Raw genomic sequence first — 72,089 nt, 5'->3', positions numbered from 1 at the left:
AGACACCTGCAAAGTGCCAGGACCCTCTGCCAGATACTGGACATCCAAGTTGAGTAACCTGAGTCCCTGCTATCCAGATAGTCACAGGCTATGGGAGAAAACAGCACCAGTGAGACGGGCTGCAATGGAGTGGGGCAGGAGCTGCAGAAACAGAGGAAGGTGGGCAGACAACTCCATCAGAAGATCAGAGAAGCCTGTGCCCCCTTCATTGGCTGCCAGAGGCCTGGCTACTTACCCTCCTGCTCTGGGCCTCAGAGGACCCCTCACGTGGAAAATGAGGAGCTCAAAGGAGACAAGCCCTGAGGCTCCTAAATGACTCTGTCATGTCCTGCTACCCAACATCCCAATACTCACAGACAAAAATACGAAAGATGTTTAAAAGGATTGTAAGCCTTAGGAGCCCTACAAGAGTCTAGTCAAATTGAGATACCACACAGAAATCAATACCTCTCTCTCTCTCTCTCTCTCTCTCTCTCTCTCTCTCACACACACACACACACACACACACACACACACATACACACACACACACAGACACGCAGAGCCCCTTCAGCACTAATTCCAAGGATATCTGGCTCACAATTCCTAACCAGTCAGCATTCTTCCATCTATTTCCCTCGACTCTTTGGTCCTGGCTGGCAGGTACTGCAGGGTTCTCTGGATGCTGCTGGAATATGGCTGCACCCTAGCCTGGCACAAAGCCACGGAGGTTCATCTGGATGACATCATGGCTTTGGGAGGTGGTGCAGGACTTTGAGCTATTTATAGACTTTTCAATATGCAGAGCTGTTGCTTTGTGATTTCCATTAACCCCTCCAAGGTGTTAGCCAGCAGATTAATTCCCCAGTTCCCCCAGCAATGCTGGCCTTTATTAACCCCACTGGACCATTTTCATTCGGTTTCATTTCCCTGGATGTGTGAAACACTTGACATCTTCCTAGGCCTGCTCAATTTACCTGGTACTTCTTAAGCCAGAAAAGTGAAAAAGAGTTTTTGAATTGTAAGAATCTTGAGCACCCTTCTCCAGGGACCATTCAGAGCAAACAAACTCACAGAGGGACATACAGTTAGAGGAAAGTATCCATGATCCATGTATAAGTATGTTAATATATAGATAAAGATATAGATGATATACCGTATTTTCCGGCGTATAAGACGACCCCCTAATTTTACAGTTAAAACATAGGTTTAGCCAAAGCCGGTTTGGCTCAGTGGTAGAGCGTCGGTCTGCGGACTGAAAGGTCCCAGGTTCGATTCCGGGCAAGGGCATGTGCCTTGGTTGTGGGCACATCCCCGGTAGGGGGTGTGCAAGAGGCAGCTGGTCGATGTTTCTCTCTCATCGATGTTTCTAACTCTCTGTCTCTCTCCCTTCCTCTCTGTACAAAATCAATAAAATATATTTTAAAAAAAAAAAAAAAACCCACATAGGTTTAGGCCTATATTCGCTGTATAAGACTACCCCCCACTTCCGAGGCAACACCAGTTCTTTTTTTAATAGACCGCCTCTCTGACTCTGGCCAATCTGAGCAGGCTTTTTTTCGTTTCAAAAGTCGTCTTATACGCTGGAAAATACGATCTATGATATAGATATAGATATAGATATAGATATAGATATAGATATAGATATAGATATAGATATAGATATAGATATAGACATAGACATAGACATAGATATAGATATAGATATAGATATAGGTATAGATATTTGCTTAATCAAACCATTTTTTAAAAGTACATATGTGACGAGTTCTAGTCCCAGCTCTGCCACTGACTATCATTTGACCTTGGGCACAGCTTTCTATCTCTTCCGCCTCTTGTGTAAACTAAAGAAAGTGGACTAAATCAATGATTTTCAAAATTTTGATCTCCCTAATTCTTTCTTCAAACGATACTGTAGAGGCGCTTGATATATAAAACAGATGCTCTCATATGTCATGGAAATGCCCCAGGGGTCCCTGTGGGTCCCAAATCCCACTTGACTGGTCCCTCTCGTGCTGGTCCTGGAGTCCCCAGGGCATTTCATGAAAGCCTTTGAGATCTCTGGTTGAAACCCCTTGAACTTGAGTGAGCTTTAAACCCTCGCCAGATTCCAGACTTTGTTATTCTCATTACCAAGTTCTTGCCTCTATTAGCCCAGGTATGACCTACTCAGCTGTCCTACTATCTTAAGCAGTTCAAACTTACAACAGAGAAACTTTTATGACGAAAACTCAAAATGGTCCCTGCACTTGGAGTAACCACCCATGATCCAGTTCCCTCACCCCCACAGCCCTGGAGCACACGCAAGAGACAACCACGTCATGGCGGGGGGATGCTGTAGAATGAGGAGACCCCACTTCACAGGGGGATGCTATAGGGTGAGGAGATTGGACAAATGGCTCGAGATCCACCAGGAAGGAACTGAGAAAATTCTCATCCGGATCTCCCAGCACGTAACAGAGCCCTTCTCAAGTACATGGGTCCACCCACCTGCTGCCAGCCACGGGAAGAGAATGCGAGATCCCCCGGGAAAGTCGCTTCCACTGGGAGATATTCGACGGTTGAGTATGGGTAAACCAATAGGAGAACCCTGCAGCTGGATAGGGGGGGGATCACTTTGACTTCCATCCTATGGCCACAGCACACAAACCAGAGCTCTAAAGCTCTGGGGGTTCATTCATCTTTACCATCTCTACAGTTTCCACATCGCCCTCAGTCAAGAGATCCATTTAAGAAGAGTCTGCAGCCGAAACAGGTTTGGCTCAATGGATAGAGCGTCGGCTTGGGGACTGAAAGGTCCCGGGTTCGATTCCGGTCAAGGGCATGTACCTTGGTTGTGGGCATATCCCCAGTAGGGGGTGTGCAAGAGGCAGCTGATCAATGACTCTCTCTCATCGATGTTTCTAACTCTCTATCTCTCTCCCTTCCTCTATGTACAAAATCAATAAAAATATATTTAAAAAAAAAAAAAGAAAGAAAAAAAAGAAAAGAAGAGTCTGCAGGCTCCATTGAATGTTCTACCAGGCAATCTCCCATCGGATCTGATGAGGAAAGATAACAATTTGTCCCAGATATTGGATGCTTACCATGTGCCTGAAATGCATTAGAATTTAAGCAATATACAAGACAAGTAAGTTCCCTGTAAAATCACCAAACCCAACAAACATTTATCAGTCTTCCTACTGCGGGACATAAGGGCATTTGACACAACTGACCATCTTTTTCTTGGATCACTTGTTTCCCAGGGCTTTTATGTACAAACCTCTCCTTTTCCTACCTACCTTTCACATTTTTCTTCTGTCCCTTTATTGACTTATCCTCCTCTGCTGGGTCCAAGACACAATGTTAGCATCCTAGGCATTCTTTTCCTCTCACTCAAGACTGAGGGTCTCAAACAAGGATCCCCAGGCATCTTGGGGGCCGGTAAACTTGGATGTGAAAAACCTGCATCTTTCTTTTCACTCACCTCTTACTGGAATTTAGCAGTTCCTTCCATTATGAGTACAAACAATAAAAATACCAGGTGTCGCCGAAACCGGTTTGGCTCAGTGGTAGAGCGTCAGTCTGCGGACTGAAAGGCCCCAGGTTCGATTCCGGTCAAGGGCATGTACCTTGGTTGCGGGCACATCCCCAGTAGGGGGTGTGCAAGAGGCAGCTGATCAATGATTTTCTCTCATCGATGTTTCTAACTCTCTATTCCTCTCTCTTCCTCTCTGTAAAAAATCAATAAAATATATTTTTTTAAAAAAATACCAGGTGTCTCCCAAGTAGGAGATGTCCACTCCGGTCCTATCACAGCAAAACTGCAGAAGACCAGACACGATGGGCATCTTACTAGTAAAAGCAATTAGAGGAGAAAATATCATCTTCAAACAGTGAACTACCCGCCCCCACCCCCCAGCCCCAGACCTCTTGGTGGAAGCTATAAAGTGATGAATGACATTTTCAAAGCACCAATATGTAAAAACTGCCAAGCTACAGTTCTCTACCCAGCAAGAATGTGCTGAAAATGAAAAAAAGATGTTTCCAGACAAACGAAAGGAACAAGAAGCAAACCCAGCCTAAGGAACCATCTAAAACTGATGGAAAGTAATTCTATGTGGGATCCCAAGTTGCCAGAAGGAATGGGCCTGAGAGGAAAAGAGGGTAAGTCTGTGGGTATGTTTGCATATGTCTTTATCCATGTATTGAATAAAAAGTAATAATGTCATATAGGTTTTTGAAAACTGTAGAAATAAAACACATTAAAAACAGCAAGGAAAAAAAAACAAAACAGGTGTCTGAATCCCACCGGTCTCAAAATCTATGCTTATCACTACTTGGAAATTATAGTAATTATTAGAACTGCCCCTGGGTGTTGTTATTTAAAAGGTTCATAAAGAGCCGAAACTGGTTTGGCTCAGTGGATAGAGCCAAAGGGCATGTGCCTTGGTTGCGGGCACATCCCCAGTGGGGTGTGTTCAGGAGGAAGCTGATCGATGATTCTCTCTCATCAATGTTTCTAACTCTCTGTCCCTCTGTCTTCCTCTCTGTAAAAAATCAATAAAAATCTATTTTTTTAAAAAGGGTTCATAAAGAAACAGCAGCATTGTTAGCTCATGCATTTTATTTCACACATTTAAAAACATAGGCATTCCCGAAAAAGTTCAAAGCCCACACAAAAAATGAAGCGCTGCCTCTCTCATTGGTTTTACGTATGACTGCTATCACCAGCTCACACACAGGTATCTTCAGCTTAGACACCTCCTCCCAACTCCAAACCTCATATCTCACTGCCTACTCAAGAGCAGCCTTTGACTATCTCAAAAGTTATCCCCAACTTAGTTTATTCAAAGACAAATTCATGATAGCCTCCCCCTCAAACTCCTCATCCTGACAGAGAATGCCCTGCATGATCTATCCCTACCTCCTCAGCCTCGTGCTGTTCATCTCATCACTCCAGGCCTCCCAGCCTCCCCCTCCAGTCCTTTGTTCCCCACATTCTCCCTCCCGACAGGAGTCTGCTCACAGCTGCCTCACTCCACCCACTCCACCCTCAGCCTTTGCCTAATTAACATTTGCTCTCCACATCTCAGCTCTCAACAAAGCCTTCCCTGACCCAATTCCTCTGCCAAATTACCCCATTGGAGAGACTCTCTCTGGTAAGAAAACCTCTGCTGCAGTTTTACTTTTGTTTTGATGATGATTTCTTTTTTTAAAAATATATTATATTGGTTTTTTTACTGAGAGGAAGGGAGAGAGATAGAGAGTTAGAAACATCGATGAGAGAGAAACATCGATCAGCTGCCTCCTGCACACCTCCTACTGGGGATGTGCCCGCAAACAAGCTACATGCCCTTGACCAGAATTGAACCTGGGACCCGTCAGTCCGCAGTCTGATGATCTATCCACTGAGCCAAACCGGTCAGGGCTTTTTGATGATTTCTTAATGTCAGCATTCCCCGCTGATTCTATATCCTCTGAGGGAAGGAACTGGGTCTACTTTTATCACCACCACATCCCCAGCAACTCAGGACAATGCCAAGCACATAACCGGCATTCAATACAATTTTTTAAATAGATGACTTAATTACTTGAAGTCTATGGAGTCTGCAGACTAGAAGCAGACAGATATTAAACGAACATTAAAAAAAAAAAAAAGATTTAATTACAAGTGCTACTAAAAAAAAAAAAAAAAAAAAAAAAAAAAAAAAGAATGATATGCACTTAGAAGTTACAGCTGGAGAACCTGATCTAGTTCATCTGGGTTAGGCAACAAAGATTTTCCCAAAGAAGCAACTTTTATGCTGAGACCTGGAAGATGAGGAACAATGGTCCAGCTGAATAAGGAGCCAGCACTTTAGGGGAAAGAATCCGTGTATGCGAAGTCTCCAGTGCAGGAAAAGCTTGGAAGTTTCTAGGGACTGAAAAAAGGTCTTTGGGACAAGAATGCCAAAAATGCCAGGGCAGGTGGCACAAGGTGAGGCTGGAGAGGAAGCCAGGAACCAAATCACAAAGAATTGTTATAGGCCAGGGCAAGATTTTGAGACTGTGGTAGATTATTCCTCCTACCTGGATCCAGCCCCCTTTGCCATGTGACTTTGCAGCCCCTCCCATCAAGAGATGGAGTCCATTTCCCCATCTCTTGAATCTGAGCTGACCTTCTTGCTTGCTTGCAAAGGAAGTGAAGTGTCAGTTGTGCTCCTGAGCCTCTAGTTACGTGGCAGCCTCTACTCTTTCTCGTAGCACGTGTCCCAGATCCTGGAGCATGAGAGACTGTGTGGAGCAGAGCCCAGCCAGCCAAGCTCAGTCCCTCCTCAACCAGCCAGTCCCCAGTGGATCTACCAGCTGACCCCACCTCAATAGACTGTGAGAGTGTAACCAGAGAAAAATGGAATCCGAGGGAAAAGGACCCCACTGGACCCATGGGGGAGACCCTGGGGCTGCCCCCTCAAAGCAGCCCCCCACTGTGGCCGCCACATGGGGCTTTGCAGTGGGCAGGCCAACCCCAAGATTGGCCAGAGAAATAGCCCATGGGCCTGTGTGCCGCATACAAGGCCCCTCAAGATCTGCGGGCCTCTCCAGAGTCACCTTCTCTCACTCCACCTTCCAGGAAAGGACAGCGGGATGAGGAAAGTGGTTAAGAGCATGGGCTTTGTCATAGGCTGTCTCCCTGGCTAAGTCACTGAACCATTCATTCCCCAGCCTTCTCATCTCTGACGGTGAGGGTCAGGGGATGATAAAACAAGACAGACTTATGTGTGGTGAGAATTGACTGAAACAAAGCTTCGTATAGCGCCTGGCACATAGTGAGAATGCAGTGAAGCGATAACTACTACAATGAGATTGTTGCTATTACTTTGATCCTTACTGTGAGCTTTAAAGTCCAGCAAATCTGGTCCAGAATCGAACCTGGGACCCGTTGACTATTGAGCCTCTAGTTACTATTTAATTGACTAATTGACTACTTAAGTTCTACAAATTGCTCTTCCCTCCACCTTCCCTCTTCCCTCCGGCCTCTCCTGTCGCCCTCCCCCAGAGAGCAGGAGGGAGAGAGAGGGCCCACCGGCGAGGCAGTGCCTTTGGGACTCCTCTCCCGCTAAGAGGCCTTGTTTGCAGGTGTCCTGAGGCTCCGGCTCAATCCTTAACGAGCTGGCAAGAAAAGATTTCTCAGCTCAGTGTGTTGCTCCTGCCAGAGTCCAACAAGAAATGCTAAGTGGCATCTCCCGGCTCCGAAAGGAAGGTGGGTCACGCTGGGCCTGCGTGTTAGATAACACCAGTGGGCGGGGCCCGGGGGGACCTGAGCGCACCTTCCCGCCGCCTGCACGGCTGGTGATTGCTCAGGTCCCTCCATGCCGGCCCTGGTCCCGGTGCTAACGGCCCCGCAGCCTGGCACTGCCAGCGGCTCTGTGCCCTTCACCCGGTGCTGTCTGCAAGGCAACCAGAGCTCCCCTCCCCATTTATTCCAAGTTCCTCGTGTCCACAGACCCCAGGAGGCAGGCTGGAAGCCGCAGGCTGCACGCCAGAAGCCACACACCTGCCCCGTTAACAGTCCGGTCTTGTCAGAACTGCTGAAGTGATGGGGGAAGGGAAGGATGGGCTTGGCGGGAGAGGGCACAAAGTGGTCCCCATTCTCCTTACAGGAAATGGGAGCTGCTCATTCATTGCTTTATGCTTCAGCAGTTTACCGAGCGCCCACGAGACACCGAGTCCGCATCACTGCCGGACTCCCAGCCGAGAGCAAGAGAGACAGGGCCTACGCGCTGGTCGCGGGGCCAGATTGGGATCCAGGAATCACAATAAGTGAAAGCTTCACTTCACACAAAATTCAGAGTGACAGCGTGTGTCCCACCCTGTAGGACTGAGCCAGGGGCTGGGGCTTGGGCTCTTCAGGATTCCTGAGGAGTCCTTCTGCACATTCAACAATGGAACGCACCTCATGCAGAAACAAAAAGTAACAACTGGCAAAACAGGAGGGTACCGAGAAGGGGGTGGGGGGGTCGGGAGCATTTGACAGGAACCGGCATACGCAAAGGCCCTGTGTCACAGACAGCATGGCGCCCAAGGAGGACAGTGGGAGATTTTACTTTCAGCCTAAAGACCATCGGGTCAAGGGAAGCCTGTCTTGATCGGATGGACAGAACTGCGCATCACCCAGAGACCCTGGTCTCTGACTCAGACGCAGGGCCCAGCGGGACTCGGTGCCCTTGAGGGGAGGACACATGTGTTGAATGGAGGGGAAGGCGCACACAGCTATGTGGCTGGCCAGAGGAGTCAGCCATAGCAGAGGTTGCCAATACTGGATGCTTCCCAAAGGTGATAAGTACTTTGATCTCAACTTTTCAAACCTGCCTCAGATTTAACAGGAAAACACAAGAAGCACTCCCATTAGAGTCTGGAACAAAACAAGAACATCTACCATCACCCTAATGACTTAGCGTGGTCCTGGAAATAACTAACCAATGCCATCAACAATACACAGGAATATATATATATATTACGAAAAAGTTAAAAGGGGAGGTCAAGTGATCCGTATTTGTAGTCGGTAGGATTCAAAACCAAGAAAAGTCCAAGAGAACTCAATGAAATTCTCCATTGCAAACAATAAAAGAATATTATAGGTTGAATGGATACAAAATTAATATAAAGAATTTAATAGTAAGTTAGAAGGTGTCATGGAAGAAAATAACTCATTTGTAATAACAAAAAAAAGGGTAAAACATAAAAAATGCAAAATGTACGCAAAGAAAATTCAAATTACCCCTGAAGCACACAAAAAAGACTCTATATTAATAGAAAGGTATACAATATGCTTAAATAGGAAATCTCTCATATGGAAAAAAAACAGCAAGCAAAAATTTTTTTTAACTTTTTAAAAAAACAATGAGAGAGCACTGCCAGATAATAAGATATCACAATATTATAGTAATTAAAATAATATGATACTGACACAGGAAAGGACAAAAAGATCATAGGAACAGAATTTAAAGCCCCAAAAACGATCTTGAGTAACTGTGAGTATATATAGATATACATGCAGCATATGATAAAGATGATATTTGAATAAGTAAAAGATTTTTTTCAATGAAATAATATTGGAAAAACTAAATAACCAGATAGAAAGGGCTGCCAATTCCTTTTTTTTTTCCCCCTAACTTGTTGTGATGGTTTTGTTTTGTTTTTTACTTTACATATGATGGGGTTTTGTTGCAATGCAGGTGTTTTTTACTTCTGTTTTTGTTTTATGTAGTCAAATGTATTGATCTCTTTTACTATGGCTTGTAGGTTGGTGTCATTCTTAGAAATCTTGCCCATCTTGAGATTAAAACAATTCTCCCATTTTCTACTAATGCTTTATAACGTTACTTTTTTTAATCCTTAACCCTTTGATCCATCTGGACCTTACCTCGATGAACGATGTGGGGTAAGGCCAAGTTTGTTTCTGCCGTTTGATTTTACATAGAACCGAGGTGTGTTCAGACAAGAAAAGTGATCCTTCCTTCAGTTCTAGAACAAGTTCCTGCTCCCCACTGCAGGGAATCAAGCAGCCTGCACCGTTCAAAGTCATGCTCTTCAGGTACCACTAAAACGTGCAGGCCCGGCATTGTGTCCACTGTCAAGGGTCAAGGTCAACGGCAGGCTAATGGTATGCTGGTTCCCTTCTCAGAGCACCCTCATTATCTGTGATGAAATACCTGTGCTACCCTTTACCACATTCACTGCCTGGCTAACTCATTTTTCAAATCTAAACCCAGCCATTACCCCTGGGCTGCCACGCGCGCGCGCACACACACAAACACACACACGTTCCCCACCCACATCCCTCCCTATGAGCCACCGTACATGTCCTCAGACCCCTGCACACAACCACTACTGAAGCAGAAACCACATCCCCCGTTGTGCTGTTGGCTGGTGTGTCTCTTCCCTGCTGGACTCCAAGCAATGTGCCTGCTGCTTCTGCTACCCCCCACCTAGTGCAGAGGATGCTGACTGGAATGACCCCCCATTGAGAGGAGATCCTCCAACCCCGCTCCCTCCGTATTTTCCTAAGGCCGAGAATAGGGAAATCATCAGGAATCGTCTGTATCAGCGGTACATGTCCAAAGAAAATGCAAATTGCTGATGCCTAATTACTAACAGAGCGGATGGTGTTAGCCAGCCATGTTGGCATACGTGAACATGGTTCGTCTTTTGCAAAAATGGTCCAAATTATTCTCCTTTCTCTATCCGTACTCTTTTCAATATGATGTTGCAGTTCCTCCCATCCTTGTCCTTGAGTCAACCTTGAGACTCGCTTCGACCCAGTGTAGCAGAAAAGACATTGATCCTGTCCCAAGGTCTCAGGAATGCCTGCATGTTTTTGCTAGTTTTCTTGGAATTCCATCCACCCATTGGAAAAGTCAGGGCTGGCTTCCCGGAGGGTGACATATAGAGAGCCACATCACCCCATCATGCCAGGTGGCTTTCCTCTTCGGCTCTGAGGGCAATGTGTGGTGTGGAAGAGAGAAGAGGGTGCAAGGAAAAGGAAGTCCACCTCACATCAACAAACATCTGGGGGCCAGACGCTCTGAGTTGAGCTGAAGATGGCCAAGGGATGCAGTCTGTGCTCCTCGGCCAGACCCATGAGCCCTCCTCACCTGGCCCCTCTGACTCCCTCGTCTTTTTGCCTCTTGCTCCCACCATACACACACACACACACACACACACACACACACACACACACACTCTCTCTCTCTCTCTCTCTCTCTCTCTCTCCTCTCTCTCTCTCTCTCTCTCTCTCTCTCTCTCTCTCTCACTTCTGGCATCTTGAGCTACTCCCGGTGTCCTCAGCCTCTAAGCATTTTCGATGCCTCCCTCTCTTCATACCAGCTATCCCTTCATCCTGCTGGGGATGCCTTCCCTTTTAGATCTGGAAAACTCCTACTCACCCTTCAGTGCCCAAACCAAGCATTTTGAGAAAAACAAATGCATCCCTGATAATTTTCAGCTAATATTTGGCTTGGTTGCTATCAGCTAGACATTGATGCTCCCCTGACAAGATAAACAATTTCAGTCAAGAACTCCAACAAGACAACAATACCACTCCCAAATCATCCCTCCTCAGAGATACACACAAAGACACTGCGCAGTCACAGGAATGACCAAACATGCTGTCCCTCGGCTCAAACGAGTCTCTATGGCTTCTTTTCTAATGCCGTCTCTGACCCCACTCCAGCCCTGCCACCTCCCAGAGCAGTGGTTCTCAACCTTCCTAATACTGCCGCCCTTTCATACAGTTCCTCGTGTTGTGGTGACCCCCAACCATAAAATTATCTTCGTTGCTACTTCATAACTGTAATCCTGCTACTGTTAATGAATCCTAATGTCAATATCTGTGTTTTCTGATGGTCTTAGGCGACTCTACAGCAGCGGTTCTCAACCTGTGGGTTGTGACTAGCAGGGTGGCGGCTTTAGAAAGGCTGAGAACCGCTGTGCTCGATTAAAAGTATTCAGAGACCCGGTTACCCAAGTGCCTCCCTTTCCAACAACACTGATCCAGAAGAGACCCCTCCACTTCCTTGCACTCAAACCATAAAATGGCCCACACCCTCCTGTAGCCCCTCACAGTGCCTCTTACCAGGACCATCCTGGACCGCCCGTGGTTCTCCGTGGTTCTCCATGGTTCTCCGTGGTTCTCCGTGGTTTCTCCGTGGTTCTCCGTGGTTCTCTGGGGTTTCTCCGTGGTTCTCCATGGTTCTCCTTGGTTCTCCGTGGTTTTCTCCGTGGTTCTCTGTGGTTCTCCGTGGTTCTCCAAGGTTCTCCGTGGTTCTCCGTGGTTTCTCCGCGGCTCTCCGTGGTTCTCTGTGGTTTCTCCGTGGTTCTCCGTGGTTCTCCTTGGTTCTCCGTGGTTTTCTCTGTGGTTCTCCGTGGTTCTCCGTGGTTCTCCGTGGGGTGCGTCCCCTTTGGTGCAGCACGTTACACACCCAAGTGTAACGACCTCACATTCCTGGTGGCCTTTGGCCGGTGGTCCCCTGCAGTTTCTTTCACTCTTACCTTCTCCAATCCCGCAGAGCAAGGCTTCTCTCTCCTGCTTCCACGTTACCTGGGCAACCGTCCAGAATCCCATTTGGAACAACTCTAATTGGTCAAGGACAATAGGGGGGTGGGGGCATGAGTGGGTGGGGGAGGGGGGTTGGAATGGGAGGGGGGGGGTTGAGGACAAATATGTGATACCTTAATCAATAAAGAAATTAATTAAAAAATAAGATAACAATAATAACAATAAAATTTAAAATCTCAAAAAAAGAAGCAGCCAATGAATGCCTAAGTGAAACAACAAATCTCTCTCTCTCTCTCTCTCTCTCTCTCTCTCTCTCTCTCTCTCTCTATCTCTATCTCTCTCTCTCTCTCATCAATAAAAAATGTTTAAAAACACAAACTGCACCTTCTGCTCCCGTCTCCTGGCTCACCCCTGCAGCAGCCCAACCCAGCACCCGGCTCTCCTGGGAGAGGAATCAGGGTCACAGACAACCTCAGGAGAGACAGCGCCCCGCCCGGCCCCCTGGAGAGAGAAGACAGAACCCTTCTTGCCGTCTCCTTTTCCCTAGTGGAGGCTGAGGTTGAGGTTGAACTATAACAAAATGGTCCCTTTTTTCATCAAAAGTTACTTCTGCCAGCCGCAGGGAGGGTGTCCATAGTTTAAGAAACATGTGACCTGAAGCATCACCTCAATTTTGTCGCCATCATGCGGGGTGCTTTTCTCCGACCCCAACATCAAAGGGACGGCCTGAGACAGGTACACCATATCTTTAAAGCACTTGCGGTTTGAGAGAGAGAGAGAGAGAGAGAGAGAGAGAGAGAGAGAGAGAGAGAGAGAGAGAGAGGGAAACGTCCTATGAGGTGAGACTACAAGCATCGGCACGTCCAAAAATGAATGAGGCAAGCAAGCTCCTAGGCCACAAGCTGAAGCTGGCCCTGCAGCGTCAGTCCCGGGACAGACCCAGGCTGAGGGGCGCCGTCAGGAGTCCTACGGAGCTTTCCCCCCACCCTCCACCCTGCCATCGGGGCCACATCTCGCTCGCTCCTGGAGCCGGTCACAGCATGATGGCCCCCTGGGTGTCAGAGGGGGGCCAGTCCTCCTGCCTCACCCACTGCCGCTGCATCATCTCCAACCACTCCATCCCATTCCCGCACCCAGACTGCCAGCAACGACCTGCCAGCACCCACCAGCACCCATTGCCATCCCAATGACTCCTACCTTCTCCCCCACCATAGTCCCACCCCCCCAGGACCCATGTTGGCTGGAAAACTGAGGTCAGGGAGAGGCCGAGGAGAGAGTCAGGAGGTGGCAGGTTTCAGCAGCAATGAGCTCACTCCCGGGATTGTCTAGATCGCCACACCGCCCACCGGGATCTTAAAGCTTGGATAAAGGTTTGACCTGTTCCGCACAGAGGTCTCTCCAGCACCGGCCTCCCTCCAGGCTGTGTCCTTGACCCCGACTCCCACTGCGGCCCGGAGGGCAGAATGCACATCCCAGCACAAGGGAGGGGGGAGGAGGGAGGAGCAGCCTGCAGCTGCCAGGGCCCAGCTCCTGGAGGACTCACCAGCCGTCAGATGCTTTCAGTGACTTCCCCAACACCCCCCACCACCACCACTGCCCCCCTCCCTTCTCACCATAGCAGGTGGCAGGGACAGGGTCCAGGGACAGGAGCCCCCTGGTCTAGACGGACTAGCAGACATCGGTTTGTCAGCAGAGAACACTTTACAAGTGGCCTCAGGCAATCACAGCCGGATCACAAGCTCAGCCTTCTGAGAGCTCCCTGGGTGGCAGAGGCCCGGCTAAATGCTCTTCCCGTGTCAGCTCCTAACAGCCTCCTGCAGGAAGCGCCATCGCTGTGCCTCTTCGACATATGGGGACGCTGAGGCACAGAGGGGCTCCGTCATTCGCTTCGGGTCTTGCAGCCAGCAGGTGTCAGATCTGGGGCGTCGCCCAGGCCATCCCGAGTGTGTCCCGCTGTCGCCTCACCCAGTAAACCTGCTTGAAGTTCACCAGGGCATCCGTGAACTTGGCTGCTGTTGACTGCCGGCCCCGTGGACACCAACCGGCTCAAGGAGCAATGCTAGGCCCCTCAGCAGCAATAGCCAGGAACGGTGCTAGCTGTGGGCACGCTTTGCTTTCTGACTCCCCACAGTGATTCCAGGAGGTAGGGAATGCGACGCCCTTTTTACATACGAGGACACGGACACTCAGCTTGCCTGATCAACAGCTTGCCTGATGGTCACGCAGTAGACATACCCCGAAAGCCCCCATGCAGAGGAGTCATGTTTATCCAGCATGGGCCCAGCATTCTGTGAGGCATTCATGCCTGAATGAAGGAATGAGTCGGTGAAAGACAGAGAGTGAGAGGGGCAGGAAGAGAGGTAAGGAAGGAGGGAAAGAAAAAAAAAAAAGAAAGGACAGTGTTACTCATCTTTAAAACGGCAAAAACAGCCAAAACCGGTTTGGCTCAGTGGATACAGCACGTTCCTGCTTACTGAAAGGTCCCAGGTTCGATTCCAGTCAAGGGCATGTACCTTGGTTGCGGGCACATCCCCAGTAGTGGGTGTGCAAGAGGCAGCTGATTAATGATTCTCTCTCATCGATGTTTCTAACTCTCTATCCCTCTCTCTTCCTCTCTCTGTAAAAAATTAATAAAATATATTCTTAAAAATAAAATAAAATTGCAAAAACAGCAACACCGATCATTAAAGGTCCGAGAAGCAGACAGGGTAAGAGATGTTAATCTGAGAGTCGGGTACCCAGGGGGAGTGAGCCATCCCACACAGCATTTCCCTGCCCTTCCTTCTGCCTGACCTACACCAGCGCGAGCTGAGGTCTGCAGAGCTGGGCCCCGGTTTGATGCTGACTTGTAGAAATGGCTGCTGCCTTTAGCAATTAGACACTCTCAGACCTCTATTCCTAAGTCCTTAAATATATACAGTGACCTGCGTGCTGATGTGGCCAAAGGACAAGGAACATGTGAAATTGTTCCCATTAAAATCAGCCCCGGGGACAAACACTGCAGAACCGAGTGCAGGCCTGGCCAGGTCCCCGGGTTTTTATTATCGGATCACATCCTTTCTCTGCCTCTAAAGCTCTCCTCTCCCGCCCTCCTCCCCTCTCCCGCGCACAAACACACTTTCTCCTAACAGCCTTTAAATCAAGGGAAACCCTCCAGCTAGGTTTCCACCCGAAAAGGGGGTCTGTTCCTATCGGAATATCAAATCGAGTGTACCCTCTGCTCTACCAGGGATGCTTTAGTTGGGGGGTTCGGAGGGGACAGGAAACGTGCTGTGGGCCCTAAGTTCTCTCTCTCACGCCTGAGAGTCTCCCCTTTTTGTTTCACTGCTTCCTCGGTTCGCAAGGCAAGGATGCTTCAGCTCTTGGCAGGGAACCAGATGCAGAGCCTCCTCACGGGGCCCCAATTACCTGGCTAAGGGGGAAAAAGAAAACTTGAACCCATTTTAGAACAAGAGTTAAAGAGGGAATAAGAAAAGGCCCTGCTGTGCTCTTGGAAGAAAACATTCGTTGGGAAATAGTGCCCTCCAGCGGCCTAACTGGAAATTGTCACGCTTACCCAGAACGTTTTCGTTAATAAAACTGGAGGTGACTAGAACTTTTTGTGCTGGGAAGCACACTGGCAATCAGGTAGAGCCTGTGTATTGTATAGAGAGCCAATTCCATTCGTGTTTAAGCACCTGGAGGGGGAGAAGGGGGTATAATCCTTCAGGCATTGCCCCATCCTGAGGACGGACAGTTACCTGTTTCACCGATGAGGCTATGGAGGTGGACAGCGGGCATCGGGCATGTCTTGCTCAGAAAAACACAGATGCTCGGGGCCGAGGCCAGAACTGGGTCCCAGGTCAGGCTGGCTCTAACAACCCACTAAAGATGAGTACGTCTCCGCACTGCCTGCCGGAATCTAAAAAGTTTGTACAGAGGCCTTCACGTGGTTCTGTCACGTATCCAGTCCAGAGAGTCTCAACACCGACTTTTCAAGGTTCCGACCTTGAAACTGGTTCCTAGTGAGAATGGTGGGTGGCAAGACATGCCAAGGACAGGGGAGTGGGAATGAGGGGAGTGATGGGGAGGCTCTACTTCCCTGGAGGAAGTCCCTGGTCCTCTCACTGGCCTACTCCAACAGGCCATCCCTTGTGAGTGGCGCTCAGTCCCCCTCTTCCACAACATGCCCTAAGCGTTAAACAGCAAAAGATTTTGTTTGCCTGAGGCAGATGCCACAGAACCACAGGCACAGGGAAGAGAAGGCACGGATTAGGAGAACAGGAATGCAGCGCTGCCATCAGACTTCGCATGCAGACGTGCACAGCATGGCGTTCTGCGCCAGCCCAGAGACGGCCCGCGTGCAGCAGGTGGCTGCGGATCAAAGCTGGCCAACCCACGCACACAAGCAATGTCCATTTCTTTACTAAAGCCCATCCCACACAGGGTGATAAAAAGCTCAGACTTGTCCAGCTGGCGTGGTTCAGTGGTAGATTCCCAGGACAGAACACAGAACATGTTCAATTCCAGATCAGAGCACACGCCCAGGATACGGGCTCAAACCCCAGTGGGGGCGTGCAGGAGGCAGCCAATCAATGTTTTTCTCTCTCCCTTTCTCTTCCTCTCTGAAATCAATAGAAATATATTTAATTTAAAAAAATCAGACTCACACATTAAAGTGATTTTTTAATAATTTAAATATAAATATATCTATTTAAATTAAATATATTTTTTAAAAAAAACAAACACCTGATTCCCCATACCAAATTCTGAGTCAGTTTCATGCTGCCCAGCCTCCTGGTCCCCTCAGGGGGAGCAGCCATGTTGCTCTCTCACATCAATGTTACTCTCTCTAAAATTAGTTTAAACATATCCTTGGGTGACTTTTTTTAAAAATAATTTATGCCCAATTTTTCTATATTTAAAAGATACATAATAAGAATTTGGGAAGGACTTGTATACATGCATATAAGCAAAACGAATGGATGAAAAACTCTGTGGGGGGGAGGGCATGTATGGGAGTGGGGAGGCAATGGAAAGATATGTATACATATAATAATACCTTAATAAAAAAAATTTTAAAAAGAATTTGGACTTCATTCTTGGACCTAGCCTATTTCACCTTGAACTGTTGAAAGGGACACAAAATCAACCATTTGAGACAAATTGTGCATTCTGAGCTACAAAATAAAACAGTTGCAGCTGACCTGAGCACATGGGAGAACGAGGAAGAAAATTTGCTCTAAAAGATGAACGCGTTTCACCGTCCCCCCTCCACTGCTCAATTAACATAATGTCGCCAAACATTTTCAAAAATCAACCCAGAAAATGACACTTTAAATTAGTCATCTGAAAAAACGGGGCAAATCATAACGAAAAAAACATGGTCCATCCATGAGAAAAACCATAGGGTGGACAGCTATTAGGAAAACTTTTAAACATTGTCTTCCTTTTATAGTCTCATGCATCCAAAGTGGCTATTATTTTTTATTTCCCAACCCACCATTTGTTAAATAGCAGAAACTATAGAGCTGAAGGATAAGCACTTTAAATAAGAATTCATACGCCAAGGAAGTAAGAATCTTTCAACTTTTATTTCCAGGATACATTCATCTGGAACCTCTTTGTTTCTTTACAATTTTCCCCCTAAGAGAAATTAATACAATAAAAATATAATCCAACTACCAGCAATGTTTGTAACCAGAAAAAGAATCTAAAATCTCTGGTGTGATAATATAGGATTTTTTAAAAATATAAACTTCATACCAGAAATAAAGCCTGAATATTCTCTTTTTCTTTAAAAATAGAATTTTTCCTTCTTTGCTCTTCCATGTAAATCGTATAGTCAACGTTTAGTTTTAAAGTCTACATTTAAGCTAGTAATAATAATACTACAGCACTGTTTTTTTCCTACTTTGTATCCTGTTCTGTGAATCAACTAAGAATTGCAGTTTAAAAAAAAAAGAGAGAGAGAGAGAGATGCCACTAGGTTAATAGCAAGATTCTTCAAGAGAGACTGATAAAAAAAAATAACAAAAATAAAATAAAATAAAAAATAAAAAAATTCCCACTAGCAAACTAAAATCTACTTAACAAGTTGCATTGTACAAAGCACTTTTGCAAACTGTAAAGCTCTCATGGAAAACTTTTTACAAAATCTGTGTTGGACTAGAAAGGCTAGTTCAACACGGGGACGGGCCAGGGACAGAAGGCTGTGAAATCTTGGTCATTGTTCTGTAACACTTAGGTTTGGGGAGGGGAGATTACACATTGCAAGCTGGAGGTACAGGAACATGGTTATCTCACAAGGACTGAGTGGTTTGCAGTGATGTATGAGTATTTTCCTTAACAGAGAATAAAGAGCAAGGGGCAGGGGAAGAGCCCGTACTTCACAGGAGACTGAGTCAGACCCGTCTGCAACTAAGAAAAAGGAGTAAGAAGTTAGTGGTTAGTGGCTCTCTACCCAAAGCTCCACTATTGGAAGTATAATCCATTCTGAGACAGTGTTCCGAACTCGAACCTAAAAGGTCTGGGAATGGTGGTGTCCCAGATCATCATCAAAAAGCCTAATTATAAATACGGGTATTGACATAGCTGAACCAGAGTGACACTCTCCTATCTCTAAAACAGCACTATCCAGAACACCCTTTGTAGGGTTATTTTGTAGGATGTTGGAAGCTAAGCACAGGATAAGAATGTTTGATAAAAATGAGCCCAGTGAAGGCGTCATTCTTGTTTGCTAGAATGCAAAATGGACTTACGAGAAATGTCTTCCCATGAGCCATGAGGATGGAAGGAGACAGGCCTGTGAACACAGACGTGCCAATGGAGGCCTGCAGACCCTTGGGTGTCGGCACCTAGGCAGATGGCCGAGAGAAAGCGTCCTCGGGAACCTAAGGGGTGAGGGAACGGGCAGGGGGAACGGTTCTGGGCTGCCGAGCGGCTGGGCACGCTGGAAGAGGCTGTCACCAGGCTGAGCCTCCTCTCCCAGAATGTTTCAACCATCCTCCCGGGGCACTCTGGGAGCGGGCCTAGCTTAGCCCGGGAAACGGGCTAAAGGCCTTAAAACTTCTCTTTTAGCCTCGGATGCACTTCCTCTTTCTTTAGCACCATCTTTCCCCAAGAGAATATTCAGGCCAACTTGGTTTTTGTTTTGTTTTTTCTGCATTAGTAAGAGTTATAAACTAGCAATTTGGAATACCCATCTCACAGAGTATCTTGTTATTAGTATCTGACACCTTGAGAATTAAGAATGTAGAACTTAAATGTCATTTACACAAGAGTCAAACAAGCCATGTCACACTTGATGATTCCACATGAATAAAAGTTAGCTTTGATATGTAAAAACCTATCTTTTGCCAAGGTTTTAACTACTGGACTTTAAACCAATTGTAATATTCCATGTAAAGCTCATTTATATTGCAGTAACATGCCTTCATGTTTTCAATATACAACAAAGAAAGATTTTGAACTATATATTTTAAAACCAGTTCACTCTCTTTTACAATCACACCGTCAGTCCAACATTTAAAATATAAACCCAAACTGCCAATGAAAACAACAGTGGACCAAGTGACAGTACCATTTAAATGAAACAATAATGCAAGAAAATGTAGGCATTAAAACTTAAAGAATAAACATAACCCAATCCATTGGAAAACTGCTCATATGCCTGATGTGTTCAGAAATGAATCTCACGCAGAACAGATCCCACTGTGATAGCAAACAACTCATTCCTTTCTCATTTTCTCATTCCATGAAGCATGGCTCACTACTTTTGCTGAGGTTTAGACAGTGATTAGTTATCTTAACAGCAGAGATTAATATTAAATACACAGCCTATTCCAGAATTGGCATATGCTCCCAACAACTGTTTTGTGTGCTTCCTGAATTATAAAATAGTCCAATCTTTAGGAGCATAAAAATGAAAGGGCTTAAATCTACTCACATACATTGTGCATTAAATGTTACCAAGTTAAGACAGTAAGGTGGAAAAAAGGAGAAGGGTACAGTCAGTTTTCTTTAAACAATCCCATTATATTAGACAGTACTGTCAATAATGTATTTTAACCAGGTTATAAAAAAAATAATTACCAGGATTTGTACCATTTCTTGGAGAAATTAATATAGCATTAAATATACAGTTTTTGTATATTTATTTGAAGAATCTTTGGTACCAATTGTGTTCCTTCCACATAGGACTCTTCAAAATAAATTTCAAAATTAATATACTAGTCAGCACATAAAAGATAAACTATGATACTTTTCATTTTCCTATAAAATGTATTTGAACCTATTAACCTGCACTAATCATGCACTTAAACACAGTATCAGTTTAACTCATGTACATAAGAGACTAATACTACAAAGAAATTAGACAGTAATGAGAATCAATGACAAAACATAACAATAAAAACTGTTCTTAAGTAATTTATTTTTAAATTATAAGATTACAATGCTTTGATTATGCAAAATAGCATAATGAAAATTAAACCAAATCAATAAACCAAAAGAAAACTTGGTTTTCTTGAATATCAGTATTTAAACCATCACTGTAAATATCTGATACCCCAATCATAGCTTACGTAGACATAAGTATATTTATTTCAAAGGTTTCTCTTGCGGGTTTAATTTCTTATTTCAACTTTTATGAACTGTAATATAATTTATTTCAAATCCTATTATACCTAGTGTTTATACTGCAACAGCAGCAAATCTCACATGTGCAATCGAATGTGGAACTGGGGCACAGCTTTCAGTTTGTAGCCGCAGACAAAAATTACACTGCATTCAGAGCAGAGTGCGTTAGATTAACCAGAGCGTGGAGTTTAGTACACTTATTGCAGATAGTATTTCTTTCCCTTTGCACTGAACCAGCTGAGCTTCTGAGCTGCCATATTACTGCTGTGGATAGTAAGGCTGCTGTGGGGGCTGAGGAAAGGGGTATGAAGGCTGCTGGGGTCCTGGGAACGGAGCCTGTCCGGGGTTCTGATGATACACTGGCGGATATGGCATGTTGTACTGGCCGTATGCATAAGGGTTATAGCCCATGGGCATGGGCATTTGGCAATACCTGATGGAAAGAAGGAAAAAAATGGGTTGATAAATCAAATACGAAAAAAACAAAACAATTATTCTAATGCCAGTTTTTTTCAATAAAGCCATTTGTCTCCATTTCTCAAGTCTATTAGAGAACAGTGGAGAGAAGAAAACAGCTGTTTCAAAGTACCTGTTAGAGAAAAGTGTTCCTAATCCTGTTATTAATTGAAATGAAAGAAAGAATGTCAAGTTCACTGTAATGCATATAAATTTACTGTTTATAAAATTCTTAACAGTGGAAAGACAGAATGGATTTAGTGAAGTTTGAAATACACTTAAAAAATAGTCAAATGTCTTGTTTAACTAATTATCACCAAAAAAGCAGATGTTTAAGAAAATACATTCCATAATTACATAAATTTCTGCTCAACAGCTTATCAGAATGCAAAGATTTCAAAGTACAGGAATATAAAGAAGGCCGTATCAGTCTGACTCATGGTAAGCTCAGAAAAGGCAGGTGTTTATCACCTAAATCAGTGGTCGGCAAATTGCTGCAGTTTGCTCCTCTATTGACTAATGAGTTTGCTGACCACTGACCTAAATAAATAGTATCAAGGAAACATATTCTGAATTCCATACAGAAGAGATGTGATATAAACCCAATATGTAAAAACTGAAAATATAAATATGCTTGGGAAATAGCTATCTCTACTCAAATAAATGACTATAGCATTATTTTTACTTCTGCATGAGCTGACAATGTACTTATTCATTTATGACACGCCCACTCAGAGCAGAGACAACCCTGTATTTAGCAGGTTAAAAAGAGAGCAGAACATCAGCTGCTTCACTGGGATAAACGAAGTTTCCTCCTTACCCGGGATATCCTGGATAGGTGGGGTACGGGGGGCCCTGGGCCTGTGGGAGGGGAGCTGAGCCAGGAGTCTGGGATGCAGCAGGTGCAGAAGTTCCAGTCACCGCGGGAGCTGAGGCGGCAGCAGCAGGCGCTCGATTTGCTGGAAACGTAGGAGGTGGAGGCCGGGCTGGGGGCTGAGGCTTACTAGGCTATAAGGAAAAGTCAGCAGTAACTACAAAATGTTTCGTGTTTCTTTCAAATTGCTATCAAGTCAAATAAATGAGGGGGCATGAGAGAAACTCTACACACTCCAACTAGATATACTTCTAATTCCCTTTCGTAAATGTTGGCTTATTACTCTAAAAATGTATCACAGTTGAGGAATAATTCTCCAATTTGTTATTTGTTTATTTAATCCTCATCTGAGGATATTTTTCCATTGGGTTTATTTGTTTTTAGAGAGAGGGAAAAACAGAAATATTGATGTGAGAGAAACACATCAATTGATTGCCTCCTGCCTGAGCCCCAACCAGGGCCTGGGCTGGGGAAAAGCCTACAATCGATGTATGTGCCCTTGTCCAGAATCAAACCTGGGACCCTTCCATCCACAGGCTGATGCTCTATCCACTGAGTCAAACCAGCTAGGGCTAATTCTCTGATTTGTGGATCCTCAGTAGCCACTGCTTTTTTCCTGATGCCTAATATTTAATCATTTACTGCTCACTGCTTCTCCCACCAATGGTTAGACAACTGAGGTGGGAGGAAGGAGCAGGTCAGGTACAGTTTATTACTGTAATCCCATCCTGATCCCAACATATTATGACATTTTTTAAAGACCAGAACACTTAAAAGAATAGCATAATATACATACAAGTCCTAATATTGTCCTACATAATCATAGGACCACTTCACCCTAAGAAAATTAACTCTTACTTCCTAATACCATCAAGCATCCACTCCACATTTAAGTTTCCCTACTTATCACCAAAAGAAGCTCTGACAAGTGTTTTTATGGATCCAATCAAGATTCATGGATTGCACTTGGTTATTATGAATCTTTCCACTCGTTTAGCCTTAAACATGCCTATGTTTTCCTTCCTATGACATACTCTTTTAGAAAAGATCAAGCCAGATATCTCACAAAATGTCCCAGTTCTAGATTTGTCCAATGGTTTCCTACCGGCACAATTTATTGTAACTTCTTGTTTCATCACCCTGTTTGCTATAAACTGAAAGTTGGTTCTAAAGACTTGATTAGCTTCAAATTAAAGATTTTTTGGCAAGAATTCTTCACATTGCAAAACATCACGTTGGTCACCTGATCAAAATGGTGACACCAGATTTATCCAACATGAAGTCTGTTCCATCCTTTGCAGTGTTTCCCAAACTTTTGACATATGTGTGCCCCTTCTATAATTTTCGTAACGCTGAGTACCCCTCGTACTCATGAGAACGTAGAATTAGGCGCAGCTAAGCACGGTGCAGTGCATATCCCCACCAAACTCTTCCCGTACCCCTGGGGGGTACGCGTACCACACTTTGGGAAACACTGCTTTACAGCAAGCAAGCTGTCACTAATGTAAACTTCCATGTCCAGAGGTTTGCTTACTGACCGCTGTGGTTCTTGGTGCTGGAGTTGGAGGAGTGGGGGCAGTTCCTCCTGCTGGAGAGGACTGGTAAGCAGGTGTAGGAATCGAAGGAGCACTAGGTTCTCTGGCAATGCTTTGTTGCAAGTCCCTTATGAAAGACAAGGGTTAGAAATTAGCACAATAAAAGAAAACCCAACACACAGAAAATATCAGGTGTTTTTCTTTTCTTCATTCATGAAATACAGAAAATAGGTTCAAAACAATGATGGTATTTTGAAACATGCTACATTTCTGATCTTGACTAGAACTGCCTTAAGTCTTTTCTCCCTACTATTTAATGAAATGAAATTAGTTCTTATCTACTTGTGAAGCCTAAGGGAAAAGGTAAACTTTGAGAGATCATAGTTACAGCTAGAGTAAGGAATATATCAAACTGGTCCTAAACGATTGCCCACTCTCTCTCTTTCCCCCCCCCCAATATATTTTTATTAATATCAGAGAGGAAGGGAGAAGGGGATAGAGAGATAGAAACATTAATAAGAGAGAATCATTGATTGTCCACAACTGGGAATCAAGCCTGAGACCTGGGCGTGTGCCCTCGATCAGAATCAAACCCAGGACCTTTCAGTCCGCTGAGCCAAACCAGTTAGGGCGACTGCCCAGTCTTAATAAGAGGTCATCCTCTAGATGAGAAACTCCTAACATAATAACCAGAAAATTACAACAGCTCATAGTCACCTCATAGTCATCTCACTAATATTTTAATCACTATTTCTAGAAACCATAACAACAGGTGAGAAAGCTAATCTATTCAAACCATTTTGTAAATTTCTTAATAAATACTTTCTAAAAGGCGAAAGATTTATGCGGTCTGAAGAGAAACCAGAGCATAATAAATACTTTTTAAAGATATTCCAAAAAGTATGGCCCTGAGATATTTCATGTTAAAAGATACCTCAAAATATATTATTAAGGTAAATTCTTTATAAAAGAGACAGTTGAAAAGACCATTAAAATACAGTATTAAAAAAAACAGAAAAACATCTTTAAACCCTCTCTACCAAGATAAACTAAATCCATCCCAAAATCTCACTTAAATAAAACAGAAGTACTGTAAGTGTAAATTACAAACCAGATTTCTGGATTTAGTGTGGGGGAGAGTGGGATAAACTGTCTCCTTCATAATTTTTGCATTGATTATATTTTGAAATGATGCTACTTTGGACATACTAAATTTTATGTTGCCTGTTTCTCTTTTAGCCTTTTTTAAAAAATATATATATTTTACTGATTTTTTTACAGAGAGGAAGGGAGAAGGATAGAGAGTTAGAAACATCGATGAGAGAGAAACATTGACCAGCTGCCTCCTGCACACCCCCTCCAGGGAATGTGCCCTCTACCAATGTACATGCCCTTCACCGGAATCGAACCTGGGACCCTTCAGTCTACAGACCGACGCTCTATCCACTTAGCCAAACCGGTTTCGGCTCTTTTAGCCTTTTTAATGTGACTACTAGAAATTTTAAATTTTAAGTTGTACATGTGACTGCATAGTATCACCAAACAGATGTACCTTTACTTATTTTACCAGCCCTAGACATCTGATTTGTTTCTATTCTTTTACTCCTAACAATAATATTTGACAGTGTGTTTTAGAACCTTCATGTCCACACTATTTACAATTGCCCAAAACTAAAAACTACTTGAATACTCAATAATAGTAATGGTAATAAGACTGTTGTATATTCATATGATGAAAAACATATATGGCAACATCATACCGATGAATCTCACTAATATAATGTTGACTGATAGCCAATCACAAAAGTTCACCGTGTAGAAACCAGTCTACATCCTCAGTGGAGACAGTGGTTGTCATGGGGAGTGGGTGACGACTGGGTGGGTGCAATAGCTATGCTTCTGGGGTACTTCCAAGTGCTTAGTGCAGGGGTGTGCTCAGTTTGTGTAAATACAACAAGATATACATCTATACATACTTTTCTTGTTTTTTTTTACATTCAATAAGAATGTTTTAAAGAATTTAGGATCTGAGCATGACAGTGATTTTTAACAAAGGTCCCGCTATAAGGCCTGCACCTTGGATGTGAGCTAGATCCATTTTTATCTATTTTACAGAGATTCTCTGTAAGACAGAGTTTGAGCAAAAGGTTCTACAGCTCAAAAAATAAAAAGTGGAGGGGGTGGATGAACACAATCCAAAAAGTTAAAATCAGAATACTTGGTTTTGACTATAAAAACATGAACTCCCATTATTTAGTTAATGTAACTATCTGAAAAGATTATATATTCTTTTACATGACTCAAAACAATATCATTTTGGTGAATGTTCTTCATCTATAGGTTTTGTTTCATTTTGTCCATTTTTTCACCTTAATAAACATAGTCTCTTCGTATCAATGCTGTGTCAACTCTCTGCTGATTACTAAGCAGAGAGTGAGTCCTGCTCCTGGCCCACCTCTCAGTAGTCTCCCTCAGAAAGTGATTCTGCTATCTGTACCTCTAGTTTATATAAGGAACTTATTTGCCACCACAAAGTAAATACTTACGTTTATAAGCATTGCCTCAGATCTGCCTCTGTGAGCTGCTTTATTATCATTTCTGTGACATCACTGTACTCCCTACATCTAGAGCTTCTGCTCTTTTTTATCTTTTTGTTTCTGGACCATGCAGATGTTTGCTGACTTGTTTTATAAAACACCCAGGAGCAAAGGAAAAAATTGCTATCTCACACTGTCAGGTTTACCCCCAAAAGTCTCCACAAGGTTGGTTTTTTAAACAAAAATACTCTAAGTGCAATTTAATATAGAAAGCAAACTTACTTTAGGAGTTCATCTCTTTCTGTTTTCCGTGCAAACACTATATCACTGCACTTGTTCTGGAACCGGACTAGGATTTCGGTCAGTTCGTTGTAAAACTATAAGCAAACAACAAATACAACAAATTAACCAGAACAATTTTTAATCTAAGGAGGAACACAACCTAAAGCTCAATTGTCAAAACAGTTAAAAGTGAAAAACTAAAATTTTCTACATTAGACAACTCACACTACTTAAGTCTAACTTAATATTAAAGATGAACTAAGCCAAAACCGGTTTGGGTCAGTGGATAGAGCGTCGGTTTGCGGACTGGAAGGTCCCAGGTTTGATTCCGGTCAAGGGCATGTACCTTGGTTGCGGGCACATCCCCAGTAGGGGGTATGCAGGAGGCAGCTGGTCGATGTTTCTCTCTCATCGATATTTCTTGCTCTCTATCCCTCTCCTTCCTCTCTGTGGAAAATCATTAAAATATATTAAAAAAAAAAAAAAAAAAAAAAAAAAAAAGATGAGCTAAGACTCCTAAAGAAAATAAAATCGTTTTTAGAGAACAATATTACTAAAAATTAAATGGTAGCAAGTTAAAAGTTTCATGACCATGTTTTGTACATTTTCCCAATTCCTAACACACTAGCCCTATTTCACTGGAAGGACTAAATCTGCACACTCACTTCAGAAATGCAGCATTATTTCAGAAGCCCTTAGAAGTATTCCCACTTGTCTATTTCAACAAAGCATTAAACAAAATTAAAATATTTTACTATCCTCTCTATTTTTTTATTTATACCCACTGCAGTATTTATACCCACTCTTTATAGAGGGTTTTACATGACATCTTTTGTATTTTCTCCAAGATAACTTTATCCAATGATCACAATGGAATTAAAGTACCAAAGGAGTGAAGTGTCAGGAAACTTAAAAATCACTTGTTCCCTCATAAGCAAAGTAATTGGTAAAAATACAAGCATTTCCCTAAGCTCTTTAAAGAATAGGCAATAAAATACTGAAAACATATTGAATAAGCACTCTTGAGACTGAGACAGATCACAAGTCTATCATTATCCAATATAAAGCACAGAATATAAAAGCCATATCCACCCACCCACCTTCCCCATGACAGATCAGCTGTTTCCTCATCAGTCATTCAAATTGGCCAACTTTACACCCCTCCACCCCCACCCCAAAAACAGGTGTCCATGGCTTTTGATATCTCTAGGCTAATTCCTGTTACATCAAATGTTAAACCACTTTCTACCTTGTGAATTACACAATCCATCAAAGTTCCCATGAAATGTTGCCACCTTCATTAAGATCTTATAACAAACTTCTCAGAGGCAAAAGTCATTAAAGCTAACAAATTCAAGGCACACACACACACACACACACAAAAAGTGATACAACTGGAAAAAAACACACAATTAACTCCCCAAATTACATATTCACATCTATACTGGATAGCTACTGTTTCTTTAGTACACCATACCTTTGTGCCTTCCTTTAAATTAGCTACAAGTTCAACAAAGTTGTCATATGCAGCAGCTAAATTCTTCAAAACTTCTTCTCTTAAGTTAGCTTCATTGTTAGATTGTTTCATTTTTGAAAATTCCTGGTGTGAAACCTTGTTAAAAGAAAAATTTATGTATTTACATTTATTTCTCAAACTAACACAGCTCATAACATTTTTATTGATACTTTTCCAACTATGAAGATCAATATATTATATGCAGTAATTACTAGAAATTTAACAAATATTTATTTTGGGGTAGCACTGTGCTTTAAATATTTCCTTAAGTAAAAACATCACAAATTCAGTGTATGATAAAACAATCAATAATGATTATAGATTGCTAGTAACATGTATACTTGCAAAAAAAGATAATCCTAAATGAACATAGATTTAGAATAGGCTTATCCTTTCTTTAATTTTTTTAAAACATAAATCTTATTAAAGTATATGAAGTACACCTGAATATTCTTAAGAAGTCCTTCCTGTTTCTTTAGAGATTCTTGGACTTTTGTCGTAAGACCTCCATAGATTCGATCCAGCTCAGTAACGGAAAGAGCTTCTTCGTTTATAACACCATCTTGAGCCAAAGCAGTCAAAAATCTGCTTGTCATATCAAAATTCATTGATTTCAGGTCATTCTCTAGACCTTCTCTTTCCTTCTTTACTTCATCAAGATTTGTCAATAAGGATTTTAACACATTTACAACCTTAAAAGAAAAAAAAAGAAAACCTTAGTTTAATTGAAAAAGAAACCAGAAGCCTGGGTTATGGAATCGATCCACCAGTGTGGGGCATGCAGAATTAGCCGGACAATGATTTTTTCCCATCAATAATGTTTTTATCTCTCTTTCCCTCTCCCTTCCTCTCTGGAATAAAAATATATGGGGGGAAAAAGAGAGAGAGAGAGAAAGAAAATGAGGGCTGATAAGCAGTAGAAAGAAATATGACTCCTTGAGGTCCAAGAAGCATCAAATCATAGACACAATAAAGGAAGGAGAATGTGTCATACCTGGATGGACATGACAAAGCCTGTTTAAGAGATCTAGTGGAATCAGATGTTAGACAATGTGGATAAAAATCTTATTTCCAAATGACTCCCATGACACATTGTTAAATGGAGAAAAAGGGTGCAGAAGTGCATGCGTGCATGCGTGCATGCATGGTATAATGCTGAATTTTGAGAGAGAAGAGAAATCTGAATATAAAGATATACATATACATAATATATTATGTACATATATATGCATATGTTTTTTCTGCAAAAAAGAAAAGGACTAAGGACAAACCAGAAACTAGTGAATATGATAACTTATAAAAAGTGGATGGGAACAAAGTGGAAAGAAATGAGATTTCTCTTTTGAATCATAAAATTTTTTTCACATTCAAAATTAAAATTAAATCAAAACTTGAATACAGAAACAAATGAATGAACTGTCCATCTAAGTAAAACATAATTTCAAAATAAAATATTTCAACTCTGACTATACTCCTTTAGTGGACATAATAAACTTAATTACTGTGTAACTAAGGTCAGTTTACTACTAGGAAAACTCAATTTTCTCAACTGCAAAATGAGAATAATAGTAATATTACCTATCTCAGGACTGTTGTGAAGACTGAACTAATCTACATAAAGTGCACAAGATAATTTCTAACAAAGGGTAAGTGTTTAATCGTGTAAGAAATTACTATTAACTGGTAGTTAGGTTTTATGGTTCAACTCTATACTTTGGGCACATTATTGACTAAAGAAGCTGAGGCATGCACATTCAGACAGGGATAGAGGAAAAGATTAAGAATTAAAGCATCTTTATTTTGTTGAAGTATAACCATGTAATTATGTGACACAGTTTGTTTTGGGAGGGTGTAATAGAATATACATTTTAAAGGTTGCAACTATTATCTGTTGGTGCATTTAAACCGATAATGGAACCTGAACCATGACTTTGCCTAAAGCGTTTACCCTATAAAGTCTGTTTAGCTAATAGAAAAATAAGAGATGTCATTTTGCTCTCTCTGTAAGTTATGTCTAACAAAAACTAGGAAAAGGAATATGCAGAACTGGTTTAAAAATCAGCCTCAGGGTGAGAGTCAGGAACACTATAATAGTATTATTTTGAAACAGACTCCATGTCCTTATGTAGTATAGAAACTAAGGTGTCTCATCAAATAGTAGGCCAAAATTGGGGCGATAATACCCCCAAGTGAGCCAGAAGTATTGTGAGAGGACAGGCATGATTCACATGGACACAACTTCCTCTTCAGAGGGCAATCAATCATCCGTTTGTCCCGCATATCCACATTGTATATGTTACCTGCCTATCCACATTGTATATGTTACCTGCCTGCTGTCATTTAGTAGCAGGCTGTTGTGGTATTAGTGCCTTTGTTCAAATAACACTTATTTTACTGAATAGTGACCTCAAAGTCAAGAGGAATGATGCTGGCAATTTGGATATACCAAAAGATGCCAAGAAGTGCTCCCTGTAAGTGAAAAGGTGAGCACTGTACACTAAGATATTTTGAGAGGTCACATAACTTTTATCACAATATATTATTATAATTGTTCTCCTTTACTATTGTTGTTAGTATATTACTATACCTAATTTATAAATTAAACTTTATCACTGGTGTAGATGTAGAGGGGAAAACATAACATATATGGTCTCAGGCTTCATTATTCCTCTTGGATAAGGGGGACTACTGCAATTAGTATTCTTTGTTCCATTAGGTCCCCTGACCCCCTTTAGAGATCCAGGTTCTGTACACATTCAACTATGCAGTCTTCTCTTTACTTTGGGGGCTGGTTTCCACTGAACCTCTAGTAGCTTCTCTGGCCACACCTACTCACTCAATCCTTAAATCCATAAGCGTTCACTTTTTCTGCCTTTTTACTCTGTTCTCATAATGTGCCAACTTCTTAAGAAGTCTCTTAAGAGAGGAGCTCCGGCACTAGCCAGTTTGCTAAGTGGTTAGAGTAGGGGTGTCGAACTCAATCAGAGAAGGGGCCAAAATCTAAAATCCAGCCTAAATCGCGGGCCGAATGGTTTACTGAACAGTCATAAACTGTCATTGTGATGGAAACGCAGCTGAGTGCAGTGATGACAGCGCGGTGCAGGCCACATTGCAAGGCCTGGCGGGACGGATTTGGCCCGCGGGCCTTGTGTTTGACACATGTGGGTTAGAGCATCGGCCTGTGGACTGCAGGTTCGATTCTGGCAAGGGCTCATACCTCAGTTACAGGCTCTATCTCCAGCCCCAGTCGGGGTGCATGCAGGAGACAACCAATTGATGTGTCTCTCTCACATCAATCTTTCTTCCTGTCTCTCCCTGCTCCCTTCCACTCTTTCTCAAAATCAATGAAGGGAAATCCTCAGGTGAAGATTAACAACAGAGAGAGAGAGAGAGAGAGAGAGAGAGAAAGAGAGAGAGAGAGAGAGAGAAGCTTCAGCATGCTGGAATTTAAGTACTGTGTCATCTAAATTCCCACAGCTTATCTCTGTGACTATGACACTTAAGTTTCTATCCCATAGTGCAATTATCCTGTGTATGTCTAATCTTTGACATTGGACTGTAAATGGAGGGTGAAGGCTCTGTTTGATTCGTTTGTTAATTTTTCAAAGCACCTGGCATAGTGCCTTACATAGATTAGATATCTAATAAGTCTTGGTTAAGTAAAATCATGAAATGCTTCTGTGGAAAGATAAATAAGAAACAACACTGATAACTTTTGAGATCTATGGCCTCAGGAAATTCATTTTTCAAGTTTTCAGCAGTACTTGTGTGCTCTGGCTTATTTTCCTGTGTACTTCAGGGCCTCTATCTTATCCTACATTACCTCATCAGACATTATACTTGCACTTTCTCCTCTTTTGGGACTTTCTGAGACCAATGCCCCATTATTAATTTTCTCCTTCCTGTCACCAATAGAAAGGCCATAATGATGTTACCCATTTAATATGCACACCTTGTCAATTTTCCTTTCAGAGGTAGGCCCAGTGGAATATGGTGGAATTGTGGGAGACAAAAGTATGCAGCAATTTTCTCCCTTTTATAAAACCTTAATTAAATACTGTGAACATATGGAGTATCTAGAATAGCGTACCCAGCTCACAGGAGCATCAATAAATGAAAATTATTATTACAGGATTGTAATGTTATTACTATAATTACCTATTAATCAGTGTACATTATCAGGCTACTTTAAATATAACAGCCAAAATTAACATTTGCACTTTTAGAAAGATGCCAATAAGAAAGAAATCAGCAATTTGTTTATAATTGCTTGAACATCATTCTCATAAACAGATGACCAGCCACATCAAAATGCATCTTCTTACCTCGCTGCCCTGCATGGTCTTTGCTGGGTTAGCAGAAGGGATGGCCGCATTCAGCTCAGGCTCTGGCTTACACAAAAGTGCAATGGAGTCCCGGTGCGACTGATACCGTTCTTTCACTTTCCCATCTGCTTGCAAAGCTTTATCCAAAACTGCTCTGAAGTTGGCTCCCTCTGTGGGAAAAAAGAATGTAATCAAACTGATTTCAATAGTAATGTTTATGGATTGATTGTACTTAGTTCTGTTCTCTTCCTACAGGGCCCAATTCTTTGTATTATAGTTAAATTTCAGCATTTTGGAGCTCCTTTCTTAAGAGGATTATTACTTTTTCTCCCTTTAATAGGCGCTAATTCACTCAATAATGGAAATTCAGTTCCTGTAGTGTTTGCATTTTTATTTTTGAAAAACCAACTATAAAGCAAAAGCACAGTTATACCTTAAATAATTTGTGATCACTGTCCACCAAATAAAAAGCTATTTGACTAATCTTTTCCCACAGCTCATGAATATAGAAAAAAAATCATTCATCCCCTAAATTGTCACAACTTATTTAAAAAGTATTCTCTTTCAAAGGATCACTGCTTCAACTTGACTTACATAATAGCAGATATATTTTTAGAGAAATCTCATTAGCAGTAATTACTTTTACAGAGATAAACAAAATAATTCTCTAACTACCATGAAGACATCATTTACCTTAACAAAAAGTTTTCAAAATAACTAAAGTTTTCAAAATAAAAACTTGACTTCAAATTAACTGTTAAAAATCACCTTTTACCATCCAGGATTCAAGTAAAATGAAATTATAAAACAATACATATAATATGATCTCGCTTAAGTTAATAAAATATGCACATGGCTGGAACATTTTAATTTTCACTTTATACCCTTATCAGAAATCTGAATTTCTTATAATGAATATGAGTTATCTTTGCTATATTTTTAATCACTGAAGAAAAACACCTGGGTTATATAATAATAGCAACAGCTGCAGTAAAAACAGGCTTACAATTGAGCCTAATTTAATCAAGCAAAATGTGGATTCAAATTGAGACTTTCTTAATTTGAAGGTCAAATTAATACACATTTTTACCTGCTCTTAAAGGCTTATAGAGTTCGTTGGATGCTGTCCTTTGCCAGCGTTCCTTGAATTTTGATCTTAAATCATTGTCAGTTGCTTCTTCTTCATCCAACAATCTTAATGACTTTTAAAAAGAAAGAAAAGCAACAATGGATATCATTTCTGGTATAAAAAGCTAAATATTTTTTAAATGATCATACTCCAAGTACACGAAAATTAGTGAAATGGAACTATTCTTATATTACTGGTTAGAATATAAATTGGCACAACAATCTTTGTTGCAGAAATTCATGTTACAATGTATTTAATAAAAAAAATCTTGTAAAAGGGCTAGGTGAGCCATTACTTTACTCAGTAAAATTAAAACGGAAGAATAAGTAAGGGTTTTTGTACATCCATATACCAAGACTACTTTAAACAAAGAATATTTTTAAGATAAAAATAAATAGAAAGCTTTTGGACCTTAGAAGCCATAAACAAAACAAAGAGAAAACTGATTACCTATACGAAATAAGATTTAGACTTCTATCCCAAAACTATTGTTCACACACTAAATACTTACATGTAAAAAATGTCTTTTTAATGCATAGCTGAAAAGACAAGATAGTAAAGTGCCAGAAACACAAGATAATAATTTACCAGTAGAAAAAAGTGTTAGAGCCAATGGTATTTGCTAATTCCTGACAGCTTAGAGCAGAAGTCTGCAAACTCTTCTGTCAAACACTACAGTAAATATTTTAGGCTTTGAGGCCCACAGTCTCTATCCCATATTCTTCTTTTTCTTTTTTTTGCAACCCTCTTAAAATGGTAAAATAAATAAATAAATAAATCATCCTTCATTAGTGAACCTTACAAAACATACAAGCCAGAATTAGCCACTATCCTTAGTTTGCCAGCTACGTATAATAGTTCACTACTAGCTTAGAGTGTGAATTTAAAGAACACGAGTAGACACAAGAAACATCAGTGAAGACCCGGCATGGCTCAGTGGTTGAGCGTCAATCTCTGGACCACAAGGTCAGAGTCTGATTCCCAGGCAGAGCATATGCCCGGGGTGTGAGCTTGATCCTCAGTGTGGGATATGCAGGAGGCAACTTGTCAATGAGTCTCTCTCATCAATGATATTTCTCTCTCACACTCTTCCTTTCCTTGTTCAGTATCAGTTATATCATATCACTTACATTATCATCACCACAGTAATATAATAGCAAAAGTAGAAATAACTATACTTTATTAAGCACATATATACTGTGTGTCCCATAGGCTAGGCATGTCACTATTTTAGTTTAGCCCCTCTTTTAAATAAGCCTAGGAGGTCAATATTCTCATCCTTCAAGGTTCACACCATCATAAGTACTAAAGTACTTTGGCCCTGCCCCAAAGTACTTGGAAATGATGAAAATACAATATCCTCTGAAAGTTAACTGAAAAATCAGAACATCAGGGATGAAAGCATTGATAACAAAAGTCATGTGAGAGAGATGTGACTCCTTAATCAATAAAAAATTTGGGGGGGGGGGGGGAATAAATATTAACCAGAAAGAAAGGGAATATAACCAGCTTGAATATAATTATAGCTGAAGAAAAAAATTTACCAATTAAAGAGTTAAAGGCACAATAAAGGGAGAATAACATTGGCAAACTGTTGGCTTTTGCCAGAAAACTTTAGTGTTCCATTCCTATTGATAAAATGCCCTCTCTACTGGAAAATGGATACAGTGGATTTATAAAACATTTGATGACCTAACTTTCTTTAACTCCATGTTCACTAAGAAATCCAATCTATATATATTATCAATATATATATATCAATATATAAAAGATTAATATGCAAAGTGTCCCCGCAGGAGTTCAACCGGGAGACCAGGAGTTCTATTGTTCACTATGATGTGCGCTGACCACCAGGAAATAGTGCAGAACAAAGGAAGGCCCTGGCCAGCAGCCAGCAGCCAGCAATTCCCAATCGGCCCTGATCACTGACTGGCCAGGCCTAGGGATCCTACCCATGCATGAATTTTGTGCACCGGGCCTCTAGTCTTTAATATTAAAAAGTCATTAATTATAAAAACTTTGAGCAATTTCTGTGATAGTAACTTCTCATAGTATACTAATATTAAACAATGGTCATATGTTTCATTAATGTCCATTTACATACCCTTACAGATATGAATGAACCTATTCTCACTCAATTGAAATTCTTTCTGAGGCTGAAGGACAAGCTCTAGCCCACATTAAATTCACCACAATGATGAGCACCTTCCTGTAAAACCAAACAGGAAAAAGCCTCCAGTACTAATCCTTGCTGGACAACAAGGAGTCAAACTATTTTATTTGAAAGGCAAACCTCAAAACATACCTCATCTAAGATTTCTCTATTTCTTTGTAGTAGTTCAGGTAGCTCTTTGATCAACTGATCTACAGTCTGGATGCCACCCTGTTCAATCACAGATGTGGACTTAGTCAATATAGACTGAGGTACGGTATCTCCAGATACATCTTCAATTGCTGCTGGAAGATTAAGAGATGCTAACACCCTGAAAAAATGAAATACTATGTTACATAGAGGTCTAAACCACCTTAAAACATTAATCTCTTATATCCAAGTCAAAAGCAATAGTTACCATCCCAAAAGTAGATAAGCCTTATCAACAGAAAAATAAAGGAAAAGAAAAAAAATAGGTGATTGAGAAAATTAAAACAAAATAATTAAAGAATTATTTAAATTCAGAGTTAGAAATTAAAAGCCAAAAAGTAAGATATATACATTAAAATATACTAAATACCTTTGGTTGATAGTTATAACTTAGCTTCTTTCAGTCTAAGTAATTATAAGTTAAAAAATCTATCTTAAAAGCTATAATCTTTTTATTATACTCCTGATTGTTATATTGTCACTGACAAATCAGAATACATAAGTTATAATTTCATATCACCTAGGCAAAATGTAGAGAGAACATAGTTGACCTAAGTATTAATTATAGAATCTTCATCTGTTCTCCGTTTATAACACAGTAACAATTATTCTGTTATTTCATTTATATAATAAAGGGAATGTTAAACTTATGTTTTTCTTGCTAGAAAAAGAAAAATGAGGTCAAAATCCATACATTCATTAAAATAAAAACATGAAAAAGCAAACAACTAGGAGAAAATATTCTTAATTACATACATCTGACAAAGGACTTGCTTCTAAAATATGTAGAGTTCATCAAAGATTAATAAGAAGAAAAACTCAGTCTTAAAAATTAGCAAAATATGTCAATGGACACATCACAAAAGATATTATGAATGGCTAATAAACACATAAAAAGTTGCTCAACATCTTTATTAATCAGGGGAATGAAAAGTCACGAGACACTAGTACACAATCTAAAATGTCTAAAATTAAAAATATTTAAAAAAAAAAAAAAAAAAGATTGACAATACCAACTGCTGATGAGGATCCAGAGCAACATTTCTCAAACAGTGCATGTGGGAATATAAACTGGAACCACCACTTTGGAAAATAATCTATTCGTTTCATATGAAGTTAAACATACACTAACCATACAATTAATCTATTTTATTTACTCAAGAGAAATAAAAGATGTCAACACAAAGACCTGTTGATGTTTACCGCATCAACAATCTAAAATGTCCATCCTCAGGTGAAAGAATAAACAGACTGACATTTGACCATAAAATGAAATACTGTTCAGAAATAAAAAAGATCAAAGTGATATCCACAACATATATGAATCTCAAAAACATTATGCTAAGTGTAAGATACGCAACACACATTTTGATTATATACTATAGGTGCTTATCTATACTGTAGGTATTACTTATGTAATAATACTGTACTACACTATGTACTATAAAATGCATACTCCACATGTTATAATGATTACATTTACATTAAATTATATAAAAAGAAAAATTATAATGACAGGGAGTGCTATAGACAGTGGCTAGGGGTCAGGGGAAGAGAAACTAAAGGGAAAGAAAGAGGAATGAGGGTGTATTTAGGGTGAAGGAAATGTTTTTTGTCTTGATCATGGAAATGATGATGGTTACAAGGGTATTCACATTTACCAATAGAAATGAACTATACATTTAAAATGGATGTACTTCACTGAATTAAAATTATACTTAAAGAGTTTTTTAAAAACAATGAATCTATCAGAAACAAAACCGGTTCAGAGTACTCAATATACTCATTATCTTAACTTAAAAAATTCATTTCTACTTCTCATTTCCCTCAAATAAATACAAATTAGTGGTCAAACATTTTCACTTTGTTTCAGTAATTAAGTTTCTTTCAACTAGTAGGGCTTAATAACTATAGTCCCCAAGAAATGTGTGTTTATTTGCTATTTCACTTATCTTTGACATTCAGTTCCAAGGTCAGAAAGTAAAATGTACATAAACTATTTAAAGGACAATCAAACAGAAAACACTGGAAGCTTAGATATAAATTTATGAAAGGTAAGTTCTACCTACCCATTTGCCAAATTGGTTGCTTCTCTCATTTGAGCAATTGACCTGTTAACTAAATCAGCTTTCCTCTGGTTATAGGCAGCCAAAGCCTGCTGCACTGACACAGGAACCATTTTCTCAAATAGATCTGCAATTAAAAATGGAAATGTCAACACAATTTTGAGACAAAACTCAAATTATATAGTGAATGTTCGTATTTCCTTTCCAATGTTTATATAAAAAGTCTACAAATACTTAAAGGCAAAACTAAATCACTACTGAAAGTACAATGATGGGCAATAACAATGAAAGCTTTTTCTCTGAACTTAAATTTCTTACCTTTTAGATGTGTGTCACTGAACTAAAGGAATCTTTGGTAAAGAAGAGCTAATCATAGAAAACACTTCACTTGTTTTGGTCTACTGTGTGATGGTTCAATTTCCAGCTCTATCACTTTCTAACTATGCAACCTTGGACAAGGTAATCACTGTGCATCAGTATCCTCATCAGTCATGTGGGGATAATAAAAGTAGCTCATAGGATTGTTGTGAAAAATAAATGAGCTAATATTTGTAAAGTGCTTAAAAGAGTTCCTTGGCACATGGTAAACACTTTGTGTTTGTTAAATAAAAATAGGTAAAATAATCACCCTTTCCCAATAACTTAGAATATTATCTTTAGGATCTCAGCTACCAAACACTGTATATACCTACAATACCCAAGCATACTGTAATGTATTTATCTGATCCAATCATTATTTTTAAGAGACTCCAAAACTTGATAGGTTTGAAGTTATATTTATGAATATTTATTTTTAATGGCAGAATCTTCAATAATATAACAAATGTTAAAATGACAACTGCTTAAAGTTTTTATCATTACTCAAATGCAGTTTCAAGTTTTCTGACTCTGTTGTGTACTTTACATATCCTTCATTGACATCTTTTCCATTTAAAAATTGCCCTATTGCCGGGTCCGGTTTGGCTCAATGGATAGAGCATCGGCTTGGGGACTGAAGGGTCCCGGGTTCGATTCCAGTCAAGGGCACGTACCTTGGTTGCGGGCACATCCCCGGTACGGCGTGTGCAAGAGGCAGTTGATCAATGATTCTCTCTCATCAATGTTTCTAACTCTCTATCTCTCTCCCTTCCTCTCTGTATAAAATCAATAAAATATATATTTTTTTAAAAATTTGCCCTTGCCAAAGCCGGTTTGGCTCAGTGGAAGAGCGTCGGTCTGCGGACTGAAAGGTCTCAGGTTCGATTCCGGCCAAGGGCATGTACCTTGGTTGCGGGCACATCCCCAGTAGGGGGTGTGCAAGAGGCAGCCAGTCGATGTTTCTCTATCATCAACGTTTTTAGCTCTCTCTCTCTCTCCCTTTCTCTCTGTTAAAAATCAATAAAATATATATATTTTTAAAAATTTGCCCTGTAGATATAATAATTTTTATTGTCATATTCATTTTGAACAATCTGAATGCAAAGTATATTCAGAGCATACAATAGCAACTTTGTGATTTTAGGCTACTAAAAAAAAACAGATTAAACTGGAGAAAAGATGAGTAAGATTAAACTACAACTGAATTCTTGACATACCAGTGAATTTCTGGCTAATGGGTACATTGACTGGGGTAGATTTCACAAGTGTGGCTTTGCCAATAGGATCTAGATCTTTGAGGTCTGGAACTCGATCGTGATATATGAAGTCATTATCCTTCTTTGCTGCAGTAAGGGCACGGTTGATTTTGTCTGAAAAATCCTTCACGTTGACATATTCATCATAGCGAGATGCCACTGTTTTAATCAATTCTGCTGCATGCTAAAAAGAAAATGTTACAAAATAATAATAATGTTTATTTTTCTCAACCAAGCATTGGTTTCTTTTTTAAATAAAGGAGAAAAAAAAACCTAATTTGAGATTTTGAATTTTCAGCAATGTGGTCAACAGAGTAACCTAGAAATTCTCTCTTCACAAATTACCCCAAAATTTAAGAATACATAGCAGACATCCCTTTAAACACGTGTGAATTACCAAGAAAATAAAGGAAACCTATGGACCAGTAAGTATAACCTGGCATTGAGAATCTAAATAACAGTGATCAAAATTGATTCCTAGACAAATGAGATGTTTGTTAATCTCGGTTTTGTAAAAAAAAAAAAAAAAAAAAAAAAAAAGCCGAAGCCGGTTTGGCTCAGTGGTAGAGCGTCGGTCTGCGGACTGAGGAGTCCCAGGTTCGATTCCGGTCAAGGGCATGTACATTGGTTGCTGGCACATCCCTGGTAGTGGGTGTGCAAAAGGCAGCTGGTCGATGTTTCTCTCTCATCGACGTTTCTAGCTCTCTATCTCTCTCCCTTCCTCCTCTCTGTGAAATATCAATAAAATATATTAAAAAAGAAGAAGAAGTATGCTTTTCTCTGATTGTGTCACTGTGGGTTATAATAACAGCATACATTTTATTTTTTATAAGTCTGGGTTTCTTTTTTCATGAAAAGACTAATTTGTGCGAACTTCCTAAATGATACTCGCATAGTACCTTCTAATATCCAGGCCATTTAAAATTTCCTTATCTTCTTATCCTCTGCTTACCAATACTCAAAAATACAAGCAACTAATAAACAGCCCTTATTCCTGCTGAAAAGTTGCCCAGATGTCACAGCAAGTTTCTGACAACCCCAATGCCTACCATATAGATACAACTGCATAGAAAGTACTCTGCTTTTTACAGATGTACTTATATTACCACTGTCCTTCTCAAGCTCAATTTATATGCTCCAAGGCTAGGCACTGTACAATCCTTTCTGGAGTCTGGTAATTAATTTAGAACATTTTATATTAAAATAAGTATGGTAAATTTTGCATGAAATTTTTTAGGGTTTATTTTTTGTTGTTTTGTTTTTGCATGAATTTAAATAAAATATGAGATTTTTAAAAAGCATGCAGCAGGTAAAGCTTATAAAAGCACTTGTCTCCATTGATGGGGCAATGAGTAGGAATGGTTTTCGTGAGCAAACTTGGGAATTTCATTAAGAAAGAAAAATGGCCCTAACCAGTTTGTCTCAGTGGATAAAGCATCGGCCTACAGACTGAAGGGTCCATGTTCAATTCTGGTCAAGGGCATGTACCTTGCGGACACATCCCCAGTAGAGGGGTGCGCAGGAGGCAGCTGATTAATGTTTCTCCCTCATCAATGTTTCTAACTCTCTCTCTCTCTTCCTGACTGTAAAAAATCAATAAAATGTATTTTTTTTAAAACACAGAGATTAAAAAAAAAAATACTGTCCTTATAAAAAAAGAAAAGAAAAATGGAGATCCAAGTTATTTAATATTTATTTCTAAGAGACTCGCCTGTAACCTTGCAATCTCTTCGCCAAATTTCTTCTGCTGTTTTGCCAGGATAGACTGATGGTACTCGGCATTGGCCTGCATGATACAGTGCTTGGCAGCCAACACAGGAAACACCTCCTGGAAATAAAAATACTGACCAGGGACGAGTCCAACCACACAAACCACCACAGACAACATGGGATGCAGGAAGAAAAAGGAAAAGGAGACAGAAATTAGAATTACCCCATTAATAGTTTAGAGATAGGTTAGTCAGGTGTAAACAGAGAAGACCACATGATTTTGCATGGGTTGAATTCAATCATTTGAATTTTTTTTCTTCCAATTAGAATGAAGGGGTGGGTTGTTGTTGTTTTTACTTTTAAGTGAAGTCAATTCAAATTTTTACAATTCTCTTTAATCGAGCCATGAAGTCAACATTTTGTTTACAAAGAAGAAAGGAAAGCATGCATTAGAAAGAGAAGTAGAACGGACAGCCCGAACAGCAAGCACAAGGCTTTAGAAGCTTCCTTATGAGCCCTTTTCCAGCCTTTAGAGTCAACTAAAACGATTACTCACATACACTAATGAAATTGCTCTATAGCTGACTGTTTCATGTTTAAGAGATAAAAGACAGTAAAAGTAAGTTCCCACTTATACTCATATCCTAAGACTTTTTAATAAAGATGATTTTTAGCCAAATAAAAATTCAGTATCATATAACAACTAACATTTCAATATCATATACCCAAAAACACATAGCAAACAGACAAATGATCTAAGGTTAATAACTAATATGATTCAGTATTATTCTGCCCTAATCTGCCTTAAAAAAAAAACACCTGCATTCAAAATTAATTGTAAAAGATCCAAAAACATAAACCTGGGAAGCAGTTATAAGGGTATCGGCTCTTCTAAAATGTCAAATCCTAGCCTGCAATCTTATTGTTTTTAGGCAGTACATGTCATATAAAATCTAATAACTATACTAGACAAGCACTGTGCAGACAATGAATAAATGAATGAATGAATGAATGAGAAAGACATTGAAAAACTGACATTATTACCTATGTCCTTTCCTGTCTACCAATGAATAATATTCTAGATTCCTGGATCATTATTTGTAGACATTTCAGTTTTACAATTAAAATATGAGATATCTGCCGAAACCGGTTTGGCTCAATGGATAGAGCGTCCGCTTGGGGACTGAAAGGTCCCGGATTCGATTCCGGTCAAGGGCATGTACCTTGGTTGCGGGCATATCCCGTGGGGGGAGTGCAAGAGGCAGCTGATCGATGACTCTCTCATCAATGTTTCTAACTCTCTATCTCTCTCCCTTCCTCACTGTACAAAATCAATAAAATATATTTTATAAATAAAAAATAAATAAATAAATAAATAAATAAATAAATAAATAAATAAATAAAATATGAGATATCTGCCGAAACCGGTTTGGCTCAACGGTAGAGCGTCAGTCTGCGGACTGAAAGGTCCCAGGTTCGATTCCGGTCAAGGGCATGTACATTGGTTGCAGGCACATCCCCGGTAGGGGGGTGTGCAAGAGGCAGCAGGTCAGTTTCTCTCTCATTGAAGTCTCTAACTCTCTGTCCCTCTCCCTTCCTCTCTGTAAGAAAAATCAATAAATATATTTAAAATAAATAAATAAATTAATTAATTAATTAATTAAATTAAATGAGGTATCTTATGAGCTTTATTAGAAAAAATGCAAAAATAAAGGACACCTAAATCTCAAACTGCACTCATGCCAGTTCTCAAAGTAAGGCTGGAGCAACTTTGTACTTAAACAGGAGTTTCGAGGAATTCCAGGAATGCTGCAAAGTAGTTTCCAAGTCTTCGTAGGTGACATTCTTCTCTCCATGACAAGACTGAACTAATGGCCCAACAGGATGTAACGGTACACGGGGCAGCTGAACATGAGGTCTTTCCGATGAAAAAGAGGTGAGAAGGGATCCCAAGTCTCTTTTTAAGAGGAATATTATTAATATCCAAGGGCAACTTTCCACTGATACCTTGGTGTATTTTAAATTTCTAGGAATCTTCACATTGGACATTTTCTGACTAAACTAACATGTTCTATAGATGAACTTATATGCTCTTTTTTACTCCACCACAAAACTGTCTGCAACTTCATACTTTTAAAAAATTCCTGAATGATTTATTAATAAACTCCGCTACGAGACCATGTGACAAATACCATGAGCTATCATACAGACAAAACTAATTCCTTTAACATTTCTGAAAAAGTAACTGAATTATATACCACATTTCACTCAATCTGTTTCCCTTCCTAACCATTCTAAATTTACCTGTTAGTCTAATAATCTGCTTTGTCCTTTCAAATGATCACACTGACCAGTCATTTCAAACGATCACACTCACATGCCACTTCAGAAAATTTTACATTAAAATAATACTTCCTGCAATAAATATGTGGTTTAGAGATGGTTGTTTTCCTTAGCTGTTCCAACAGCAGCCCAATTTTTTATTCCTGTTGACAAAATGCAATTCTAATAAAATTATTGGCGGAATTTGTTTCCTTTTCCTTTTTCTTTATGTCTGTTTTTGTACTTTTAGACTCATCTTTAAGAAAATGGGACGATAATTAAAAGTGTGAATAATCAACACGCTCAAGTATTCATGCTTGCTGTACCAAACCACCAATGAATCAGAAGTACACGATGCCCTTACTTGATAAAATTATTGGAGACAGATATTGAAATTTCCCAGGAAGGGATTTAGCTTTGGAAAAACAAGTTTAGTGAAGAGCAAAGGCAAAGGCATCCCCTCGACATAAAAAAAAGTTTCATGCAACTTAAATAAAAAAAAAAAATTCTACAAATATATTCTTTAAATGCCTTTCCTAAGTTTTCAAATCTTTATAAAACATAATTTTCAACTTGCTTCTTGTACACAGCATCCAAATATTTCCACATGCAAACAGCCAAGTGGGTATAAAAATGATAACTGACCTTAGGGAGAGTATCTTTATACTGACACTGCTTGAAAGCATCACCAAAATAATCTGCAGCCTGATTCGCCAATTTAGCTATGATGGCATCTTTCATTTTATCTGTAATAAAATATGAAATTGACCATTATAACTAAAGTGATCTGATATATCATGATTGTACATGTCTTTAAAAATCCTTATTGGGCCGAAACCGGTTTGGTTCAGTGGATAGAGCGTCGGCTTGCGGACTGAAAGGTCCCGGGTTCGATTCCGGGCAAGGGCATGTACTTTTGTTGCGGGCACATCCCCAGTGGGGGGTGTGCAAGAGGCAGCTGATCGATGTTTCTCTCTCATCGATGTTTCTCTCTATCCTCTCTCTTCCTCTCTGTAAAAAATCAATAAAATATATATTTTTTTTAAAATCCTTATTGGTGAAATCAATTCATCTGCATGAAATTTAATTATTTCTCAGGCAAATACAAAGAGTCAGAAAATAGTTCAGTGGCTGTCAGGAGGTAGGGGAGAGGGAATAGAGTGTGCTTGCCAGTGGGTATGAGGTTTCTTTTGGGGATAATGACAATGTCTTAAAATAAGACTGGCTACAGTCACAAAACTCTGACTATACTAAAAACCAATAAAGTATGTATTTTAAAAGGATGAATTTTACTATATAGGAATTCTATGTCATATGGATTCCACATGACTGTTTCCTTATTTTTAATTTCTCTGTACTTACATATTTAGCCTATTCCAATCTGTTATACTAAATTACATGCCTTGTAAGAATTAATCTTATTCCCTCATTCACAGAGCCAGGGATTCTGCTAGGCTCCATCTTGTCAGGTGATGTCGATGAAATGAGATCTCCTCAATCGTATTCTTCTCCACTAATGAATTTAAAATCAGTATGACTGCCCCTCCTCCATCCTTACCCCACAGCCAGAACAGACCACCAGGCATGTCCCACCTTATTTTCTTTAAAGACATTATCTCTCTTTACCTGAGCCAGTTAATTTCTTATTTATTATCTCCCCAACTCTAAAATATAAGTTTCCTGAAATAAGGAATCTTGGTTGTCTTCTAACTCTATTTACCTAGAGCTTAGAGCAGGGACTAGAACACAGAAAGTACTCAATAAATATTAGCTAAATGAATGCATTTTTGACATATTACAAACCTATGTAAACATTACTTCAGAGTTCAATGTTTTAAGGCAATAGCTAACTATCCATTTTATAAAAGATTGCAAATACAATTTACATTCTTAAATGTGCATTGTACCACCTTAAGTTCAAAAAAGGAAAGCTGAAAATTTTCAATAAAGCATGTTTCAAGTTCATGCTCTACAGTGAAAATGTTATATTTTAATCATCTTCTAATTTTAAAAACCTATCACTTATTTTCACATGCAACAAAATGACAAATTGGAATTACCTCTTGTGGCCTTTAAAAAAAAAACTTCTTGGGCCTGTGCCAGCATAATAAGGCTGAGGGTCCCAACAGTATCTGGAGATATGTCCACAGTAGGTTCCCGATTTAAGGCAGATAAAACCGTCTCTTTAATATGTAAAAAGGCACCACTAGCGAACTAGAGGGGGGGTGAAAAGAAAAGAATTTCTTTAGAATTTATAGGAACTCAGCAAGACTTAATTTTCTGTTAGACACAAAATTATTCTAAATGTTAACTCAGTTGAATACTTATTTAAATTTTATATTGTACAAAGTAGCTCTAAAACATCTGACCTACAGACAATAAGGGTATTTTTTCTAAAATACTATAGAATAACAAGAAATTTAACAAAGATAAAAAGTCACTTGTAACAAGAAAAATTATATTAACAGGACAAATTGAGTAAGCTTATTTTTAGATATACTTCCTCAAAACTAATATGAGAATAAAGGCAGGGATAAAATACTAAAATGTTTTTAGTACTGAATGCACTTGGTTTGGTCTCAAACAAATTCATTTCTCAAACAATTAAACATATATACTTAAGGAAGCCTCAAATAGTACAGATGCCTAGTCCTCTGAGGGACAGCATTACCATCCAATGCTAATGATTTCTATTTGACTCTCAGGGCTCCTTGGTGAAACACTGACCATCAGATTTGTCTTCTCAATTATATTTTTCTAAGATTAACACTGAAATCACTTTGCTCTCATGAAACAAATGATACTAGTAAAAAGAAAGAAGTCCGCCTGGGATTTAAAGGTTTTGTGGATTACACAGATAAAGCTATGCAGGATAACAAAAGGTTAACTGTTTCAAATGAAAATGATGCTTTCTGCAATCATGAAGTATCATAAAACTAGAGTACCTGCAGAGAGTGATCAGCTGACCCTGCCTAGTAAACAAACAGAATCACAGACTAGAACAGCAAAGAGTCCAGTCTCTCATTCACAGATACGGAACTGGAGGCCTACAGCAGTTAAAGAAGTTAGACAGGCTATGCAGCTCTTGGTGACAAGCAGCCTAGAAAAGAATCGAGTAGGTCTTGTCGTACAATTAGTTATCTTTCCATCACTAGGTGTCCTGCTGTGAAACACAGAAGTGACTCACAGAATGGAATGTGTCCTCAATAATTCAGAATGCCCTCTAAAAGCTCACATGCCAGCCAGTTAACAATTACAACTAATAGAAAACTAAATAGAAATTTACTTCATTACTGCATTTTAAAACATTTGCCATTTATGGCCTCAAAAAGAAAAGGTACATATGCATTATCTGATTGTATGGTAAGCAACAATCAGATAATGCATATGTTGCTTAAAGTGTGCTATCCTCTCACTTTTCTAAAACGGCATTCCTCACCTCTCCCCTAAACTTCAACAATGGGAAAAATCAGACTCCACCTCTGGGAGACACTGGAAGGACCATTTGGAATTCCATTAAATTTGGTTGGAATCAGGACACCTTGGAACTTCAATGCACCACTTTATTAACACTTCTGCCCTTAGTCTTCCTGTTTGTAAAATGAGAATGACATTATATAACATGCCTCACATGGTTTACCTGAGAGTCAAATAATGTATACGAAAAAACTCTGAAACTTATAAAGTAACATAAAGCATGAAAACAATTATAGATATTACCACTTAACAATAATCACTTATTGTTCTTTAAATTAAAACAAAAAAAATTAAAGCTGAATAAATAACAATTGCCACAAAAATCATATGCCTTATCAGTAAATATAGTATAGCATTACATATCTGACCACATTTAAATATGACCTCTCCACAAGTGTCAAAGTTAAACTTTTCTTGCTAAGAGGTCTTAAGTTTTGTGACTTGTGTGAAACTATACAAGTGTCTCACTATAAGAAAAAATATTAAAATAAAATGTACAAAAATTTTTAATGAGTTTATTTCATACATTTTATAATTTGAACCTAATTTATTGAGCCATTATGTGCCAGGCACTGTGCTAGGTGCTGGGTATACAATGGTGAGGAAAATGAGAAGTGGTTTATAGTATGTAGTTTATCTAAGAACCTCAAAAATATAAATCAATTCATTAAAAAATGTGCTACTTTCCAAGAAAATATCTGTGTATATAGAAATGTCTGTAAACCTAAATGCAAATTATTTTCAATTTAATCCAATTTAGTGTTGATCATTATGTAATAACTACTGTTCTGCATACCTGGTAATGCTTAGCAGCGATTTTCAATCCTTCATCATTATCCAGGTTCTGTTCTGCTGCAATTTGGCTAGCTAAGGCTGCACAATTGAACAACACACAGCTCTTTTCATATCCTAAGCTTGCAAGAGCTGTAAAAAATTGAGAAGGAAAATTTATCAGATTATTTTTTTCTAAAGAAAATTAATGTTTCAAAGAGAAATAATATCATTTCTATCCCATTGCCTCTCACAAAAACAAGTTTCCAGACCTGTTTTCTCATTCAGAGGCTCCCATATTGATTGCTGCCCTGCTAGACATTTATTTTCATAACAATATTCCCATTATCTAAAATTCAACAGATCAATATGTTATTCTTTCCTTCCCTGTATGTCCACACTGTTAGTAGTCAGATTCAAAATGAAAATTCATTTTCACATCATTTCTCACTTAAATTCAAATACATTATTTCTATTTTTCCATCACTTCTCTAAAAAGTATATCTTCCCACCACATTTAAACCAATTCCTCATTACTACAAACCTAAGCAAATGCCAGAACCTCCTAGCTGACCTTCCATGCCTCATTCCATTATTCCAATACATCTCAAAGACTAACAAATTATTCAATTATTTAAAATACAACTTTGATCAATAGTCTACAGGCCTCACATCCACTTAGCTACCATAAAAAATTTTTTGTTTTTTAATTTAAAAAAAAAACAGCCCGGCTGGTATGGTTCAGTGATTGAGGGGACAACCTATGAACCAGGAAATCACAGCTCTATTCCCAATCAGGGCACATGCTCCAGTTGCGGGCTAAATCCCAGTGTGGGGGGTGCGGAGGCAACCAATCAATGATTCTCTCTCACCATTGATATTTCTATCTCCCTCTCCCTTCCCAAGCTGTAGACTTTTATTTTGACACTAGAGGCCTGGTGCACAAAATTCATGGATAAGGTCCCTAGGCCTGGCCGGCAATCAGGGCCAATCAGGTTCCCCTCCTCCCTGCCTCTGTGCCTCCTCCTTCCCTCACTACCTGCTCATATAGCCACCTCTCACACAGCCACCACATGGTTCCCTGCCTCCCCACCTCCCTGTCTCCTCTTTCCCGCACTCCCTTAGCACCCCACTGTCGCCACTGGTCACCGCCATGTCCCATGGCACCCCCCTGGTGGTCAGCACACATCATAGCAAGCGATTCAACTCCCTGTCTCCCAGTTGAACTCCCAAGGTAACAATCTGCATATCAGCCTTTTATTATATAGGATTATTATATAGGATTTCTTATGTATAAAATACTGTGAAAACTTTTTTTCCTTATAACTAAATATTTTTTTTTTTTTCCTTTATGATCTCTCCTATCAGACCTAAACACAAATCAGGTGGTTTTTTAAAAAATAAATATTCAATTCTCCTTCCTTCAAATAGCTTTTTCTTAATATCCAACTCGTCCCTATTTTAACCTGTGCTCTTTATATATATATATATTTTTTTTTTTAATTGATTTCAGAGAGGAAGGAAGAGGGAGAGAGAGATAAAAACATCAATGAGAGAGAATCATTGATCAACTGCCTCCCGCACACCCCCTATTGGGGATCAAGTCCACAACCCCAGCATGTGCCCTGACTGGGAATCTAACTAAGACCTCCTGGTTCAGAGGTCGATGCTCAACCACTGAGCCACGCTGGCTGAGCTGTGCTCTTCTTTTTCACACAAAGCCTTTCAAAATGAAAACAGTTTGATTATATAGTTTTTCTAAAACTTAAAATAGTTTTTAAAAACTACAAAAGAAAATAAAAATCACCAAATATGTTACCCCTCCCAGAATTACCCACTGTTGATAAAAATGCAGCAGCTCTAACCTGTAACAGGCCTTTTACTCAATATTCCATGAAGATACCTTTAAATGTCAAATATATATTTACATTATCATTCTTAGAATGCAAAATTACACAATATTCTAATGAATGAATAACCCATGCTTTATTTAATCAAGACATTACTGCCGAAACCGGTCTGGCTCAGTGGATAGAGCGTCAGCCTGTGGACTGAAAGGTCTCAGGTTCGATTCCGGTCAAGGGCATGTATCTTGGTTGCGGGCACATCCCCAGTAGGAGGTGTGCAGGAGGCAGCTGATCCATGTTTCTCTCTCATCGATGTTTCTAACTCTTTATCCCTCTCCCTTCCTCTCTCTGTAAAAAAATCAATAAAATATATTAAAAAAAAAAAAAAGACATTACTAAAGGACATTTAACTCCAATATTTACCACTAGAAATACATTGATGAACTACTTCCTGCTTTATTTAAGCTTTTGTTTTTGCCTTCCACTTCCTCCAGGAACTTGGTTCATCATTGAACCTATCTTACTAATTATCATTTAGTTCTCTTACCATCTGCTCCTTATTCTCAACCTACAAATTTGCTTGTCTCAATATCACTAAAAATCCTTTTCTTGACCTTGCCTCTCTCTCAGCATCATGCTCCCTTTACTCTCAAATCTTTACCTCAAGTTTCCCAAAATAAACAACCCATAGCTGCTGTTTCCATTTCATTGCTTCTGGTCCAGCTCACAACCTGATGCAATTTGGCTACTGCGGCATGGCCCTAGCAAAACTTTTGTTGCCAAATCCAGTGACTTCTCCAACCTTACATGACTTGACCCCTACTATAATGACTGTCAATAATGCTCCAACCTGGATGAAAATCAAAGTCACCAAGAGATCTTTTCAAAGACACTGATTCCAGTGCCTCACCTTGAAATACCTTCCTATCACATCTGGCATTCTGTAACTTTACCTTTAAAGATATACCTGCATCTTTAATATTTCCCCCAGGTAATTCTACTGTGCAACCAGGCTCAGGAGCCACTGAACTACATGGTCGTTGAAACTTTCTGGCATTCAGGTCAATGTCTCTATTCTTCCCTGTTTCCCCTGAGATCTGAAAGCTTTTTCTCAGCCTCATTCTCAGGAATCTCTTCCACTATTTCCCCTGAATGTCGTATTCTCTAGATCTGGCTTTCACACTTTTCCCAATCTATACTCTACCAGAGGGGATAAATTTATTATCATATAATGGTAATTGTTCCCAAATCTACCTCTTTTGAGCTTGAAATCCATTATTTCCAAATGCCAAAGAAAAGTTTCCACCCCGACATAACACAGAAAACTCAAACTCAACTTACTTATTGAAAGGAATAAATCATCAGGTCAAATCAAGTTATAAATCTTAAGTAGCATCCATCCTTAATTTCTACTCTTCCTTTTAATAGTAGATCGTTTCATCTCTGAAATGTCTCTCAATCCACCCCTTCTCCTCTGACCCACATACACTTCTTGTCTAATTTCATCCATAATGACTCTCACAAGACTCTTAACTGGTCAGTTTTTCCCTAGTCTCTGAAGCTAGGCTTTCTGGACTCATATCTGGCTTCATTAAATCCCTGCCATATAACCTCAGAAGTCATTTAATCTTTCTAAATCAGTTTGCTCAGTTGTTAATAACAGTGCCTTTCCTCATTAGGCTCCTATAGAATTCAGTGCCTGGATGGAATATGTACTCAATAAATGTTAGCTATTAATATGTAAGAAGAGCCCTGGCCAGTTTGGCTCTGTGGATAGAGCATCAGTCTGCGGACTGAAGGGTCCCAGGTTCGATTCCAGTCAAGGGCACATGCCCGGGTTGCGGCTTGGTCCCCAGTGGGGGGTGTGCGGAAGGCAGCCGATCAATCATTCTCTCTCATCGTTGATGTTTCTGTCTCTCTCTCCCTCTCCCTTCCTATCTAAGATCAATAAAAATGTGTTTTTTTTTAAATATACAAAACGCACAAGTATACTATTTATAACTTCACAATCTTCTTTCCAATGTCTTCTCCTTCCATAACCCTCAACTCAACCTATGGTTTCAAGCCTTAACAATGTTTAGTATTATACTAACATGTATTGGATGTAATTTATAGTGAATAATACTGTTATGTAATAGTACATAGCATATATTCTATAATACATATGTAGTATATATAACATATATATGGTTATAAGTAATATTAACATTCATTGCAGCTCATATTTACTGAGCACTATTGTAAGGACTTTACATAAATTCACTCATTTAATCCACACCAAAACCCAATGAGATAAACAGTACTTCACAGTACTATTCCCTACTTCACACAGATGAGAAAATTAAGGCACAGAGAGGTTATATGCTGAGCTAGCAGATAAAAAAGCCTCACTCTTCTAAACTTTGATTAAAATGTTCTACCTATAATGATATTTTCTATCTGAAAAAACCAAATTCACCCTTCAAAGGCTAACTCAAACACTGCTTACTTTCAACAGACAGAATTAACTTCCTCATCCATGCTCCCCTTGTTCATTGGCTGATCAACTTTCTTCCCAATCAGTTTGAATACAACTGTCTTATTCACTTTTATAACTAGGACAGTGCCTGGCAAGGCATAGGCTCTCTACAAAATTTTTTAAATTCCATTAAAAGTTGATGTTGAAAAAAGAAAAGAAAATGTAAAAACGTTTCTTATTTTAAAAGAATCATTACAAGAGCAATTTTTAAAACCTAAAACGAAGTGTTTAGACTAAGTTTCCCATCATTTATTAAAAAATTACATACCCAACTTTACAGACCCTCCAAAAAGTGAGCCTTTATCAAAAGCATCTTTCCAGGTAAATGTCAAGCAGATCTTGATAAAAAGAAAACAGAAAATTATGTTACCTTCTTGAACCTCATTAATATTAAGTCTCTTTCAGAGAAAAATTCACAATAAGGAAAAAGACAAAAGTTTCAACATTATCTTCTCTAACCAATCAAGTCCTTTTCCTTTCTTAGTCATAAATTTTTTTTAAGTAAAATACTGGCACTAAGTTATTTCAATCGGTCACTCTGCTTCAGTAATTGTACACATATTGTCTTCTCCAAAACACACAATCTTATTCATCTTTATAAACACACAATGGATTGAGCAGAATATGAACTTAATTGTCAAATAAGCCAAGAGAAGCACAGGCAATAAAGTAAGTACTACAGGTTTCCCAGAAGATAAAATAAAAACTATTCTATGATGACAAAAGCAAGAGAATGTTTATCTTTGTTGGATGGCATAAGATAATTTACTTCTTGATTTGAGTAGTAGTTATACATGTATATTCACTTTATGAAGATTCAAGCTATACACATATTTTCTTTCACTTTTCTGTATGCATGTTATACATAAAGAGTTTCTGTCATAAATTTTAAAACACTGCATCTCACACTTCTAAAATATTCTGCATATGATGATTTAGCCTCTTTTAAATTATGTGCTGCAATCTAACTTTTTAACTCTAGGTTAGAGTATTTTCAATATACACAAAACTAGAGAGAATAACATAATGAACCCCCAATACACCTATCACCAGATTTTAGCCTTTTGCCTTTCTTAGTTCATCTACCACCACCCCTTTTCCCTGTCCACCCACCCCTTACCCCAAACACTCACATACTTTTTTAAAGTAAATAAACTAAAACTAATACTTCCTGAATTAGTTTCTCTCTTAATTCTGTAAAAGCCAAAGGGAAGAACACTATCGATTAATCAGTCAATAGTGGACATAAAACACAGTTAAATATATATACAGAAGTTAGTGAGGAATGACATGAATAAAATCCTAGGAAACATTCTTCAAAAAGACATAAATTCGTATCAGATGGGCCTAAGCTAATAAAAAAAAGTCTCATAAAAACCTAAAGATAATGAACAGACACCATTTATTTTAATAAACTGATACCATGAGTGGGAGGAAATGGGTGACTTGCCATTATCATATAACTTTACAAATTCAACAAATGACTTACCTGATTTTCAGAAAATGGGAACTTAGGTTCAATGGAACAAATCTGATCATAATATCTAAAACATAGAGCAAAAGTTAAAATTAGCAGAGTTAAATATTATGCACATTTATGTAAATACAGCTGGTTAAAGAGTACACCAAAATTATTCACGCTTACCTTGAGTGGCCCACAAATTAATCAGCCATTTTGAAGTTTCTAAACATAATCTTTTAATGTTTAACCAAAAGCTAAATGCATGCAGTGAAAAAACTGAACAAAAACTCATCCTCCCTCCAAAGAAAAATATTTATCAACTATTATTATTACCTATAGGCAAATATCTGAACAGAAAAACCAAAGCATTTCTTAAAATATTATTTCTTATTAGGATAACTGGTCATATCCATTGAGCATATTAATATCTCTGGTTAAACTGCTCAGTAAGAACAGGTATGCCAACTTTTAAATACATTTTGGGTTCCTAGCTGGTTTTGCTCAGTGGATAGAGCATCAACCTGTGGACTGAAGAGTTCCAGATTCGATTCCAGTCAAAAGCACATACTGGGACTCATCTCCAGTAGGGGGCGTGCAGGAGGCAGCCAATCAATGATTCTCTCTCATCATAACTGTTTCTATCTCTCCCCCTCTCTCTCTTCCTCTCTGAAATTAATAAAAATATATATTTAATGTGTTTTGTGTATGCGCACTTCTGTCCATCTTCACCACTGCCACACAATTCATCAAAGCAACTACTCTCCCTTCAAGGTAGTCTAATCCGTTTCCTGGTCAACCTGTCTCATTTTCTCCTTTCTCATTCTTTTCTTTTTCTTCTTCTTCTTTTTATTTATTTTTTTTAATCCTCACCCAAGGATATGTTTTCTTGATATTTTTTTGAAAGTGAGACAGAAAGAGAGAGAGGGCGAAACATCGATTTGAAAGAGAAACATGGATCAGTTGCTTCCTGTAAGTGCCCCAACTAGGGACCAAACCTGCAACTTAAGTATGTGCCCTAACTGGGAATCAAACCTGCAACATTTTGAAACACACCAACCAAATGAGCCAGGGCCTTTCTCATTCTTTTCAATATATTCTCTACAGAGCAGCCAGAATGATCTTCAAATATGAAGCAGTCTAGCTCTAGCTGATATGGCTCAGTGGACAGAGTTTCGGCCTGTGACCTAAGGGTCCCCTGGGTTCGATTCCAGTGAAGGGCACATGCCCAGGTTGTGGGCTCAATCCTTACTGTGAGGTGTGCATGAGGCAACCAATCAATGATTCTCTCTCCTCATTGATATTTCTCTCTCTCCCTCTCCCTTCCTCTCTGAAATCAATAAAAATATGTTAAATATATACATCTATATTAATAATTGTGCAATATGCATATTAGTTGGGACGACGTCACAGTAACAACCGATCAGCAGGCTGCGTGCAAAGCAGGTGTGGGTGGGTGGGGACTTGCAGCATTGGGGACAGGGGCAGGGCCATGGCAGACAGGCCTCTACACGCACCTGTGCCAGAGGTCTACAGGTGTGCGAAGAAGCCTCCGCTGAGGGCCTGGCTGGGGGTCCGGAGGCACGTGGCCCCAGCCAGGGGCCAGCAGGCCTCTGCTGTGGCCCTCCAGAGACAGGGGCCATGGCGGAGGCCTCCAGGCACTGGCGGTCCTCTTCAGGGCAATCCATCGAGGAGCCACAGATAGGTGGGCGGGGCCTACCTTTTAGGGGCAGTGGATTTCAGGGCTTCAGCACTGTGACAGGGCACAGGCCATGCTTGGGGGGTCCCCTCCACACCCCAAGAGTATGATGTTCGTGCACTGGGCCACTAGTATATATATAAGCAGTCTTTCCCCGCATCAGTGTGACCTTTGAGCTAGCAAAAGGGATGAGGAGGTATCCAAAGCCAAGTGTTCTAACTGGCCTCTAATCTTTCCTCCTTCCCTTATCATCTCCTAGCCCTCCACCCCTTCATGAGGACTATCTTTCCAAAGGTTATTTCTGAGGTCAGTTTTTTGAGGAAGGGCAACGTGCCTGAGATCAAGTTACTGGTTGGCAAGGCCATAAGTTTGATTACAAACAGTAAGAACTGAACAGTTAAGTAAATACACTGAAGATAATAGGAGCCAGGTTTCTAAATATCAGAGAAAGGAGTTACTATTAAGGAGAGAATAAATTCTATGGCTTTGGACCGGAATTAGAGGTATCAAAATGAATTTACTTTTTAATATAGTAGAAAAATATAAAAAACAGGTGTAGGGGATTTACAATATGTGTGTATATTTCCTAAATGTGTATGTTGAGGGGGTCCAGAAGCAATAAGTGAACTTAATGCTCAAATAATGCTCTCCATTAAAAGGAGCCAGTGCTCCTTAGACATGTGAGTGACTCCGTGGCTGAGACTGAGAAAATTGAAGACTCAAGCCTAAAACATCTTGCTATGCCAGAAAGATAAGGAAGTATTTTTAAAAATATGAGAACATGTCAAAAGGACACAGGAATTAGCTTTAATGGGCTCCCACTAGTCAAGTCTAGAAAAATTTAAATAAGTAACAAATCATAACCCATTCAGGAAATGAAGAACATTATTCTGAAGTATATATGAACAAATGAACAGAAAAAGCTCTACCCTATTGTACAATGCCAACTAATAAATGTAGAAGAAATAATGGAGTTAGGAAAATCATCATTTGACACTTTCAGAATATAACGCCTCATTCAGGTAAGAGTCACAATGGATACTAAAACAAAAGTTTGATGAAAATAGGATATTGCATACATAGTCTCAAAGTAAATCTTCCCACAAAATACTTAGTAATTAGCATAACACACTTATAATTAATTATAAGGTTAAGAAACCTGGGAAATACCATCTTAATCAAGTGATGAAAGTTAACATTACCAGCAATAGGACAAATCAAATAGTGTTCTTCCTGATAGGCACTAAAAAGAACACAGCATCACTTTGGTGGTACTACTGCCCCAAAATACATGAATCATGAGAAAATATGAGACAAATCCCTATTGAGCAACATTCTACAAAGTAACTACCCTGTACTCCTCAAAAATGTCAAGGCTGCAAAAGACAAGGGAAAAATTGAGGAACTGTTCCAGATTAGAGAACTAATTAGAGAGATAACAATTAAAAGCAATGCAGGATCCTGAACCTATAAACATTACTGGGAGAATCAACAAAATTTTAATGAATTCTATGAATTAAATGGTAATATTCAATCAATGTTAATTTCCTGATTTTGAAAGTTGTACTGTGGTGATTATACAGGAGAGTATTCTTATACTTAGGAAACAATCACTGAAGTATTAAGTACTCAAACCTATAATGAAGTCCCGTTGTTTTTAAAACTATATCCAAAAATGTGATAAGGTCTGGCATTGCCTGGCCATCATTCAACACTCTCAAAGCCTCATCTCAGAATATTCCCTGTGCATTATAGTCACTAATGTCTGTGCTCTCTCTTGGCCCTAAGCTTTCACACATTTTTTTACTTCTCCCCCCTCCACTACCTGGAAACTTTTACCATCACAATTTCCCACCTTTCTTACCTAGGCTGACATGTCATCAAAGAAGCCTTTCCTCATTCATCCATCCAACAAATATATACTAAGAGCTTACTATGCAACAAACAGAGTTTTAATTGGGATGTTCTAAAACTTTTGGGGGTGAGGGTGGGAAACAAACAACCTAAGTTAAAAATACAGTATAGTAGGTAGTGATAAGTACTATGGAGAAAAACAGATGTAAGAGGAATAAGGTGTGTGTCTATCTTTGCATCCTCCACTTTGATTAGCACACTAACATCAATAGTGCTAACATTATCTCAGCATCTTCACCCCCAAACAAAGAATCAGAATGTAAGCAAAACGGAACTGCAATACTTTCTTTCCTATCTATAAAGCACTAGTGCTTGAAAAAAAATTCAGGAATCATGAGTCTAGTTCCATCCACATTATTTTTCAAATGAAAAAGTTATTTTCATAATACAATAAAACTAAATTTTAAACCACAAAAGGATGATAGACAAATCTATTTAGAAATTTGCAAAATCTATATAAATGACTCGAGTTAATGAAAACAGAAAAGTTACAAATTATTAAAAACATCAATGAGAATACTATATATCAAAACCAGCTGGATACAGCCAAAAGCGGACTCAGAAAAAAACATAGTGTCCTAAAATAAAATTAGACTTAGTGTTTGAAAAGAGATCACTCAGTGATTGAGCATCAACCTGTGAACCAGGAAGACACATTGGAAGTCGTGGTTTGATTCTGAGTCAGGGCACACGCCCAGGTTGCAGATGATCTCCAGTATAGGGTTTGGAGGGGGGGCGGCCAATCAATGATTTTCTCTCATCAATGATGTTTCTATTTCTCTCTCCCTCTCCCTTCCTCTCTGAAATCAATAAAAAAATGTGTTTTGTTTTGTTGTTGTTTTTAAAAAAAAAAAAAAAAAAGGTGGCTACAAACCTTTAACAAATCAGATCAAGGAGCAAAATCATATATAACACATTCACAACATTAGGAACAAGGAACAAAACTGAAAAAAACAGATTATAAGAATAAAACATTTTGCAAGAACTTCTGTGTGACTAAAGACAACATAAATACAATTAAGAGACAAGAAACATATATATCTGCAATACACATAAGGGGGAGGGATAGCCAGAAAAGGTAAATAACTCCTAAAAATTAGTAAGGAAAAAATTAGCAATCTAGAAAATGAGCAGAGAAAAAACAAAAAACAGGCAATTCACAGAAAAAGAAACTAAAGTAAATATAACATGCTGGACCTCTGATAAATCAGGGCACTTCGACCTAAAACAAGGTATTATCATCTTTCATCCATCAGTATAGCAAGAAAAACCCCACCCAATTAATTTGAATTATTAATCAGTGAGTATTGGAATGGACGTGAAATAAAAAACTCACTTATACCTGCTACTGGAAATGGATATTGATGCAACCACTGTGGAAAGTTGAAAATGCAGATACCCTATTCACTTAAACAAAGAGATCTGGGGGGAAAAACAAAACAAAACACCCTTTTCCGCTCTCTCCCAAAATGTCACTAATTTCTTTTCTTTTTTTTCTTTTTTTAAGTGTTGTGGTTTCTTTTTTTTAATATATTTCATTGATTTCAGAGAGGAAGGGAGAGATAGAAACATCAATGATGACAATCATTGATAGGCTGCCTCCTGCATGCTCCACACTGGGGATCAAGTCCATAACCTGGGCATGTGCCCTTGACCAGAATCAAGCCTGGGTCCCTTCAGTCCACGGGCCAACACTCTATCCATTGAGCTAGGGCTAAAAAATTAATTAAAATCAAAAAGATGTACATGCACAAAGAAAAATGGGATATGGAACAACAGCATGCAAGAGGTTTCAGTGAAATTCTGTAAAAGGTAAAAAGTGAATGAAGCAGATAAACTGAAAATCTAACTGCCTGGGGACAGAGAGCTAACAAAATATAAGTCAAATCATGTCAGAGAAGCCAACAAGAATCTGAATTAAGAAACATGAGGTACCACTGAAGACAGGATTTCAATATGAGGCTGGGAAGAGAAAGTGCAGTGGAAAAATCTCTGAAACCTTTGCTACCGGATCCCGTATTCGGAGAGCAGATTTACAGGAAATGTTAGGGCTATCAAGCACAGTTAAGTGGAGAGGATGGGTATTGAGAAGCTTTGGTTAGGAATGTTGTCAACATCATTCTCTCTCCTTCTTCCTTACTAACAAAACCCAGATTTTAGCTGGGTATGAGGCTGACTTTAATAAAAATTCCTTTTCTTATCCTGCCCTTCCATGAGATGTAGACATACATAACGGCCAATTACATATGAGCAGGGTATTGTGGGGCAGTTTCCACACTATCTCCTTCCTCCCTTCCTGCTATCTTTTTATTGATTTTTTTACAGAGAGAAAGGGAGAGAGATAGAGAGTTAGAAACACCGATGAAAGAGAAACATGGATCAGCTGCCTCCTGTACACTCCCTACAGGGGATGTGCCTGCAACCAAGGTACATGCCCTTGACCAGAATCAAACCTGGGACCTTTTAGTCCGCAGGCCGACGCTCTATCCACTGAGCCAAACCGGTTTCGGCCCTTCCTGCTATCTGGACCCTGAGGAAAAGGATTCTATAGAATGGAAATCAGGAGCCTAAGCCTGATGAACTTAACAGAACCACTAAACCAGCCCTGGACTATCAGAACTACCTCTCTACCAACTGTCTACACAGGAGTAAAATCATAATTTAATTCCCTGATGACTTGAGATCTACCACATGCAGCTGAATCCAAAGCTGATACAGGCGCCACACTAAAAATAGATGGTATAAAAGACTGCATACATGGTAGTTGAGATCCCCAACATCCAATTCCCCAATGAAATTTCAGAAAGCTGACAATCAAACTTTTTCATGGAAAGAGACTGCAAGCTTCCTCTCTAAAAATACTAATCACGCCGGGACCGGTTTGGCTCAATGGATAGAGCGTCGGCTTGGGGACTGAAGGGTCCCGGGTTCGATTCCGGTCAAGGGCATGTACCTTGGTTGCGGGCATATCCCCAGTGGGGGGTGTGCAAGAGGCAGCTGATCGATGACTCTCTCTCATCGATGTTTCTAACTCTCTATCTCTCTCCCTTCCTCTCTGTATAAAATCAATAAAATATATTTTAAAAAAAAAATAATAAAAATACTAATCACTACAAAAGACATGAACACTGGAGCTTCCTCTCCCCCCCCCCAAAAAAAATTATAATACAGGATTCCCATCTGATCACTCTAAAGTTCACCATTTATCAAGGCTCTTCTAATCAATTTTTAGTAAAGCTACTTTATACAGGATGACACTACATTCTCAACATAATAAATACACTTAAGAGTGTATTTTGGGAAATTTTACTGGAATATCTCCATGTTCGTAATAATAAAAAGGCAGCTCCATCACTGGACCTATTTGTGGAGCAGTGGACCAGTGCTAATCAAGCTAGCTTCTATTCTTTAGGAATTAGCTTAATCCCTCCTTTCTGAAAATTGTATTTAAAAGTTCATTAAGTGCCGGCACCGGTTTGGCTCAGTGGTAGAGCGTCGGTCTGCGGACTGAAAGGTCCCGGGTTCGATTCCGGTTAAGGGCATGTACCTTGGTTGCGGGCACATCCCCAGTAGGGGATGTGCAAGAGGCAGCTGGTCGATGATTCTCTCTCATCGATGTTTCTAACTCTCTATCCCTCTCTCTTCCTCTCTGTGAAAAATCAATAAAATATATTTTAAAAAAAAGAAAAGTTCATTAAGTTAAAAATATGTAAATTAATGTTATTTACACAATTATCCAACATAATTATTGGATAATTATTAAACAATATTGTTTGATTGGAACACATATCTCACAAATGTTTGATTTTTACAGATATACACCCAAAAAAACTTTTGTATAGACCTCCAATAGTCTGTAGTATGTCTATTAACTTATCCTAACCCTACTAGAAGAGTAAGAAGTGAAAGGGGGGCGGAGGGAAGTAGTTGATAATAAATGAGCGAGGAGAGGATAATACGAAGGAGACTGAAGAAACACGGTCAGTTTCAAAGAGGCTATTTGTGCCTCAGCCCTATACCTAGGAACAGTTTTCACATTTGTGCCTGGGAAAAGAATAAAGGGATAAACAAATGAATGAAGGTTTAAAGTTCACACCAGAACTCTATCTGTACCACAATCCACTATTCATTCTTTCTTGTCTGTTAGTCTTAAATCCCTGCATCAATTGTCACGGAAAACTCCAAGCTCCTTAAGGGTTGGTACCAAAACAAACACTCTATTCAAGAAGACTGTTATCATAGTGTTCATTATACCCATGTTTTTTTAATACTACTAATGGAAAAACCGCACTGAATGCTATTCATGTCTACATAAAAATTGCTTTGGAAATTTTTGTTAAAAGTTTGTTAATTCTAAAGGATGCCTAACTATTCCTAGGTTAACTTTTTAATTAATTTTTAAGTATATTTTTATCCATTTCAGAAGGAAGGGGGGGAGAGAAGGGGAGGGAGGGAGAGAGGGAGGGAGGGAGGGAGGGAGAGAGAGAGAGAGAGAGAGAGAGAGAGAGAGAGAGAGAAACACTAATGATGAGAGAGAAGCATCGATCAGCTGCCTCCTGCACGCCCCCCACTGGGGACCGAGCCTGCAACCCAGGCATATGCCCTTGACTGGAATGGAACCCGGATCCCTTCAGTCTGCAGGCCGACACTCTATCCACTGAGCCAAACCAGCTATGGCATTAACTTTTTTTTTTATGCTCATACTAAGTATCAAATGAATGATAGTTACAGCCTAACAGTCTTATCTTTAAAACTGACACCAAGAGATCATCATCTCTCTAAGCAATCTATTCAGTATCTTCCTTTTGGGGGAACCAGGTCTTCCTCATTCTCTATTGCTTTGATCCATGGGGGATGGAGAAGTTAAACCAGCTGAGTGGCTGGCAATGAAATTAGCGCATGTAACCACCTTCATATATGGCACACGCCAACCCAAACAGGAGCTTCCCATGGCCTCCCGCCAGAGCGAAGGAGAAAAGGCGCTCTCCTACGTAGGATCCTGAGTGTAATGACTGTAATTACAGGAGACCCACCGGTCGCCATCTCTCCCCAATCCAGGAACAAAGCCCAGCTACAAAGGAATCAACATGGAGGCAAGAAGCTATCCAGGGTTCCCTAAAGCTAAGGAAGCAATATCACTAAACCTCTCAGTTACCAGGCAAATAAACTGATTTAACCTGGGCTTATACTTACAACCTAACACAGCCATGTTTGCCCTGTTACACAAGGAGACTATGTTTCACGTAGAAAATGAGATTAGGCGAAAGTAATGTTAAACTCTAAAGTACCCTAGAAATGTCCTGTTATCCTAACTGCAAAGTACCAGAAAAGGAGCTCTCATTAATGACCCTCCATAAGCATTTGTAAAGTAACAAATGTACTCCAAGATGTGCACACCTGCTTGTGAACAGTGATTTTAAGCTATTTCTCTCGCACCTTCTAGCATGTCCCTCACGTGAAATTTCAAAGAACAGTACCTCCTATAACCTTTGGAATTTTCCAATTTTCTGTCATTTGATTCTGATGAACTTAGGAAGATGGGCTCATTTCAAGTGGACAATGTAATAAGTAACAGACATTTGTCCCAATTCTCCTACATTCCTCAAGCAACCTCTATTTTGAAACTGAAATCTGGCCAAGAAATCCAAAAAAGTGGGGGTGGGAAGGTGAGTCTTAATTCAAGACATTCCTCCCCACCAAAAAAAAAAAGGGGGGGGGGGGACTAGTTCTGAGTAAATGTGGCATGAGAGAGATCGATCCGTCCGGGGCAGACGGTTCCTCCGAGATATTCGATCCTCCGAGCCGGGAGGACCGAGGGCTGCGGCGAAACGGCAGGACCGATCCTCCCCCCCCCCCCCCCCCGGAGCCCGGGCAGAGGCAGCCGCAGCCGGCGGGGCGGCTCCTGCTCACCAGGAAGGAATGCAGACCACACCTACGCGCCCCACCAGGCCAGCGGGGCGGCCGGGTCTGGGCCCAGGGTGTGAGGCAGGGAAGTGGGAGAGGAGGAGGAGGAAGGAAGGAGGAGGAAGGAAGGGGCCGGCAGGCTGCAGGCGGCCCCAAGCCCGGCTCCAGGCCCACCTCATGAGCGTCTCCAGCGCGCCCTCGTGCTTGTCCAGCGGGCGGCCGAGCGCGGCGCGGCGCAGCTTGCTGAGCTCCTCGGCCGCGCGGCAGTACTGGGCCTGCTCCTCGCCGCCGCTCGGGTACGTCTGCTGGATGAACTTCACCAGCGGCTTGGCCAGGTCCACCTCCGAGGTCTTCTTCAGCTGCACCGAGATGAACGTCGCCATGGCGAGCTCCTCCGCCGCCGCCGACGTTCCGGCCAAAGCAACTGCGGGACAAGCGACCGAGGCTGAGGAGCGGCGGGAGAGCCGGGCTGACGGACTGGCGGACCCACCGGCGGACGGACGGGGCGCTCCGCTGGCGCTTCGGTCCGGCCACTTCCGGGAGAGGGCGCGCAGGCGCCGTCTGCGTGCGCGCGCCGCCCGCGGTCACGTGAGGGCGCCTGGGCGGCGGCTGCGCTCACCTGGGCCCGCGCGGGCCTGGGCTGCGCGAGGGAATCTTGGCTTTTCTTCTCGGGTGGAATCCCGGGCGGGCGGGCGCTTTCGTGTGAAAGTAACCATTCATTCCTTCGCTCAGACAACTCGGGGAGCTCCTGTTACCACTGCCACCCGCGGGTTTGCGGCGACCTGGGCAAGACCTAGGGTACTTCATTCCCGGCTGCTGTGCGCAAGCATTGCGTGCACGGTAAGCCTAGGGAGCAAGGTCCCTACCATTCACACTTCAGGTAAGGACTCACATACTAAAGTGACACACACACACACAAAAGTTTCATGGAGCTGAAACCGGTTTGGCTCAGTGGATAGATAGCCTGCAGACTGAAAGGTCCCAGGTTCAATTCTGGTCAAGGGCATGTACCTTGACTGTGGGCACATCCCTGGTGGGGGTTGTGCAGGAGGCAGCTGATCGATGTTTCTCTCTCATGGAGGTTTCTAGCTCTCTATCTCTCTCCCTTCCTCTCTGTAATAAATCAATAATAAATAAATAAATAATAATATATATATATATATATATATATATATATATATATATTTATTTATTTATTTTTAAGTTTCATGGAACAAGCCAAGACCGGTTTGGTTCAGTGGATAAAGCGTCGGCCTACGGACTGAAGGGTCCTGGGTTCGATTCTGGTCAAGGGCATGTACATTGGTTGCGGGTACATCCCCAGTGGGGGGCTGGGGGTGCAGGAGGCAGCTGGTTGATGTTTCTCATCGATGTTTCTAGCTCTCCCTTCCTCTCAAAACTCAATAAAAATATATTAAAAGTTTCATGGAACAAAAAAATAAGCGTTCTTGGGATGTGGGATAGTAGGATCCCTTGGAAGAACCTCATTTAAACAAGATAAATTGGAGAGGACTTTCCTGAGAAGGCAAAGGTAAGATGACAAGTTTGATAAGAGGCCTTGACATTGGAAGGAGGGGGAAATGGCAAGGAGAGTAGTGGCAAGGGAGAGAGCTTCCCAGAGCAAAGGGCAGCAAGTGCAGGGGCCCTCGGAGGTAGCACTTCCCAGGTGCGGGGAAGTGAAGCCAACACTGGGGAAAACTTAAAAAGCAAGTAAAGAATGGACTGAAATAAAGTTGGAAGATCTGATCAAATTAATCCAATCGATACCCTCTCCCTGTGGGAAACTAACTTTTAGATCATTTTGCAACTGACATTTCCTTTAGCTTACACCACATTCATTTGCTAAGACCAGTAATTTTCCCCTCGGGATTTGCCCAAGATCTGGACCTGCCCAGAGAATTCCCAGCTGAAAAACCCCACTTAGAGTCAGTACTTTGAAATCACTGCCTCCCCATCCTTGTAGGCTGGTACCATTTTTGGGACTCAGGCCATCTGGTTTTCCAGATGGCCTAATCCTATATAATAAAAGGCTAATATGCGAATTGACTGGACAAGGGAAGTATGGGTTGCTATAAGGCACATGTGTCAAACACAAGGCCCGCGGGCCAAATCCGTCCCACCAGGCCTTGCAATGTGGCCTGCACCGCGCTGTCATCACTGCACTCCACTGCGTTTCCATCACAATGACAGTTTATGACTGTTCAGTAAACCATTCGGCCCGCGATTTAGGCTGGATTTTAGATTTTGGCCCCTTCTCTGATTGAGTTCGACACCCCTAAGGGAATGATGGATCGCTATGACGTGCACTGCCACAGGGGGAGCACCTCTCAGCCAGAAGCCCAGAGCTGGGCTCACGGCTGGCAAGAGTAATGGCCACCTCTCCCACAGCAATGCTAAGGATGTCCGACTGACCGCTTAGGCCCACTCTTCATGGGCCTAAGCGGTCAGTCGGACATCCCCCAAGGGCTCCTGGACTGCAAGAGGGTGCAAGCCAGGCTGAGGACACTCCCCACCCCCAACCCCGATGAGTGCATGAATTTCATGCACTGGGCCTCTAGTAAATATATACCACTTTTGGCCTCATGCGTTCCTTCGGGGACCCTAACATGTGGTACTGAAACCCAAGAGGGTTCCTGGCTTCAATCACACTGAGTCTGCTACTCTGAAATCTGTAGGCAATGACAGTTCATCCTGGGCTTACCTCAGCAAACTCCACCCAGCATCCTAATCAAACACTGCTATAATTAATGATTTTGGCATGTGTCAAGGATTTTTTTTTTTTCTACATCCCTTCTTAACAGGAGACCAAGTTCTACTCAAAACAGTGACAATCAACTGGACAGGAACCTGTACTCTAGTCTCTCTGCCACCCAATATTCAGTCTTTACCAATCCCTGTAACCCATCATATCTAACACAAAAGGGCAGGCTAGATAATCCCTCTCCTCATAACTCTCGGTATTTTAGCATAGGGCTGATATATATATATATTTTTTTAGTTAAACACTGAAGAATTTACTGATAAACAGGATAGAAAAGGGAAGAAAAGGGTTCCATCAAGTAGAATCCCCATTTCTTAATATTTAACTCGGCCATTGTTTATTTCCTTCATATACTTATCCTAACTCACAAGTATGTTGTTTGTTGATTTACTTTTTTGCTGACTTTCCTACTAGAATATAAGCTCCATGAGGGCAAAAATTGTGTTTGTTTAATATACTGTTATATGTCCAGTACTTGGCACATTCTAAGCACTCAGTAAATATATTTGAATCAGTAATTATTTTATTATTTATTTTAAAAAAATAGATTTCTTCTAGCAAAACACCTCACCTTCCCTAATCAGAGTTACCTTCATTAATTAGGAAATAGACCAGTGGCCGAAAGAGGATGTTATATTGAAATAGCTTATGCTCTGGTAATAAAAACAATTGCAAAATTGCAGTGTCTTAACATAATAAACAGTTGTTTCTTACTCACACAAAGTCAAGGCAACTGTCCAGGGTAACTGTACTTTAAGCAGTATCTCAATAAACCAGGCTAGGCCGAAACCAGTTTGATCAGTGGATAGAGCATCTGCCTGCGGACTTAAAGGTCCCAGGTTCAATTCCGGTCAAGGGCATATACCTTGGTTGCGGGCACATACCCAGTAGGGGGTCTGCAGGAGGCAGCTGATCAATGTTTCTAACTCTCTATCCCTATCACTTCCTCTCTGTAAAAAATCATAAAATATATTTTTTTAAATAAAATAAATAAACCAGACTAATTGGTCTTTAGCTCAGCCATCTCAACATAAGACTCCATAGTCAAAGGAAAAAGGAACTCTGTAGCACCACCCAGCAGTTTTTCACTTTTTCACTGCCTTGACCCTCTCCTTCCACTCATGTTTCACTGGCTAGACCTCTCAGCTGGCCCCATCAAACTGCAGTGGTTCTGGGAAGTGTAGTTTTTCTATATGCCCTGGAAGAAAGGGAGGATATTGGGGAGCACCAGTGATGCATTCCAAAAATGAGTTTCATACCGAAACCGGTTTGGCTCAGCGGTAGAGCATCGGTCTGCGGACTGAAAGGTCCCAGGTTCGATTGTAGTCAAGGGCATGTACTGTACGTTGGTTGTGGGCACATCCCCGATGAGGGGTGTGCAAGAGGCAGCTGGTCGATGTTTCTCTCTCATCGACGTTTCTAGCTCTATCTCTGTCCCTTCCTCTCTATAAAAAAAATCAATAAAATATATTTGGAAAAAAAAATGAGTTTCATGCTTCCAGACTTGCTTATGGTAACATTGCTTTTCCATCCGTGTACTCAAACTTCATACATGATGTTCTTAGAATGTATTCTCAGTGTAATATTTAGGGGGAGATATTAAATTCAAAGATTTTCCTCCCTGATAACCTCTAGTTCTGGTAGGCCCATCCTTACCCCCACTGATTGAATCAATAGAAAGAATTGCATCTTTGGAAGAACAGAACCCTACTGGAAACAGCTTTGAGTTTCAAAATGGAGTTTTGCTACTGGCATCTAGTGGGTAGAGGCCAGGAATGCTACCTACAATGCACAAGACACTCCTCCACAACAAAAACGTATTCGGTCTAAAATGCCAGTAGTACTGAGGGAGGTATTCACTCATGGGAAGCATACTGTTCAGAACAGACTCCAAAATTTGAGGAAATAACTGCTGGGAGTACAGTACAATCCATCTTGAAGGAGTGGGTTGTTCCAAAGAATGAATGAAGGCTTCCTTTGAGAGATGAGAATGAAGCCTTGTTGCAGAGAGATTGGTGTCTAAGATAAGGGGAGAGAAATTAAGAACTTGAATTTTTTGAGGACTTTGCCATCACACTAAGGAAAAAGTCATATAGAACAACATTGTTTTGATTTGTACTACTCTGATGATGAGACATATATGTCTCTCTCACATCTCTCTCTCCATCTTCCCCTCTTTTCCCCCCTTCCACTCACTCTAAAAATCAATGGAAGAAATATCCTCAGGTGAGGATTAACAACAACAAAAAAGAAGGTAATCCTGCCATTTCTAACAACATAGATGAATCTGGAGAGCAAAGTTATAAAAACCAGACAGAGGAAGACAAATACCACATACCTTGTTTCCCCGAAAATAAGACTGTGTCTTATGTTAATTTTTGCTCCCAAAGATGTGCTAGGTCTTATTTTCAGGGGATGTCTGATTTTTCCATGAAGAACAATACGATACACATTTATTGTTAAATGAAAATAAAGGAAATTTATTACCTGTATACGGTACAGTACTACAGTAGTTGTCAACACAAACCAGACAAACTGTGAATCCTACAGTATCAAGAATTTACTCATTTATTCAATGACAATCATGTCATCATCTTGTGGAACATCATCATAACAATCCAATTCCTGAATTTCCTGGTGAATTTCTGTGACTCCATTTCTTTCAGAATCAGTGGACCAAATCTCTCATGTTTAACCTAGAGGGAGCCTTATTTGGGGGGGGGGGGGGGATGCCTTATGTTTCACTCAGAAGGAAACCTGTAAGTAGGTCTTATTTTCGGAGGATGTCTTATTTTCGGGAAAACACGGTAGTAGCACTTATATGTGGAATAAAGAAAAAAATGGAACTCATCTCAACAGAGAGCAGAATGGTGATTTCCAAGGGACTAGGGGTAGGGAAATTAGGGAGAAGTTGGTAAATGATTATAAACTTTCAGTTATGAGTAGGGTCTGAGGATCTAATGATAAAATGGTGAATATAGTTCAAGAACAGTATTATATAACTGAAAATTTATAAGAGAGTAAAACTTCAGTGTTCTCATAAAACAAAATGATGGATGGATTAACTCAATAGTGGGACTCTAACTGTATGCGTATATCAAACATCATATTGTGCACTTAAACTATCAATACAATTTTACTTGTAAATTTCATATATATATCACACACACACACACACACACACACACACACACACACACACACGAAGTATATATATCTGGAAAAATGAAAGATGGAAAACTGCTATAGCCCTCATAGACCCCAGCTCTCCTACCTCTGCCCCACAAGGTGTCACTGTTGTAACACAGAAGATCTGCTATAGCAAAGACTGTTCACAAGATGGAGCTCTTAAAACTGAAGTGCTCGGAGAGTCTGCAATTTCAGTGTTTAAAAAAAATGCCAAGGCCTCTTTTTTCTGGGACACACCTGTGATGCTAGTGTAAAATTTATATTCCCTGCGCTTGTCCTTCCAGCCAGCAATGTTAAGCCCAGTTAACCAGGCTTCTCTCTCCTTCATGGTGAATTTCTCCTGGGTAAGCCAAGCCCCTAGAACCCTTTGCTGCCCTCTCACTCTTACTTCAGGGAATCAGAGGTGATGTGGTAACACTGACCTTCCTGAAGAAAGTGCTCAATCTTTCAATAACTTCCTTCTCAGAGGGCTCCTTAGTCTTTGGGAAAATTGGCTGACTTTCTTCTGGCACGCTGCAAACTCCTTGTACCAAAGAGCATGGTGAAAAGAGCAGCTTTGACAACTCCCAACATGTCCAGCTACATCCTTTCCCTACCTGCCTTCCATCTACCCAATTAAAAAGAACCCCCTTCCAGAACCAAGGGTTATTGGCAACCTCCACTACAGAGATGCAGCTGTCAATTTTAAGTGGTAGTAAATCTCATTTCCGTTACCCAGGAGTCAACAACTTACCAATAGCGATCACTTATTATACTATAAATTTATAACTATACTAAAGGCCCAGGGCATGAAATTCGTGCACAGGTAGGGGCCCTAGGCCTGGCTGGCGATCAGGACTGATTGGGGACACTTTGCATATTAGCCTTTTATATAGAGAGATTCTGCTAAAACATCCTATTGTGATAGGAGTGATTTTTCACTAGTTTTAGTATGTAGACTGTTTCCACTTTTTCAACATGGATGCTCTGCTGGAAATTACATTTGCACATATAGCAATATAAATATTGATTTGACCAAATCTTATAACTATATTCGGAAGATGAAGGATAGTAGGAAAGGGAAAGGCAGTACAGTAAGAGAATAAATTCTCAACTATTGTAATATGAAGTTTATCTAAAGGTAGCGTGTACATATTATTGGCAAAGAGAAAGAGGACACAAAAAGCCAGAGCAGACAGGTAAAAGTAAAAATTAAATGCCTCTAGAGAGGAAGAATGAAGAAAGTAAGGAGGGGTAGAGAAGGGAAATCCTCTATTTTGTCACAGCCTTTTTAGTACTAAAAAGGGGGAAACTCTACTTTTTCCTTCCAATGTAGGGGGGAAATCCAGTTCTTCTCTACTATTTCTTTCCTATGTGTCTCCTTTACCTTCACAGAGAACACTTCCTCTGACCCTTGTAGTCACCAAGTATGTGAAGGGTTTTCCCCCCACAACAACAAGCAAGTTTCTGACACCAGCTAGGTGTCCTACAATTTAACAAGTCTAACACTATCTACCTGGAAGGTAGTGTCAGACCCCACAAGTTAAAATATCAGTCCAATAAGACTGCCCCCTGGCCCCAACCTCAGACGCCAGTCCCAAACCCACCTGTGCTTCTGGCTATACAACTTTTCCTTGGGTTCAATTAATATGCTAGAGTGGCTCATAGAACTCAGGGAAACACTTATTTCCATTTATCAGTATATTAAAAGATATGATAAATGATACAGATGGACAGCCAGTTGAAAAGATATAGATGGCAAGATCTGGGCGGGTCCCAAGTGCAGGAGCTTCTGTCCCCGTGGAGTTCTGATGTTATCTTCCTGGTGCAGATGTGTCTGACAACACAGAAGCTCTTTGAACCCTGCACCATTGGCATTTTTGTGGAGGCTTTCTCCCAGGCACATCAATAATGAACTCTGTTTTTAGCCCCCTCCCCTCTCTGGAGGATGACAGGTGGGACTGAAAATTCCAAGCTTCTAATCATGGCTCAGTCTTCCTGGTTACCAGGCCCCTTCCAGGAGCCATCACTGAGGCATCTCAAGGTGCAAAAGATGCTCCTAGTGCTCTTTTTATTTTTTTAAATACACATTATTGAATTTTTACAGAGAGGAAGAGAGGGTGATAGAAAGTTAGAAACTATTGATGAGAGGGAAACATAGATCAGATGCCTCCTGCAACACCTCCCACTGGGATGTGTCCCCAACCAAGATACATGCCCTTGACTGGAATCGAACTTGGGACCTTTCAGTCCACAGGCTAATACTCTAGCCACTGAGCCAAATCAATTAGGGTGCTCCTAGTGCTCTTTACGCTTAGGAAATGACAAGGTTTTAGGATTTCTGTGCAAGAAACCAGGGGTGTGTGTGTGTGTGTGTGTGTGTGTGTGTGTGTGTGTGTATATATATATATATATATATATATATATATATTTTTTCTATTATCTCACTAGTACTATTTGACTTTTTAAAATGTGTATATGTTACTTTAATTAAAAAAAAGTTAAAGGGGGGGAAATGGGAGATACATGTAATTATATCAACAAAGAAAAAATTAAATTAAAAACCAGGACTGGGTGAGATCATGAGATAGACAGAGAAAAAAAGAATTCTAATATCTGAGGCCAGGGTCCCCCCACTGTTCAGAGGTCAAGAAGATGAAGAGGAGCCGGCAAAGGAGACAGAAGGAGCAGCCAGAACTGTAAGAGGAGAACCATAAGGGAGTAGCATCTTGGAAGCTAAGTGGAGAAACCATTTCCAAAAGGACAACGATAAAGCATGCCAAGTGCTGTTAGTTAAAATGAAAATTGATCATTAAATTTGATAAGAGCCATCTTGGTAGAGTGAAAGCTTGATCTAAGTGGGTTCTAGAGAGCATGTGAGGATGGAAAGTAAAAATGGCAAGAACAGCAACTCTCTGGCAAGGGAACAGGTTGAGCATTGGTGTGTCAAGAGGGAGCTTTGTGCGTATTAATTGTGAGCCTCTCTGTGTATGATTTTTAAATGAAAATATTTGAATGCTGATAGAAATGACCTATGCAGTTATAGGGAAGTGCATGTTATTTATATCCATTTCCCCTAAAATGAACTCTTTTGGGTCAGACAACATTAGTCTTTTAATATGATCCTGGGTTCGATCGTTTAAATTTTAAGGTTTTTGCATCCATGCATAGTTTAGGTTTGGAAGATTAAGTCACTTTTACCAAGAAACTTGGAAAGCTATTTCTTA

At 40.2% G+C, this 72,089-nt stretch overlaps 1 protein-coding gene and 1 long non-coding RNA gene across 6 annotated transcripts; both read right to left on the bottom strand.

The window, feature by feature from the left end:
* Positions 1–17,552: 17,552 nt before the first annotated feature.
* On the bottom strand, positions 17,553–63,478 carry LOC118715459 (programmed cell death 6 interacting protein). 5 transcript variants are annotated; one of them, XM_036431776.2, is made up of 18 exons: positions 63,108–63,478; positions 53,447–53,501; positions 52,226–52,295; positions 47,618–47,745; positions 45,405–45,558; positions 43,990–44,090; positions 41,024–41,155; positions 39,274–39,496; positions 37,703–37,826; positions 35,577–35,754; positions 33,233–33,344; positions 32,143–32,312; positions 28,261–28,509; positions 27,779–27,913; positions 26,302–26,396; positions 23,486–23,609; positions 21,894–22,081; positions 17,553–17,623 (listed from the first exon to the last, which is right to left on the bottom strand). In XM_036431776.2, the coding sequence occupies exons 1-18, from the start codon at positions 63,314–63,316 to the stop codon at positions 17,587–17,589; spliced, it is 2,484 nt and encodes an 827-aa protein (XP_036287669.1). In that variant the 5' UTR covers positions 63,317–63,478; the 3' UTR covers positions 17,553–17,586. The 5 variants fall into 5 exon arrangements, 4 of the variants coding, with proteins under 4 accessions (XP_036287669.1, XP_036287667.1, XP_036287668.1 ...); XM_036431774.2 differs by lacking the exon at positions 17,553–17,623 and adding an exon at positions 20,395–21,050 and having other exon boundaries at positions 63,108–63,477; XM_036431775.2 differs by lacking the exon at positions 17,553–17,623 and adding an exon at positions 20,395–21,050 and having other exon boundaries at positions 41,024–41,140; positions 63,108–63,477.
* LOC118715460 lies at positions 21,459–21,887 on the bottom strand. Its single transcript, XR_004986901.1, has 2 exons — positions 21,614–21,887; positions 21,459–21,544 (listed from the first exon to the last, which is right to left on the bottom strand). It is a non-coding gene; the product is annotated as an uncharacterized LOC118715460 (long non-coding RNA).
* Positions 63,479–72,089: the final 8,611 nt, after the last annotated feature.

This window comes from Pipistrellus kuhlii, unplaced genomic scaffold, assembly GCF_014108245.1.
Source record: "Pipistrellus kuhlii isolate mPipKuh1 unplaced genomic scaffold, mPipKuh1.p scaffold_m20_p_11, whole genome shotgun sequence".
Classification (NCBI taxonomy): Eukaryota; Metazoa; Chordata; class Mammalia; order Chiroptera; family Vespertilionidae; genus Pipistrellus; species Pipistrellus kuhlii.
Note: the sequence above shows the minus strand (reverse complement) of the source record. Positions and strands in the feature narration are given on the sequence as shown.

What these genes read in the sequence shown, in the direction of transcription:
- LOC118715459 (XM_036431774.2), bottom strand. Translation starts at nt 63,316, where the DNA reads ATGGCGACGTTCATCTCGGTGCAGCTGAAGAAGACCTCGGAGGTGGAC. An exon ending in GCGCTGGAGACGCTCATGAG is followed by an intron (nt 53,502 to 63,107) that starts GTGGGCCTGGAG and finishes TCTATGTTTTAG; the next exon opens with ATATTATGATCAGATTTGTT. An exon ending in GAAAGAGATGAACTCCTAAA is followed by an intron (nt 23,610 to 26,301) that starts GTAAGTTTGCTT and finishes GTCTTTCATAAG; the next exon opens with GGACTTGCAACAAAGCATTG.